General features: G+C 46.2%; 1 protein-coding gene across 1 annotated transcript; it reads left to right on the forward strand.

The window, feature by feature from the left end:
- The first annotated feature begins 15919 nt into the window (after nucleotides 1–15919).
- On the forward strand, nucleotides 15920–44722 carry NALF2 (NALCN channel auxiliary factor 2). The gene is made up of 3 exons (XM_025982863.2): nucleotides 15920–17014; nucleotides 41257–41428; nucleotides 41815–44722. The coding sequence occupies exons 1-3, from the start codon at nucleotides 16142–16144 to the stop codon at nucleotides 42198–42200; spliced, it is 1431 nt and encodes a 476-aa protein (XP_025838648.2). The 5' UTR covers nucleotides 15920–16141; the 3' UTR covers nucleotides 42201–44722.
- Nucleotides 44723–71932: the final 27210 nt, after the last annotated feature.

Genomic DNA, 71932 nt, shown 5'->3' on the forward strand with positions numbered 1-71932 from the left:
CCCGTGAGCCAGGGTCCAACAACTCCATCCCCACACACAAACATTTCTCCCAACTCATGCCTGAGAAGCCCCTTGTCGGCATGGGAAACTTTTATCTCGGAGGATATTCTTCCCTGGCCCACAAGCTTCTGCTATACACAGAAATTGTCCCCTCTGGGAATTTCTTCCCAGCAGAGAACCTGAGTTAATAATCTGCTGGCAAATGTGTTTCAAGCAACAGAATAGAAAGCACCATGAAAGAAGAAAAAGAGAACGCTTACCTTGTCCTACAAAGAATAGTTCAGGGTGGGCTAAAATATACTGAGGACCATGTACGAGGCACTTTAGAACCATCATGACATTTCTTCTACATAACAGACTTATGAAGTAGCTGTTTTTCCTATTTCACTGATAGGAAAACTGAAAGGTTCTAACCACTTGTGCTCACTGGGATGTAAACCCAGGCCCGCATGACTCCAAAGTCTGTGCTATTTTGACTACCAATGTGCTGCTTTCTGAAGAGGGTGGGATCCATAGACCAGAACCCACAAGGTCAGCTGAAAGAGGCAACTTCCAGATCACTACGGTAAATCCCAAACCTGAGGAAATGAACCAGAGACCAACCCCCTGGAGGACAAGATAGCTACAGAGCCAAAGTGCAGCATACACCAGGCTGTGGGCCTCTACCCAGAAGCATTGCAGGAAGAGGTTGAGGGAGGGACTTAAAGAGAAGCCCAAGTCTAGGCAACCCAGGCCTTCCTTAGGTCAAAGCCCCAGGTCATGTATAGAACAGCATTCAAGGTGACTCAGACCCTAGTGCTCAGCCACTTCTGCTGCTTTAAGACCTTCACTTCATTCTCTTTTATATCCAGCTCTGTTGGTGGCAGGGGATGAGGCAGACAGTGACAGTAGTATTGAGTTGTGGAGGATGGAACTTCCTTGTCCTCTGGTTCTATCTTTTACCTCTCACTAGGTCGTTCTCTGTGGCAGATGAAGCAGGAAGTTGTAGAGGGGGGCTTTCTGGCCTTCACAAGCAATCTGTACCATATCCCAGACCAGTAGCATTTTGGCCAAGGTCTTGCCTAGCTTAGGGGGCTGGCTCCAGAGAGGACCTGAAGAGCAGTACTGAAGGGGCCTATCTGACCACCAACAGCTGGAAAATCTACCTCTGTCTCTACAGATAGGTCTCTTATTGACCCATAAGAAAATACCTAGTAAATAGGGGCAGCCCCCGTGGCGCAGCGGTTTGGCGCTGCCTGCAGCCTGGGGTGTGATCCTGGACACCCGGGATCAAGTCCTGCATCGGGCTCCCTGCATGAAGCCTGCTTCTCCCTCTGCCTGTGTCTCTGCCTCTCTATCTGTGCCTATGAATAAATAAATAAAATCTTTAAAAAAAGAAAAGAAAATACCTAGTAAATAAAGAAACCACTTCCCTTCTTAGGAGAAACCAATTGCATTGAAAAGAGAACCTTCATGGGGGAAGAACCTGTGATCACCTCCCAACTCTGCCCCATTAAGTCTTCCTTTCCCTTTAAGGTCCTAGGTCTCACTCTGATCTTACCACTGTTACTGGCTTGGTAAAACAGAACACAGAGTCTGCCAGATTGGAGCAAAGAGAACCTTGGGTAGGAGAGCATGCTGGAGAGTAACTCTCATTCCTGACATCCACCAGTGGGCCCCCATAATAGGGCTCTGCCTCTATCTCATCCACCCCTGTTGCCACAGTATTTGCACAAAGAAATTCCTGAAACACACTGGGGGAAGCACAGGGCAATATCAGAAACCCAAACAGCCTAGATTCCACAGCACCCAACTGTGAGCCAACCATGGCTAATTCTTTACTGCGACTCACACACTGTACTACATCTGGGTTCCAAAATGGCATATGCCTGGCTCCTTCCCTTTGGGCCATAACCTTTGTTCACAAGGAGGGCAATTCATAACTCCAACCTCAGTGGGCAAGTGTTTGAGGACTGGATTCCCTCCTCAGCCAATACTGCAGAAATCTGAATCCCAGACTTCCTAGAGGACTCCTTTTTTCAGCCCTGGTGAATATGTTTCTTTCTCAGGTGATTCTCAGGACTCCATTGTGATGGATATCATTTATTATCCAGTTCAGGTAAAAGCCAGTCCCCTACATTAAGAGGCATGGCTTTGACCTTTACAGGTCTATACAGGCTCCATAGTTTGACAACGCTTCAGTTTTAGAAGACCATTAACATACAAATACTAAGCGTAGCCTACATACAATATAACGATGGCACCTCTGTACTGTGAAATATGGGGACTTGCATGTAGCCCCAAATAATAACCTTTATAACTCTTTGGATACAACTAAAACAGCATATTTCCATCCTTGCTATGAGAAGCATGAGAAAATAGGTTTATATTTTGCTGTGGTTTGTTTTTTTTTTTTGTTTTGTTTTGTTTTGTGTGTGTGTTTTTTTGGTGTCGTTTGCTTGTTTCTAACTCTAAAGACAATTTTAATTAAACCAAGAGCCTGAAATTATCTTTAGTACCAAATATTATCCCAGATTCATGTGAACTTGAAAAAACATTTGGGTTAGTTTCTGAGTTTTGGAATGCCCAAATCTTACAAGTGCTTGCCTTTAAACTAATGAAATAGAGTTCCTATACAAATGAATTTTAGCAATACTATCCAGAGGTAGAAAAAATATAACCTACACAGACACCCATACAGACAAGACAGATGGACACACATACACAGACAAGATACAATCTCCTAGCTTTTGTTTTTACTAATATTTGTGGGAAAAACAATAAAAGCCCAATTTCTAAATATCTCCCTTTTTTATGAAAAACTTTTCCCTATAGTTCTCCCTTATTCTTTATTTCAAAGAATTGCTTGGGGCACTTGGGTGACTCAGTTGGCTAAATGCCCATCTCTTGATTTTAGCTCAGGTTATGACCTCAGGGTCATGAGAATAAGCCCCACAAAGCTGGCTGCATGGAGCCTGTTTAAGATTCTTTCTCCCTCTCTCTTTGCCTGTCCCACACTGCTAGCATGTGCTCTCTCTTCCTCTCAGTCCCTCTTAAAAGAAAAGACAAAAAAGACAAAGAATTGCTCTTAGGTCCTAGAGAAGATGGGGCAGAAAATTTACATCACAAAGGCAGAGAGAGAGTATCTACATTTCCTCCAAAGTGAAAATCTGATGTATATGTTTTTGCGAGGTGCTAGAGTCTGGACATTCTAGTAGCTTTTCTTTTTAACTCTTTTTCTCTTTTACTTCTTCAGTTTCAGCCAATTGTAAGCTGTTTTTACATTTAAAGATGTAAGATGTATAATTTCACTGTATAGAAAGAATGCAGAACAATTTGTTTGTTGTCCAGAATTTCAGGGTACTTGCGATTTAAAATTAACCTTCCTTTCTCCTAAATACAGTACAATTTTGTTCCAATTGCTTGTGTTTTTACAATATCCACAAACACTTAAGAGGAATAGGCAAGGGCACCTGGGTGGCTAAGTGGTTGAGTGTCTGCCTACCCCTCAGGACCCTGGGATCAAGTCCCACATTAGGCTCCCCATAGGGAGCCTGCTTCTCTCTCTGCCTGTCTCTGCCTCTCTCTGTGTCTCTCATGAATAAATAAATAAAATCTTCAATTAAAAAAGAGGAATAGAAAAAAATAGAAAAAAATAAAAGAAAAAAAATGAATAGGCTAGGTTTGGGATTGGTACATAGGTGGACCTTGACATGTTTCTGGAGTTCCATTTCTGGTTTCATAGAGATTTGTAAGACAGAGTTGTTTTTAATTTTCCAAAGAACTAGATTCCAACCTCAATATTAAGCAATTATTGGCCTGCCTTTTTAACTGAATTTACTTCTTTATATTAGGGAGATTTTTAACTAAAATTGGAATCAAAAGATTTTTGTCTATATAAGACATTTTTTAAAAGCCTTCTAATTCACACTTGGTTTCTATTAATCACTGAATACTGGTCTTTCACAGATCATTTGTAGGAGGGACTAAGAGAAATTCTGGTCGGTCACTTTTTCCCCTGAAGGGAAGGCAGTAAATAAGTCATCAACCTTTTAAATTTCTCTCTGAGTTTTATGGGGTCTTTTAAAAAGTGGAGGTAAAAGGGCTTATAATTTAAGACTTTGCTGCTATCCAGGAGACACAAATTCTTTTGCAGTGAGGGATCTCAGATACACCTGAAATAGACATTGCTAATGAATGCTAGGAGCTAGAAGAGCCTGGATTATCAATCCCTGAAAGGTAGGAGCAGAGCAAGCCTATTGCCACTCTCAGGTGCTTTTGTTAAATTTATTTCCTGGCTTTCAGCATTTACATGAGGAACCTGTACATTTTGAACCTAGAGATTAGAGATGAGTACCCTGTAAATCTTATAGAGCAGATGAGGCCAGATTTTAGAGGAAATTTACGTTGGATGTTGACATTTATTTCTAAGTCTTAAGCCTAATTTCTGTGATTTTATCTTGTCAAGGGTGTCCCTGAGACTAGCCATTCTACTACTAAGATAGTTGAAAGCTCTCTATAAAGAATATTTTCTTTTAAATATAGTCAATTTAAAGGATCCACTGTCTGACCATTGACAAGTAGGATTTAATAGCGACTCAAACCAAGCCTTAATGGTTTAACCAAAGATACAAGAAGACTATCTCTGAGAGGAAATGGATCAGTTACCAAAGAGTTCTCTACCAAATTTAACCAAAGAGTCACTAGGCCCTAAGAACTAGTTCCACAAATATTTTCTCCTGTTAACCTAAATTTAGAAAGAGAGAAAAGGACTCTCACCATTCTAGCTCCTTTGGACTTTGCAGATAGATATTCTAGGGGACTGACATGATAAGAAATCTCACTTTCTGCTGGCTGCTTGTCAGATGTCCCAAGGATCTCTCAGGTGCAGCAGCATCCTGGGCAAGTGGTGTCCAGCAACTTAAAGTGATCCTGACAACTATGCCAACTGTCAGAGAGGAAGACCTTCCTCTGCCCTATGGTCCTTCTAGCTGGACTAACTTAGAATCAAATTGACATGAGACAGATCAACAGGAGAAAATCAAATTTAATAGGTATATGTATGGGGAATCTACAAAGACATGAAATTCTCATGAGGAAATAGTTTTAAATTTAGGCAGGAAAGATGAAAATTAGTGGCAAGATTGCCAGTGAATGATGGGCTTGAGGAGAACTGTAGAAGTGGAAGAACCTCTACCCCGTTCAATCTTCAATATAGGAAAAATGCTGGTCCTACCAATTATGTACTAAAAGAGAATTTCTTTTAGGAAGGAAGGAAATTAATGAGGTGATTTCAATGAGGTTAGGGTCTACAGAGGTTTCTTCCATGTCGTTTCCATTTTCCATCTCAGAGGATATTTAAATCCTCTTTGCTTGAGTCACCCTATTTATGTACCAAACCTAAAATCACAAATCCTTGAATGGCAAAAGCTTTAGAAATCTCACCTTGTGGTTATTTAAGCAGAGAAAGTTATTTAACTTCTACTTAGATACCTGCTTGCAGATTTCTTCACTAAAGGGAATTCACTACCTCTAGAGGTAACTATGATAGAAAGATCCTCTGTTTCTGCATGTTGTGGTTCATGCTTTGTATTAAAACACAGTCATGGGCAGCCTGGGTGGCTCAGTGGTTTAGCGCTGCCTTCAGCCCAGGGCGTGGTCCTGGAGACCAGGGATCGAGTCCCACGTCGGGTTCTCTGCATAGAGGCTTCAACCTCTACCTGTGTCTCTGCCTCTCTATCTATGTGTCTCTCACGAATAAATAAATAAAATCTTTTAAGAAAACAGTCATGATCTGTTAGACACATGCAGCAGATCTGTTAGAGTAAAGCCACACCCCTGTAATAGGGTGGGGATGGTCTCACTTGAAGTATCTATTTATCCTTTCACTCATTCATGCATTCACTCATTCAACAAATACTGAGTGTCTATATGTTAGGTACTATACCTGCTGCTAGAGAAACAGGGAAAAATAAAAACAGATATGGCTCTTGCTCAGACGGAGTTTGAAATGTAGTGGTTGTGATAGTAATAAAATAAGGAATCACACAAATAAGGGTGAAATACAACTGAAATAAAAGCTATGAAGAAAGGAAGACAGTTCTATGAGAAATGTAACAAAGGAACCTGGTCTAGCCTAGAGGGACAGGTCTAGGAAATCTTCTCTGAGGAAGTGATGCTGGAACTGAAATTTGAGTATTAAGTAGGGTTAGCCAAATGAAGTAGATGGAGGTGGAAAGTGGAGTGTTCTAGGAAGAAGAAAAGGCATGTGCAAAGGTTCTGTGGCCAACAAAAAATGGTATATCTGGAACTGAAAGAAGACCAGTGTGGGTGGAGCTTGAAGCATATGGGACAATGTGATGTGAGGCTGGGGATGTAAGTTTGGACAAGACCTTATAGGACCCTGTAGGCCACATTAATGATTATTTCCTCAAGTGTCATGGGAAATTATTGGACAGTGTCTACACAAGGTGATAACACAATCAGCTTTAACTTTTGAAAACATTACTCTGGTTGCTCTATAGAAAATGGGTTGGAGAGAATCCAACACGGATATGTGGAGACCAGTCTGTTGTAATAGATAAAATGAGAAATGATAGTAACATAGACAAATGTGGTGACTGACAGTGTCATTGAAAAGATGTGGATGTTACAATGAAATGGATGGAAATGGGGGGTATTATCCTGAGCAAAATAAGTCAATCAGAGAAAGACAATTATCATGTGATTTCACTCATGCGAAATTTAAGAAACAAAACAGAGAATCATAGGGGAAAGTAGAGAAAAATAAGATGAAATCAGAGAGGGAGACAAACCATAAGAGACACTTAACTATAGGAAACAAACTGAGAGTTGCAGGAGAGGAGTGGGGGGATGGGGTAACTGGGTGATAGGTATTAATGAGGGAACGTGAAGTAATGAGCACCAGGTGTCCTATGCAGTGGATGAGTAACTGAACTCTACATCTGAAACTAATGATACACTATATGTCCATTAATTGAATTTAAATAAAATAAAAAATAAAAAAGAAGAAAAAGAAAGGATGACAGAAAGATGCTTTAAACACAGAAAAAAAAAGAAAAGATGTGGACGGACTAAGAAACTTTTGAGAGGTAAAATCAATAGGAACTATGGACTGGATATGAGGGAAAGGGGTGGCCAAGAATGACTCTTAGGTTTTTGAACTGCATGCTGGATAGTTGGGATGCCATTCATGGAAAAGAGGAAAACTGGGAGGAGTTCATAGGTTTGGTCTTAGATGTACTAAATTTGAGTTGTGTTTCAGTCATCTCAGTAGAGATAAATATGCAGTACATACCATAGGCATAGGCATGGATGAGTTTTCCTAATGAGAGAGTATAGAGTGAGAAGATAATGCAGCTTTGAGGAACTCCAACATTTAAAAACCAGTTAGGGAAAAATGAGCACCCCTCAAAGAAACCAATAAGGAGTCATCAGAGAGGGGGGGAGAAAAACAAAAAAAGGAGGCTAATGGAAGAAAGTATCTCAATAGAGAGGAAGCAATCAACAATGTCAAATGCCACTAAGAAGTCAAGTGAAACAAAGATTGAAAGCATCCTTTGGAGGTACTAAGCTCATTGGTGACCTAAATGAAAGCACTTTCAAGGTAGTAATGGAGCAAAAGCATGAATGGAGTAGGCCAAGACGTGAATGCAGATAACTCTTTTGAGAAGTTTATTTGGAAGGCAAGAACAATAAGTGGTAACTGGAGAGGAGTGTGGAGTTGCAGGGGGTATTATTTTAAGATGGGAAAGACTGTTTTACCTGCTACTGAGAAGGGTCCAGTTGAGAGAAAGAGGTTGAATACATAGGAGAGAAAAGGGATAATTGATAGTGTAAAAAAGTGGAAAGGGATAGGCTACAAAACACCAGTGCAAGGAATGGTCTTCTAAGAATAAAGAATACTGTTTACAAGTTACAAGTGCAAAGTCCTATGTAGTCCTACGTAGTCCTACTCCACTGTTACAAGTGGAAAATCCTGCGTAGAATGTCATTGAGGTAATGTAGGAACAGAAGGCCCTGCCTGATGCATTAATCTTCTTGGTGAAATAAGTGATAAGGCGATCTGTTATGAGAGAAAGTGAGAGGATAGACACAGAAGTTGGAGGTTTAAGGAAAGAGTGGAGAAGATTTGAAATAATCATCCTACACAGGGAGAGGTACTAATGAAATTTAGCATGTAGTAGGATTGTGAAGCAGAGAAGAGGATGTCTAGAAACCAGGAGGTCTAAGTGATAGCTAAATCATCAACATGGACACAGAAGTCTCCTAGGATGGTGGCAGGACTTGCAGTGGGGGAGGGAAAGCCAGTGAGATGAAAACCAGTCTTCGTTGAGAAAAAAAGTGTGTGTTCATTACTTAGGACTTCTCTAACAAATTACCACAAATTGTGTGGCTTAAAACTACAGAAATTTATTCTCGAATAGTTCTGAAGACCAGAAGTCCTAAATCAAGGTGTTGGAAGGGTTGGTTCCCTCTAAGGACTCTGAGGGAGAGCTATGCCATGCGTCTCTCCAAGTTTCTGGTAATTGCTGACAATCCTCAGCATTCCTTGGCTTATTTTGCAGACATATCACTCCAATCTATGCCTCTGTCATCACATGACCATCTTCCCCCTGTGTATGTCTATGTCCAAATTTCCCTCTTTTTATAAGGATATCAGTCAGGGGCTCACCTAATCCAGTATGACCACATCTTAACATGATTACATCTGTAAAGGCCTTATTTCCAAATAAAGTCACCTTCACAGATACTAGGGGTTAAGACTTCAACATTTAGGGGGTCACAATTCAATGCACTACAGAGGATAATGACCAGGAGGACTGTCCATGACAGAAATGAGAAGGGGTGAGTTACATGTCAAAATGATGTTTGTCTCAAAAAAAATCTGTAGTTTTTGCAAAAGAGAAGAAAACAAATGGTCCGGAAGTAAGGTCTGGGGGCAAGGAAGACACCCACCCCACTTTCTGACTTTAAAATACTGGAAAGGACAACAAGCATTCTCACATAAGAAGACAGCAGGGGAAATGGAGCCCTCTGGGTAGAACTAGGTTTCTGTTAGGCAAAAGAGGTTGAGAGTGATGATTAGGGAGCATCTGATCAAAAGGGCTCTGGTGGACAGCTTGGGGAGATGAAGTAAAACTGGAGTGATGGAGGGATGGAGGAGCTCAGGTTAAAAGCAGAGCATTATGAGAAATAATGTGAGGGTAAAAGTGAGGCTTACACTTTGAGAGTAGACTGATCACTTTGGGAGTTGTGGGGCAGGATGAATTTAGTCCTGGCATCTTTGAGAAGTTATCAGGCTTTGGGCGTGGTGGCCAGAAAACCAGCTCTCTCATCTTGGGTTGGTGGCAGCTTCAGGAGCTGTAGACTCTGCATACTACAAGCTTTAGAGTAGTGGTGGCCCCAGAATTGACCATCTCTGTACCTTTAAGGTCTAAAGTGGAATGTTGTCTAAGACGGGGTCATTCTGTCAGTTACCCAGGGATGAGTCTGTATTCCTCATACAAGAAATTGGAAATGAGAGGGAAAGCTAAGGTGGGCTAAGAGGTGGACATTTACTTCTCTTGGTCTTCACTGAGAAGGTATTGAAATATCTAAGAGGAATCCCCTGGGTTGTAGGTTTTAAAATAGGGTCCTCTATCTCTTTGCCCTATTTGCCAATTCACCCACCACTGCTGAACAATCCAGCAAGCTGCAAATGCTATCTGGTGCTCAATCTAGGTGATTACCCAGAATCACTAACACTCTTCTAAAGTGAGCGTGAACTCTTGTGTTCAAATTTTGCCTCAGCCACTTGCTAACTGTGTGACCTTAGACAAGTAACTTGATCTGTCCCTCAATTTCTTCATCTGGAAAATGGAGAAAATGATAGTTCCTATCTCACAGAATTGTCATCACAGAGGATTAAGTAACTTGACATCTGTCAATGCTTAGAACAGTATCCAGTACATACTAAGCACTATATAAGCATTTTTATTGTTATTGATTCTCTCTCCCATCCCCTCACTTAACCACTTGACACTACCCTGCTTGCTGTAATCATCTTGGCTCTGAACCCTAATTTGAATAACTACTTCTGATTGGTCCCCTATGGGGGCTCTTCCCTGTGTCTCTTTACCTCTAGACCAATTAAGCCTAGGTCCTTCAACTGTTCCTTATATGATGTGACAGCTGGTGCACCAGCCTAGTGACCCACCTTTGGACACTTTGTCAATGTATCCCTGTTTAAATGGGCTGTCCAGAATGGAGCACAGTGCTCCAGGATGTGACAAGTATAGGCAGAACCATCTTTTCTCTTGTTCTAGTTCTATACTTCTACTAATGCAGCCTAAAATCTAATTAGCTCTTTTGGCAGCATCATCACTCCGTTGACTCATCACTCCATTGACTTTATGATCAAATCAAGGTCTTTTTCACATGTGCTGCCGTTAAACCAGGCAGGTCTCTTCTATGCTGTGCTGGAGGAACAAAACCGCTGTACTTGCTGAAAGGAAGTCAAGTCTAGCAGTCAAAGCCTAGTGTATGAAGGGTTTAGTAAGGAAGGGCAGTCAAGGCAAGCAGTTAGTTGGTGGTTGGGGTTCGTGGTAGATGCTACCAATTGCCTGCCCAATAAGGATTTCCTTCTTCTTCCTTACTCACAGAATTCCAACTTTGTTCAGAGCAGCACTGTGCCCAGCTAAAGGTAGTGGACTTTCTGGCTTCCTTTGCAGCTGGGAGTGTTCTTATAACACAGTTCTAGTCAAAGAGATGTAGGTAAATGTCACTGGGGAGAGTGCTTCATTCTTAATACAAAGCCTCTCTAGAAGGTTCTTTGTCCTTAGCCTTCTTGCCCTACAGCTGTTTTCCTTTCTTCCTGTCTATAATGCAGACATGAGACCCAGAGCTGTAGCAGGTGTCTTACGACCATGAGACAAAAAGCAAATCTACCCTAAGGACAGTGGAGATGAAAAGCCAGGGCCTCGATGGCATTGTTAAACTGTCAAACCAGTCCTGAACCATGTATTCAGGGAATTTTTGGTACACAAGACAAATAAACCTCTATCTTACATAGCCACTATTGTTGACATATTATTTACAATTAAAAGCATACCTAACTGACATAGGGTTACCAATTGGAAAACGGGGGATCCAAGTGGAGGGCTAACATGACTATAGGAATTTAGACATTTAGAAATATAAGTGGGCATTTGGGGTCAGAGGAGTCCATTAGTATAGGCCATCAGCCCTCAGCCACTTGGGGGTGGGGCTTGGGGTCAGGACCTTCTTCTCCCTAGATGGTGGACTAAAAGAGCATACTGGTCCTAGGACTTGATAGGGGAGGATCTGGCAGGATCTCTGACTAGGGGGCTCAGCCATAGGACAGGAGACAGAAGGCCAGGGATCGAACTGAGCAATGAGATAGAGGCTCAGTGGAAATTTGAAATAAAGCTCAGACTGGTGACAAAAGGGCTACTTGATCCTGAGTTCCAGAACACAGAGTAAGGTTACTTCCATCCTTTCTGTCTTAGGACAGGTGTAGCCTCCGGCAGGAGGGAAAGTACTCCAACTATAGAGGGATGGGATGGGGGGGCGGGGGAGGGGCAGGGGCTGGGATCCAGGCAGAGCTTGACAAGTTTTAGTTCAAGCGTGCTTTAGCCATCCTGACACTCTTCTTACAGGTTCTTAGATTCGGCCTTAATTACAAGCTCTTGTTCCCATCTTTTTCCTATGACCTTTTAAGATCTGAGCTTAACAGAAAGCTCCCTATGTAACCATATTAGTCTCTTTAAATGGCTCGCACTTTTTATTCTTCCTAATTGTCAGGATTTCACAGTGAAAAACCTTCCCTTCCTCCTTCTACTCCAAGGTGTCTTCCCCTTACCAGGTTTAGGGGCACCTTATCACTCTTGCTAGGCAGGCTGGGTCCCATCAGAAGTGATCCACCTTTACCCTCCAGTGTTAGCCTCTGCTAACCTGCAGCACGTAGAGAAAAAGGGCTGGGCAGAAAGCTGGCCAGGGCCCACCAGTTCTGGAGTGCCCAGTCCCCCACCTACACCTGGCTGTTCTGTTCCTAGGGCCTGATTAGAGGTCCATGCCTCCCCTTTCCCAATCCCAATTTCTTGTGTAATCTAGAGGGAGAGAATGAGAGATTCCTCTGACGGCTGGCATGCTACCACTTCTCCTTTGTTTGCAGCAGGTACTGTTTAGATAAGTTACTGTTATATTGTGCTCCTGTGATAAATGGACTTTTGTGAGGCACTTTTTGCCCTGTGTGTGCTTGAGGAGGGAGGGAGTCTTGCCTGAGTGACTTCTCACAGAAAGCTCCAGAGGTGCTTAGAGCTGATAGCCTAGGCCAGGCAGGCTGCTCTTTCATTGGCATTTGAGGGTGTCAATCACTGTGGCCCTGCCAATCAGCTCAGAACCAGGTATCTGTAAGCGATTAGCCTTCTTTGTTAAACAGAACACTGAACCCTCCAAGGACTAAACAAAGAATGGCTCTGGAAAGACAGTTCCTAGGGAGGCAGGGGCAGCCATGCCAATGTGACAAACTCGAACCCTTTGGTTTCCTCTTCCCTCAGGCCCTACTTTATTCCTTACATCTAGGCCAGTCCCAGGTCGTTTTAATTCTACCTGTCATTTCCTTCCCATGTAATTCTTCTCTTTACTCCTTCTGCTGCTTTGTTTAGCCCTGAACACCTCTCATCTGAACTACCAACTAGTCTACTAACCAGTTTCCCTGCCTCCAGTCTCCCCCTGCCCCAACCCAATCTCCCTCATGCAGCCAAATGAGTCTTCTAAAAATACAAATCTGATTGTGTGACCTCCTGCTGAAAACCTTTCAGCCTCTTGTTGCTCTTAGTACCCCGGGGATAAAGTCCAAACTACCTAACATGGCACCCAGGACCCTTTATGATTTGGCTCCTGCCAAATCCTCAGCCTCATTTTTGGCAGTGCTCCCATTTCACACCTATTCACAATGAACTACTTTGCAGGTTTCTGAACATGCCATTCTTGGCTTTGCTCCTGGGCCTTTACACATGACATTTTCTCTGCCTGGGACATCCTTCACACACCACCTTCTCTCCTTATCTGTCTAGCCAATCCTTACTCATCCCTAAGACTTCAACTAAACTCCTTCGGCCCAAGACACATATTTTGTGCATGCCTATATCTCTGATGCCTAGTACAGCATCTGGAACATAACAGATCCTCAAAAGATGTTTGCCAAGTGAATGAATGAATGCCCCCAACTTATATGGCTGTGTGCAAAGTTGTCTCTGAGGGAAGCTGGCAGAGTGGATCAGTCCTTTCCCTTATGGGAGGAAAATCTCTCCTTCCTCCCACTCTTATTTATCCATATTGCACTGGGTTGCAATTTCTTCTTTAAAACGTCTGTATCCCTAATTCTACTGTGAGCATTTCAAGGGTGGGGCCATGCCTGATCCATTTCAGTCTCCTACCTAGTGCCCAACATAGTACCTGGAACATAATGAATGAATAGGCCTCCCAAATGCCTGATAGTTTTGTTCCTTGTCTCATATCCCTTCACTCCCTTCCCCACAAGCTCTCACCACCAGTACAGCCAAACTGTCACACTTGTGGCTTCACAACCTTACAGGGCTCCTCTTCATCCCTGAAACATTCACCTGCATTCCTCCTAAGTGGAATGCCCTTCCAATCCCCACCCCAATCCTGCTACTTCTTTAAGAACTAGTTCAAATTTTCACTCTTCGAGAAACCATTCATGCATCTATCCCAGGCCACCCCGGCTAGTGCTAATGATTCCCACCTGTCTCACTTAGCCCTTGGTATCCCCTCCTGTTAATCAGGGGGAAACCAAGTCTCAGAGAAAGGACTCTCTCAAGGACACATGTTATGTTCTGTGGAAGAACTATTGTTTGAATCCTAGTCTCCAGCCCATGAATCCTCCCACAAGCCAACTTACATGATTTCTTTCCTCCTGTATACTATAACTTCCTTTAAGTCAGGACTGTGTGTCCACCCCTTCATCTTTCCAGGGCTTCCCTGGAGCGTGAAGAGAGCTCTAGAGCCATACAGCCTGGGTTTCTGCCTTGGCTTCATCAGTTGCTAGCTTTGTGGCCTTAGGCAACTTAACCTCTCTACATCTGAGCTGCCTCATATGTAAATGAAGAAAACAATATAGTGCCTACCTCACAAGATTGTTGTGAAGATTAAATGAAATAATGTAAGCAAGGTACCTAGAGCAGTAATCTAGCACCTAGTATTCTCTCAATAAAGGCAATTTTCTTTATTGCTGTTATTCTTAATATTAACACATTTTTACTGGTGATGGTTGATTAAAAATTTGAATGGAGGAGTTACTTGGAGTGGGAGGGAGTGAGGAAAAGAAGTAGACAACAGGACCAGTCTGAGATTTGGTGGAATCCAAACAAGGTTAGTGGCGCGGCTGGAGCTTTGTACGTCTGAGTTCTTAGTGCCATGTGACTCTGAGGGCCCCAAGCACATGGTTCCATCCGGGCCGCGCAGCTTCCCTAACTCTCTTAGCTATTCTCAGCAGCCTGTAGGGGGAGCCAGGAAGCTAGGAAAGGGGGAAAGGCTGCTGTAAATCTTACTAAGGGCAGAAACCCTATCTGTACTACCCATCTTAGCCCACCGTCTTGCCCCCTCCATGGCGCTCTCCGGGCTCTGACCTCTTTGGCAGCAGAGCTAGGAGCTGTCCTTCAGCACCAAGGGCCGTCTGGGCCTCGGGCAGGGCAGTGAGGGTGACTGCTGAGTTAGGGACATGGGACTGGTCCGATCCGCAGCCGGCTCCAGCATCGCCTAGTCACGGGGACGGGGGAGGCGACTCAGGGAGGCAGCAAGACGCTAACGAGAAGCCTCCTGCCTCCTGCCTCCTGCCATCAAGAATCACCCTCAGAAGTCCCCTAGCCCTCGGCGGGGAGTGAGCAGCTGCCCTGGGGAGGGAGGCGGGCACCCAGGTGGGCGGGGGAGAGAGAGCGCAGGGGCCTGGGACTCAGCGTGTGGCGTGTGCACGCGGGGAGCCGGCGGATGAACGGAGGCGCTGAAGTGAATGGAGTTGGGGGTGGACTGGAAACATCCCCAAACAGCACAGGCTGGGGCCGGCTGGGGCTGCGGGGGGGGGGGGGGGGGGGGGCGGGCGCGAGTCCTGAGGCGCAGGCGCAGTTGGGGCCCCAGTCCCGCTCCCTCCTCCTCTCAGTGCCTCTTTCTCCGCCCCGCTCCCCCCCCCCAAACACACTCGCACACGGGCTCTCAAGGTGTTCTCCGCACAGCAGAAGATGGCGACAGACTGAGGGGGCATGGCCAGCGGGAGCCACGGGGCCGTGCGGCTCGGCGGCCGCCACAGCGGTGCTAACGGGAGACGGAAGCGAGCGGCGCACTAAGTGAAGCCCGGTGTAGGGTCCGGCGCCTGTGGTGCCGCGGGGAGCCAGGTGGCCCGCCCGAGCCGGAACTCCGGGAGCAGCAGGCGCGGAGCCGGAGCGGAGCCGGAGCGGAGCCGGCCCGGGACCGGCCCGGGCGAACGGCCAGAGCGCGAGGGAAGCCCGAAGGGCCGGGCAGCGGGCCGGCCGGCGGGCCTAGGAGGGCGCAAGCAAGGCAGGGAGCCGCGCGGAGCAGGCAGCAGGCGGGCTGGCCGACGGGCGGGCGGGAGCGGCGCGGCGCGGCGCGGGGCGAGCGAGTGGAGCGTGGTGGCCGGGCCCGCACGGCGGCGCTGAGGGGCGCAGAGCTGCGCCGAACCGAGACGGCCAGAACAGAGTGCGAGCCGGGCGGCCGCCGGCGCGGACTAGAGTGGCGCGGAGCCCTGGGCAGCTGAGGGGCCCGACACTATGAGGAGTGCGGCGCCGCCGCCGCAGCCGCCACCGCCCCAGTGCCCCGCACCGCCCCTCGCCGGGACGCTGGGCAGTGCCTAGCGGGCCGGGCGGCAGCGCCCGGGCTGCGAGCGAGGGGGCGCGGGAGGAGCGCGGGGACGGCACGAGAGCACCCCGCGACTCTGGCCTGAGCGGGGCCCCGGGCCGGCCGGCCTGCCTCACCATGCGGCCCCCGAGGTAGAGCCTGGACGGCGCGGAGGAACGCGGAGCGGCGTGCAGCCGGCTCGCCCGCGCGTGACGGCTGTCCGGCCTCGCGCCCGCCTGATCCCTCCGGCCCGGACCCCCCCTGAAATATGTTCAGGGGCGCTTGGATGTGGCCCGGGAAAGACGCCGCCGCGCTGACTATCTGCTGCTGCTGCTGCTGCTGGGCTCCCAGGCCGAGCGACAAACCTTGCGCTGACTCTGAGCGGGCGCAGCGATGGCGACTGTCCCTGGCGTCCCTGCTCTTCTTCACCGTGCTGCTCGCTGACCATCTGTGGCTGTGCGCGGGGGCCCGGCCCCGGGCCAGGGAGCTGAGCAGCGCCATGCGGCTGCCCTGGGGGACCGGCCGGGAGCGGCAGCCGATGCCTCCTCGCGCGGTGCTGCCCCTGCCGCCGCCGCCGCCGCCGCCGCCGCCCGACGAGCCCGGCGCGCCCCCGGGCACCTGCGGCCCCCAGTACAGCAACCTGACCAAAGCCGCCCCCGCTGCCGGTCCCAGGCCGGACTGCGGTGGCGTCCCAGAGCCCACGGGGCTGGATGCAGCTTGCACCAAATTGCAATCTTTGCAGAGACTTTTTGAACCGACAACCCCAGCCCCCCCACTGCGGCCCCCTGACTCCCCTTCCCGTGCCCCGGCCGAGTTCCCCTCCGCCAAAAAAAACTTGCTCAAAGGCCACTTTCGGAACTTCACTCTCTCCTTTTGCGACACCTACACGGTCTGGGACTTGCTGCTGGGCATGGACCGCCCCGACAGCCTGGACTGCAGCCTGGACACCCTGCTGGGGGACCTGCTGGCTGTAGTGGCCAGCCCGGGCTCCGGGGCCTGGGAGGTTTGTAGCAACTGTATCGAGGCATACCAGCGGCTCGACCGACATGCTCAGGAAAAATATGACGAGTTCGACCTCGTGCTGCATAAATACTTACAGGCAGAAGAGTACTCAATCCGGTCCTGCACGAAAGGCTGTAAGGTAGGGACTGGCGTCCGCGGGCACGACACCTCCCTCTCGGCAGCGGTAGCGGTGGCGGTGAGACTCAGAGAGAAAAGGAAGTCTCCCCCTTCACCCACCTCACCTCCTCCAACATCCCCACCGTTCACAGCAGGGCACCATGAGTACTACCTTGGGACCCTCCCCAGAGAAGGGTGCCTCAGGGATTCAGGTCAGTTTAACCACCCGGCCAACTTCTATTAATTCCGGGTTTGGGCACCTTCTGACTCGGGCTTCCAGGTGTCCCGCCCCCGCATGAGGTGGGAGGGGTCACAGACAAAGGGATGGAAAGACGGATCTGGCTACCCCTCAACATCCATCCTCCACCAGCGGTGCCCCCTTCCTTTCCTGAGTCGGAATTGAAAGTCCTGGGACTGACTGTTGGAGGCAGAAGGCCAAAGGTGGAAGGAAAAATATTTGGCAACCGAACCTGTCCACCCTCTGGCCCCTACCAGTGGTTGAGAGAAGAAGCATTCCAGCTGGTGGAGTGCGGGGCTCTAGTGACCTTAGATGACCCGAGGTATAGTCCACCCAGGGGTGCCTGTCTTCTCTCAAGTAGGGAACCTGCCAGCTCCTCTTCCCTGATAACAGGAATTGGGGAACAGGGCACAGCGGTTTGTGGGAGGGCCGCTGGAGGTTGGTGCATTACAAAACTCCCAATGCCTTCCCAACACACTGGGGTAGCAGTGGAGGGAAAGCTGGTTATCTGGCTGCTGGGGACAGGCGTCCAGAGGAGAGGGGAGGCCACTGCAGAACGGGCCTGCCTAGGGAAGAGCTGGGTATGGAGAAACTTCTTGACCCTCGGTAGGGTCATTTTGGACAATAGGTGCATGGTGGCTATCAACATTTGGGATGTGGTATTACTGCTCTGTTTGCTCTGCTTGGCCAGGTGACCTGCCTCTGGGAGAAAAGAGAATAGCAAGGTCAAAGGGTCAAGTGAAGAAGAGACCAGGTGGGGTGGTGGCCCCACTCATCCTGGAGCTGGGGGCTGAGAGCTGGAGAGAGAGACAGTGACTCCTATCCTAGTTTGTCTCCCTTAGAGGCCTCAGGGAGGGGCAGAAAGTGCTCCTTTCCATCTAATGCGACCCCTGTGGACTTCTTCAGGGTTCCATGCTCTCGGTGGGCTCCTTAAGGATTTATGCAGGGGTCGGGGAGGAAAGGGCTAGCTCCTTGCTCCTGACTTCACTTTCTCATTCTCCTTTTTCCCCATTCTCGTAACCTAGCAGTCTCCCTCCCGCCTCGCTCAGCCTCAGCTGACTCACTGCCTCACTCACACTACCAAATGAGATATTCCACTTCTTAAAGGTGTACAGACAGACAAATACACACTGCCATACACCACCACCGCCACCCCAGGCAAAGTCATGCAGAGATACAGAGAGGTCATCACATCCTCAAACGGTGCCATCGAAGCAGACACCCTGTCTCACACACACACACACACACACACACACACACACAGCTCCCTACGGTGTCAGGCAGCAGAAGAAGTGTCACATGAAGGAGGACACATTTTGTCATCTAGAGAGACACACACCCTCCATGTCAGTCACAGATACACACTCAGCCAAAGTGGAGGGGCATGGTCCACAGCAGACATAATAAAGGATGTCTATCTTTGTGGCCCTCCCTCTGGTCCTGTGGCCCCAGTCATTCTTCTTCTCTTCAGTTACCAGGCTGACTGAGAGACCACACTACAAGTTTCCCTCAGGTTTTTCCCCCCTGTGGCAGTTGGCTCCAAGCTCTGTCCGATCCCACACTAAATAATAATCCACCGTATTATTTTTTACCAAGCAGTTTGATAGAGAAGAAAGCCAACCAGTGCCTTGGATTTGGGAGGCCTTATCACCTCTACCACTTGTTAGCAGTGTGACCTTGGGCATGTCACTTCACTTTCCTAAGCTTCCATTTCTTCATTTGTAACACAGGATCCATAATCCTTGCTCTGCCCCCATCCTGAGTCCTTCATAAGATTTAAGTGGGAAGAGATAGCTATTAGCATTTTGTAATGATAATATAACACCTGACATTGGTGTTTCACTTAACGTTTTAACCTCTCTCACAAATATTACAAGATCACAACTGCCCAGGGAAGATGGCGATACCAGCACCATCATCCCCCATTTTACAGACGAAGAAACTGAGGTGCAGGGGGATCGAGCCCTTTGCCCTGAGGTCACTTAGCTGATGAGCAGGAGTGCCGGGCCTGCAACCTTCATGTTCTGCAGAAGAGCAGAGGCATGCTTTTGCCATAGCCTCGCATCTAGCTCCCCATGGCCAGGGCCCTCCCTGCTCTCCTTTGTCTCCTTGTCGCTGTTGCTGTCGCTGTCACTCTCTTATTCTCCCTCTCAAATGAACTCCGCCTGCTCTCTTGTTGCCAGCTGTGCTGGGAGAAGGGCAGTGCCAGCTTTCTCCTGGCGTCTCCCACTCTTCTCCAGCTGAGGCCTACACCCACAGGACTCTGGATTCCACTGTTTTATGGGCACTGAGGGAAAAGGAAGCCCTGCTCATGCTTCCCTGCAGCCCCTCTCCCTTCACTCCACCACTCCACCTCTATCCCAGTCCTTCTTGCCCATTCCCAAGCTTGCCCCCAGGCTCCAAGCCCTCCTGTCCAGCCCCTACCCCAAAGGGGATCCCTTGGGATGATGCCTCATCCTCAAAGCTTCTCCTGGGTGGAGAGCCCATAGCCCAGGCCAGGAAACCAAGCTTTTGGAGCCTCTGCTCCAGGGTCAGGGCACACCCTGCCCTGGGGCTTGTCCTGAGTGTCTCAGTCAGATCTTTCCTGGGCAGTTTCAGAAACCCTGTTCTCCCTCATCCCTCAGCGATGCCTGCCCCTGTTTCAGGCCATATGGGGCCCCACGAATCATACCTGTCCTCACTGCTGCCTGTGACACCTCCCAATTTAGTACCAGCTGCAACATTTCCTTAATGTGCGACTGACTTCCTCTTGCATGGCAGGGATGTTAACTTAGGCAGACCGATGCCCATCCCCACCCTGGCCTCTTCCAAACTCAGGCTGCTGTTCTACCCCACCCTTATCTTCTTGTGCATACAGCCCCTGAGCCCTCACCTCCCTTTACCCTTGGCCCTTCCTCCCAGCCCTGCTGGACAGCTGCCTCACTCCCCCACAGCTCTCCATCCTCCCAGCCCTGCCGCACCCCTGCTGGTTCCGATGGCCTCTGTTCCCACCTTTGTCCCTCTCTGACCTAAAATTTAGGACAGTGCAACTAGGGAGTGGTGGAAATGCAAACAAAACCCTGGCTCCTTCTCTCATAGTTCTGATTCAAGAAGGGATAGAAAAGCCCAAGCAAAGGACAATTAACTCTCTTACCTGCCACAGGGCCACAGAAGTAAAGGTTGGTGCCAAGGAAGGATGTGATAGTTATATTCTGTTCCGAACAGGCCCGAACCCACCTGGGCAGACTGGGTGTTTCATTCTGGATCTCACACTGAGCAGATGGGGAGGAAGCTGGAACCCAGGTTCTCCTGGACAGAGTCAAAGGAGCTGTTTCACCTGGAGAAGAGGAGAGTCAGGAGGATGTGGTCTCTGACTTTAAATCTCAGAAGAGTTGTCATGGTACAAAAGAGGCATGTCTTGCTTACCCCCAAAGTGACTTTGTAGTTAGAATGTCCTGGGTTCAAACCCAGCTCTTTTATCTATTCCCTGTGTGACCCTTGAGCTAGGGGCTTTCAACTCTCTGAGCCTTACTTTTCTCATCTATAAACTGGAGCTAATTCATCATAACAGCTCTGTGAGGTCATTATTAATGACAAGCCTGCACAGTACCTAGGCCCGGCACATTGGAGTGGCTCACTTAACAGATTCTTTCCTTCCAAAGAGGGAACAGACTGCCCTAGGAGGAAGTGAGCTCCTGTTCCCAGGAAACATCTGGCCTGACACAGGTAGACTCTTGAAGGAAATGCTGTGGAGATGACTCTAACTCCAGGTTATGGGGGGAGTTGGCCAAGTGACCTCTAAGTCTGTTCTAATGCAAGGTTGAAGCCCCATGAGCAGAGCCTGCTCCGTGAACAGTGGCATTGAATGGGAAGAGCTGGAGAGGGGCATGACACCTCCACACAGAGGAAGGGGGACTGCCAGAGCCGGCTCCTCGCCTTCTGTCCATACCCATTGGGACCTTGTTCTTCCTCCACTCTGGCTGGCAGCTGTTTCTGCCTCACTGCCTTCCTTTCTCCTCCCACCTGTCACAGCTTTCCTGCCAAGCAGGACTCCTGGGCTAACACTGATACTAAGAGCAAGGACTTCAGGTCACTGGGCAAAGGGCAGATGCTCTAAGGTGGCCAGCAGTCCCTATTGTCACCCAAGCTTGCAGGCTGGGAGTGGAGCCTCGCAGTCAGCCTCCCTGATTGATGATTCTCCCAGGCAAAAAGGGCTCTGGTTTGTGCTGGGGGAGGGGGCGGGGGAGGAAGGGGGAAGTACTCAAGACATGGCCTTCTGGGAAGCATGACAAAGCCTCCACTGGAGAAAAGCCTCAAAATCCACAGAAGCTCGTTGCTCAAGAATGTGAGCACTGGGCTTCTGAGACAGAGAAGAGGCAATGTGTAATAGCTCAGACAAGGATAAAGTGGATTAAATGTAGGAGTGTAAAAGTGACCTCGTGCTGCCCACACCTCTCCAGACTACTTCACCCCCATCCCGACCCACCCCAGCTCCATATTCTTCCCAAATTTTAGCCCACACCCAACACCCCCCATCCACATACCAGTGGCCCCATAACCTTTCCCATCTCTTCTGAGAAGATCTCCCCAGACCCTTCCTAAGACCACACCCCATGCCTCACTTGCTAATCCTCACCCCTACACACTCCCAACCCCCACTTCTCCCAACAGTTATCTCCAGCCCCTTGCCCCATCACCCATCCCACCTTATCCCCTTATCACCCATCTGTACCACATACCCTTCCTAACTCTTAACCCATGTCCTTCCCCTCTTCTGGCCTTCCCCCCAGCTCCCCCCGCCTGCCCTGTGCCTCTTGCCCTCAATAATGTCCATGCCCCCTTACCCGTGCATCTCTCACACTCCATTCACACCTCACCTCCCTCATCCTTGTGCCTTCTCCTGCCTCCCCTTCCATCTTCTAGTCCCCTCTTCTGTACCCTCCCTTCCTCCCCCCTCCCTTTCTGCTTCTGTGTCCTCCCTGTCTTCTCCCCTAACTGCTTAAGGCAGAACAGTGTATGTGTGCATGCACACACACTTAGACACAGACAGACACACACACAAACACACAGTCTTCTTCATGGCTACTTTCCATCCTTTCCACAGGCTGGTGCCTGACTACTATAGTCACCATAGCAACGGGAACCTCCAGGAAGGATACACTGGTATCTCCTGAAGGTGGGGGGGGGGGAGCTAGGTGGAGAAAGGTGAGCCCAGCAGCCTCCCACTTAGTTTCATGGTTTGGCTGGAAGAGTCTACTGAACAGGGCGGAGGCAGTGGAGGTAGGGGTGAGGAAAGGGAAGATGGTGGGCGGGGCTGACAATAAAAAGAGGATCAAGTATCTCTGAAGACCTCACAAGCCTGAGAGGGTGCCTCTAAGTCCTGTGGGTGCGTGTCATCCCCCCCCCCCCCCGCGCCAGGCATTGGTACCTCATGGAAAGGGCACCCCTTGGTGTGTGGGTGGGTATGCAGGAGGACATCTCAGGCTCAAGGGTGGAAGTTTGCCCTAGAAAATCTTGTCCCTGAGGGCAGTTATTTAGTGTTTCCACCCTCTGAGGCTGTTTACCTGCTCTGTACCCATGTAAACTGGACATCAAACCTACTCCCCACCCCTGCCTTAGCTCCTGTCTCGGCCACACGCAGATTCCAGCTGCAGCTGTTCACTGGAAGGCCAGGGGCAGCTTCTAAGGGGTCTAGACCAAGACAGGCTTCCAGAAGCACCATTCTCCAATGCTGACCTGGGAGGTCTCAGGGGACTGCGTGTGTTGTGCTCCCTGTGGTTACAGGCACACAGACTAGAGTGTATGCAGGTGGCCAGGGATGCTGGATCAAACTTTCCTCCCTAGGCATAAGAGGAGGTTCAGCAAAGCCTGGATTTTTGACACCTTGAGCCAGGTAGCTACTTAGAGGGAAGAGCAAGGGCACAGGCAAGCTGCAGCTGGTCCTGGGGAGGAAAGGCGTTACTACAGACTGACAGGGGCTGCCAGGACCAAAGCTCCTGCTCAGATGGATCCTAGAGAAGGAAGATGGAACCTGAGCCACAAGCCTCTGGGCTAGGCAGACTGGTGCCCAAGAAGGGGGAAAGAAAACTGCAAGCTTTTGAGTGCCTGGGAGATGAGAGGGGCTTTATATGTGTCCATAAACTCATTTAAATGCAATCATGCCAGCAGGCAGTTACTGCCCTTATCTTCACTTTGCAAATGACTATAACTGAGGCTCAGTGAGGGGAAGTGACCCACCCATTCCACAGAGCCAAAAGGTAGGGAGACTGGGATACAAAATCAGGTCTGTCTGTTCTTTCCCCAGAGCATACATGTATAAAGAATATATTAATGATCTCCTCCAGCTGTCAGAAGCAATGCCCAGCTGGCTATTGAGAGACTGGGCTGCAAAGCCACACTGACCTCAGAGGGGGTCAAGCAAGGCCTCCTGGCAGCTTAAGGCCTCCTGGGGTAGTTCAGGTGCAAAGTAGGGACCCACCAGCATCCTCTTTGTTCAGCACTCCCAATCTCTTATCCTTGAAACTCAGTAACAATTCCAGTATCCTTTTGGGAGAGTGACAGGGGATGGCTACCAGGAAGGGAAGTGTTTGCTGCCTCCTTTTTCTGCAGGCTCTGCACAGGAGGTGGGAGGAGCCAGGCGCCCCTTGCCTGGAGGGAAGGTAAGGACCAACTGGTGCAGGAGGGGAGGAGGTCCTTCCTAGGCAGGCCTCGTGTAGTGGAGCTGGTAGTGGAAACAATGAGACCTTGTTAGCCCAGAGCCTGCTGACCCCTGCCCTGAGCTTTGGACACCCACTTCCCCTGCCACTCTTTTGTTGAGCCCTGGCCTGCGATGGCTAGGCTTTTCTTGGGGGGTAGAAGGAAGTGCCAGCTTACCAAGTTCCGCCTGCCTACCAAGGGACATGGCGTGGTGATGGGCATTACCATTGTTTCCTATCATTTTATTTGGCTTCCAGCAGATAGCCTGGTTACCTGACACATCTGGGAAAGGTGAACATATCTGCTTAGTGTTCAACTCAATGAGAACTTCCAGCCCAGTCAATCCTCCAGAACTGTAGACTCAAAATCTTTTGAAAATACCTTTTTCTTCCAATTACCTAGAAAAAGGTCTTTGAGAAATTATGGAAAACAGAACAGGTAAAAGGTCCCAGAGACCCTCTTAATGTATAGTGTATTTCCTCATAATCTGTCTTTTTGTGGAATATATATTTTTTTAAGATTTTATTTTTTTAAAAGATTTTACTTATTTATTTATTCATGAGAGACACAGAGAAAGATTGAGAGGCACAGACACAGGCAAAGGGAGAAGCAGGCTCCATGCAGGGAGCCTGCGGTGGGACTCGATCCCAGGTCTCCAAGATCACACCCTGGGCTGAAGGCGGCGCTAAACCGCTGAGCCACCAGGGCTGCCTAAGATTTTATTTTTTAAAAGATTTTGTTTATTTCTGAGAGAGAGTGAGAGGGAATGGGGGGGAATGGGGCAGAGGGAGAGAGAGAATCCCCAAGCAGGCACCCCACTGAGCGAGGAGCCTGACTGGACTCAGAGCTCTATCCCAGGACCCTGAGACCACGACCTGAGCCGAAATCAAGAGTCAGTTCACTTAACTGACTGAGCCACCCTGGTGCCCCTACATAGATCTTTTTGGCTTTTTCATTATAGTAAAATCTGCATAACATAGAATTTACCATTTTAACCACTTTTCAGTGTATAGTTCAGTGGAATTAAGTACCCTTGCAATGTTGTATAGTCATCAACACCATCCATTTCTAGAAGTATTTTATTCTCCCAAGCAGAAACTCTGTACTGATTAAACAATAACACTGCATTCCTCCCTCCCCCAGCCCCTGGTAACCTTTATCCTACATTCTCTCTCTATGAATTTGTCTAGTCTAGGAACCTCATATATGTGGAGTCATACACTACTTATCCTTTTGTGTCATTACATTTTGTTATGTTAAAAACATTTAACATAATGTTTTCAAGGTCCATCCATGTTGTAGCCTGTATCAGTACTTCATTCCTTTTTATGGTCGAGTAATATTTTATTGTCTGGATATGCCATATTTTGTTTATCCATTCATCTCTATGAACACTTAGGTAATTTCCACCTTTTAGCAATTATGAATAACGCTGCTGTGGACATTCATGGACAAGCTTTTATGTGCACATATAATTTCATTTCCTTTCACCTTTCGTCTATTGTGAATAATGTCATTACAGACATCAGTATCCAAGTATCAGCTCAAATCCTTGCTTTCAGTCATTTGAGGTACATACCTAGATGTGAACTTGCTGAATCACATGGTATTTCTACGTTTAACTTTTTGAGGAAAAAAAAACTTTTTGAGGAACCCCCACCCTATTTTCCACAGCCGCTGTACCATTCTGCATTCTTATCAGCTGTGCACAAGGATTCTTAATTTCTCCGCATCCTTCCCCACACTTATTATTTTCCATGTTTTGATAATAGCCATCCTAATAGATAGAACTATTTTTACATAGTTGAAATCATACAGTTCTTTTTACCCTGCTCTTTTTCGATTACTGTTAAAGTCATACTGAGTATCTTTCTATGTAATTAAATATTCAAAAACATCAGTCTTGATGAGTGTACAATATTCTAGCGCATGAATATAGTGTGATTTAAGTAGTCCCTTTTGTGAGATATTTACTTTACTTCCAACTTCTGTTATAATTAATGCTGTGATGAATCTTTGTCCATAAAGCTTTGTCAGATCTCTGACTCCTTTTTTTTAATAAATGCTATCTCAATCATTTTTTTCTTATTTCTCTACTTTGCTGAGTTTCTTAAATCACAAAATAAAGCATGCTCATTGTACCAAATCTAACAATATAGGGGTGTACAAAGAAAACATTAATAATCCTCCCAGTGCCAGTGCCACTGCCCTGAGGTCACTGATGGTAACAATTTGGTGCGTATCCTTCCTGCCCCTCTCTCTGAGCTTACATAAACATTTACACACACAATGACTTTTTCTTTCCTTTGTTTTGCATACAAATGGGAACATAAACATTAATTCTGCAGAATGAACATTTGGGACTCCTCTCACAGAATCAAAGAGTATTAACCTTTTCAAGGCTCTTGACATACAAATTTCTTTCTTGCCACATTTCTTTCCAGAAGGATTATTCTAGTGTATACCTTCACCAAAAGCGTGGGACTAATTTACCACCCTTTTCCAGTACTGAGTATCATATTTTTAGTGCTTTACTAATTTGGGGTTGAAGAATGGTATAGCATTGGCTTTTACTTGGCATTCCTTAGGTCAAAAATTTGTTTTACTTGTTTATAAGGCCATTTCTATTGCCCGTTTTGTGAATTGTCCATTTGTGTCTTGTGGTTTTTTATTGATTTTTATGTACTTTTTATGTATTATTAATGATTTTAACCTTTTTATGATCACATTTGTGGCAGCTATTTTTCTCATTTGTTATTTCCATCTTAGAGCTGAAAGGAAGGAATGGAAAAGCAAAGAACTGTCCCAGACCTTCATTCTTACATGTGCCTTGTAAAGTGCAAAAATATTTATCCCCATTTTTCATAGGAGAAGACAGGTTCAGAGAGGTTAAGTAGCTCAAGGTCATTCAGCTAGTAAGAGTTGGAGCTGGGATTTGAATCCAGGTCAAATCCAGGAGGCAGTGGTACTGCCTCATTTGTGCCAGTGCAATTAAACCACTGGTAAAACTTTGTGCTAGTTGCTTTACAGACATAATTTATAGAAAGGTAAGGATAGGTGCCTTTATGTCTCCATTGTGCAGGTGAGAAAAATGTAGATCAGGAAATTTAAGTCACTTGCTTGAGGTCTCATAACTGCTAAGAGCAGACCTGGGACTTGACCACAGGACTAAGTTTAAAGATGTTTGACCCTGTCTTCTCCGCACACCTGCTGCGTCCCTACGGACCATCTTCTTGGCTCCATATTGACGCCTAGAGAGGGAAAGTACTTTGCTCATAGTCATCTTGCAAATTAGTGGCTGAGTCCCCTGCCTGCTTACTGATGACTTTTCCAAATTCACAAAGCTAGCCACTGGCATGGCCAGAATCGGAACCCTGCTTTAGCTAACTCTCCATCTGCCTCAAGCGAAGGCTTTGCAATGCAAAACATTTCTGGGGCATGCTGGGTAGGAGCCATTAGGCAGAGTGCCCTGAGACCTTTCTGAAGGAATGGATTCATGCACTGGAGTCTTCCTGGGCAAGGCATTTCCAGAAGCCCCTAAATGATAGGACCTGGATCAGGAGAGCTAGTGTCCAAAGGCAAGAAAACCTTTCTACAAGGAGACAGCTGCACTCCCTTCACCAGCTGTTGAAGATTAAAGCATAAATAGTGGGCTTTCGTCTCTGGGTAGGAAGCTGGTGGTGAAACAAAGCAGTAGTTGCCTCTTTTCAACATCTCCATCTCCCAGGGTGTGTGTTTGTATGTGTGTTTCGAGAAAAGTGAGAAGGGAGTACTTTGACAGGAGAATGGAAATGCTCATGTGTAACCCCTACCTAGCCCCAAAATGTTCTTCCCTTCACATCCCCTTACAAAGAAAACCTTACTCCGATAAAAGATGGGCTGAATACACTGATTGGACAAAATCACTCTCCCATCCAGTCCTAGAAATCTCTCCCCAACTTGACCTGAAATTCCATCAAAAAGATTTGTTTGAGTAACGAGCTAATTCCTTCAGTGGTAATAGTGAAACAGAGATACGGCATCAAAGAGCTAGGGCACTGAAGTCCAGGTGAATCTGGCTTTGAAATCTGTCTCCTCTGTAAAATAGTTGTTGAGATCTTGAGCATATTCTTTCACTCCCTTGGAACCTCACTTTTTTCACATTTGAAATTAAGAAATAGGGCCATTGTGGGACACCTGGGTGGCTCAGCGGTTGAGCTCCTACCCTCGGTTCAGGATGTGATCCTAGAGTCCTGGGATCGAGTCCCACATCAGGCTCCCTGCATGGAGTCTGCCTCTCTCTCTCTCTCTCTCTCTCTGTGTGTTTCTCATGAATAAATAAGTAAAATCTTAAGAAAAAAAAAAAAGAAATAGGGCCATTGTGATGCTTAAATGACATACAGCCTGCTAACCTCTTAAAACTGCAGTACCCGTGAGATGGAAAATGTTCAGGAAATGGTAGCCGCCATTATTATTACTGGCTGTGTGGCCTTGGGCAAGTTATTTAAACTCTCTGATCCTTCCTGTTCACCCACAAATATGTCTCCACCTTGGGGGGGTAGTTGTGAGGATTCAATGAGTTAATAAATGTCAGTTGCTTAGAACAGAGCCTGGCCTGTAGCAAGCACTTAATAAATGGCAGCTAGTATTATTCTCACCTTAATTAGATGTGCTTAATCCAAATGACTGTTTAATACCCAATCGAGATTGACAACACTGGGATGGACTGCTTAGGAGAAGGAAAAGGTAATTTGGGAGCAGGAGGTGAAGTGTCTGGTGTGGGAGTGGGAGAAGGCAACTGGAGAGATTCTAGTAAGGGAGGGCACAAAGACATAGCTTAGGTGGGGGAAGAAAGAAGCAGAGATGGAAGGACTCCAAACCCTTGATTCACCTCATCCCTAGAGACCAAGCACAGCTGACAGATCCTTTTATCAGGTCTCTCTTCTCCCCGGTCTCTCATCTGTCTATCAGGGTACTACATTTGGGGAAGGAGGTGAGGTAGGGTCAGGGAGCTGGTTTCACAATAATTCCTGAGGAAGGCTAGAGAGATTGCTTTCTGGGCCTCGGCCCAGGGCTAGCAATGTGTGGCAGACAGCTGTGTCTGGGAGAGGGCACTGAGATTTTATGGTGCACATATCTGTGTGCAGCTCAAAGGAAGCTATGCTGTCACTATTGTGCTGGCAACATTCCTGTGCTGGCCTGCACAACCATTGGACACAGAAGCCCCCACAGCTCCTGTCCTCACATATTAGTTCCTCTCTGGCTATAGAACCACTCTTTCAGGGCAGCCCCCATGGCGCAGTGGTTTGGCGCCGCCTGCAGCCTGGGGTGTGATCCTGGAGACCTGGGATCGAGTCCCACATCGGGCTCCCTGTGTGGAGCCTGCTTCTCCCTCTGTCTGTGTCTCTGCCCCTCTCTCTCTGTGTCTATGAATAAAAAAATAAAATCTTAAAAAAAAAAGAACCACTCTTTCATTCTGTTGGCCTGTTAAACTGACCTGGCCCAATCCCATGGCCTAGGCAGTGGTGGTAGAGTAGATGAACCAGGACTGCACAGTGCAGGGCCTGGAGTTTTGGGGCTGAGTCTGGGTGAGGTTGGTCAGATTAAATCTTAGACATTTTGTTTTGTTTTTTGAGGTTCATGGATGCAGGTAAGTTTATCTTTTCGTTTCATTTTCATTTTATCAAAGTATTATATGTCTGTAATTTTAAGAAACCTGTATAAGCTACATATGTATACTCACTCTTCAGAGTTAAACACTTGAAATTCTCTTACCTTTTTCTTCTGATATTTATCTCCACATTTCTAATGGTATACCAATACTACTATTTCTTGACTTTTCTGTTTTAATATCAGTGTGTGTGTATACATGTGTGAATTATATATATGTAATTTAATGTCTTTTAAATGATATAGATCTCAAAGCTTATAATTAAAACAGAAGCTTTTTGTTCAACCCCTGAGCCTCACTTTTCAGAATTAAATATTGTTTCTTCTGATATTTACCCCCACATTTCAAACTGGCATGCCAATACTACTGTTTCTTGATTTTTTTTGTTTTAAATATCTATTGACTTTATTTTATTAGAGGAGGATTTAACTCTCTTATTACCAGCAGCACTGTATGTGCACACATATTTCCCCTCCCTTCCTACATCCAATATTGACATATCACAATTTCTGATATTGACAATATTCCATTTTTACATTATTAGGACTATAAATATTGTTCACAGCTGAGTCATGTAGAACCCTGGATTACATTTCCTTCCTTGGTCAACTTGTTTTCCTGGAGTTAATATTTGCCTCTTTTTTGCTTAGTTTTATATGACTTTTTGCTAATATGCCTCCCATTTCCCCATCAGAGCTGTAAAATTTATGCAAACACATTAACATTACATAATTCATTACTTCTACCTTTTCTTGCAGTTCTCCACCTTACTCCAGTCTGGGCTAGTTGTTGGAGGCTTCATTTTCAAGTGCTCAGATTTCAAGCACTTAGCAAGCACCTTTTCTGTATACCTAGTTCGATGTGAAACACTAAGGGCAATGCACAGATAAGTAAGATACAGTCCCTGTCGTCAGGGAGTCTACAGCCTCAAGGACTGATTTTTTACAGATGTCCTACCAGAAGCCGTGGGCTCCTTGCAAGGACTTTGATCCAGGCTCTGTCTTTGATCCCACACTCCAGGCAGACCTCTATCTCTTTCCATCTCTCTCCACTGAATTGCCAGAAGAACACAACACAGCCCCCAGGAGAGCAAATGTGGTCTTAGACTGTATTAACAGAAACAGAGCTTCCAAGTCAGGAGGGCTGATACTTCTATTTGACTGTGTTGATAAACTCTATTTGAGAATTGGGTTCATTTGCAAGGGACACAGAAAAGTAGGCACTCATCTGAATATAACAACCAGGATAGAAGAGAGAACTGGAAACCACATCCTATGAAATAATAATAATTTTAAAACCCGGGAATGGGACGCCTGGGTGGCTCAGGGGTTGGGCATCTGCCTTCGGCTCAGGGCGTGATCCCACGGTCCCCAGATTGAGTCCCACGTCGGGCTCCCTGCGTGGAGCCTGCTTCTCCCTCTGCCTATGTCTCTGCCTGCCTCTCTCTCTCTCTCTCTGTCTCTCATGAATAAATAAATAAGATCTTTAAATTTAAAAAAACATTTAAAAATATATAAAATAAAAACCTGGGAATGTATGGCTCCTTAGAAGAGTAGTCTACACATAGCTATCTCCATTTTTCTTCCTTCACATTTGCTTTTAAATTGGCTACAAAATAAAAAATAAAAAAAATTAGCTACAGTCTGGTTTCTGCCCCCATTGCTCTACTGAAATTATTCTCACCATGATGAGACTGCCAGCATGTTTCTGTCTAAGTCCTCATTTGCTGACCATTCCTTCTTGGAAACTCTCCCTCTAATTTACAGAATGCTACTCTTTTCTGTTCTCCTCCAATCTTTTACACCACTCCTCCATCTTCATCAGATTCCCTTCCTCCACCTTTCTCTTCAATGTAGTGTTTTCCAAGGATCTACTGTTGATCCTTTTCTCTTTGTGCTTGCTCTCCCTAGGCAATATCAACCACTTTGACTTGCATTCTTGCTTTATCAGTCAGGGTGAGCTAAGTTATGCTGTGGTAATACACAGCTCCTAATAATCTGAAGCTTAACAGTTATTTCTTGCTCACAATAATACATGTCCAAAACAGGTCAGCAAGGAGCATCTGTGCATGATCATCACCAAGAGACCCGGGCTAACAGAGGGTCCATTTCAACACTGCTTCCACAGTCAGCAGTAGAGGGAAGAGAATGTGCCAAATCATATACCAACCCTTAACGCTTGTCCCCAAAAGTGACCCATGCCACTTCAATTCACATTTCATTGGCCAAAGTAAGTCATATGGTCATGCCTAACTCCATATAGTAGTGTAAATTATAGCCCTACCATGTTTCTAATGATTAACCCCTTATCCCTTGGTGATTTATCTCTGGCCTAGACATTCCTTCTGAGCTCAGAGCATTATGTCCAACTGCCTACTTGACATTTCTACCTACCTGGCCCACATGGACTTCAAAGTCAATATGGTCAAAAATGGAATTCATCTCCTTCACCCCCAAATCTACTCCTCCTCCTGATTTCCCTTCCTTAATGAATGAAACTACTATTCATCTTGCCATCTAAGCCAGAAACCTGATAATCATCCTGGACCCCTCCCTCTCCCTCATTCCCTAATCTCCATAAGTTATCCTGTTGATTCTACCTTCTTGACGTCTCTTCTCATATACACCCCTTCTCCCCATTTCTTAATTGTGCTGCTACTGCCTTAGTTGAGGTCCCCATCATCTCTCACTCCAGATCATTGCAATAGTTTTCTGACTAGTCGTCCTACCTCCAGTCTTGATTCCTATACTCCATCATCCACACTTTCAGACATAGCCTGAAAAGTTAGCCACAGAAGTGATAAGTGATCTTTTAAAAAAGCAGTTATTTAAAATTCATTAAAGGCATTCAATTGCCTATAAGATGAAGTCCACCTTCTCCTCAGTATCCACCGCATACCATAATATGGGCATGGCTTTTCTCTGAAGCCTTACCTCCCATTACACCCCCTTTTGCAGCCTCTAACTATGCTAAATTACCTATGGTGTCTGAACCCAGCACTATTTCATACCTCCTGGCCGTTATACCTACTGATTCTTTTGCTTAAAGTATATTTATTCCTGCCCTAGTCCACCTAGTGAAGTTCTACTAGTTTTGTCCAAGCCCCAGCTCAAGCCTCTTCCACATGGAGATGTTTTCCTGTTCTCAGCCTTCAAAACACAGTTGATCAGTCCTCCCTCTCTGCTACCACTGTACCAAGTACATACTTTTTATCACAGTGACTTATAATGTTTGATTCACATAGTTGTCTCATCTTTATCATATGTAGCCCCTCATCACAGTGCCAGATACTCATAAGATGTTCAGAAAGTGATCACTGCATGAACAAATGAATGGGAAGACCCCACTCAGGGGGTTTATAAATAACGGCAGGACTATCCATTGGGACAGGAAGCTAACTGTAGAGCTAGTAGGAGCCATGAGTAAAGCCACAGAGAGACATTATCTCAGCTCAAAAGAAGGAAGAACTTCTATAACTGTTAGAGTTGTCTGAAGATATGGGCTGCTGTAGGAAAGAGTAAATGCCCTGTGACAATAGTGCTCAGCAGTGATGTTGGAGTGGAAATCCCAATAGCAGTAAGGGAAGTGGAGTGATGATGCACAGTCCCTTCCATTCCATTCTGGAATGGTCATAAACCTTCCTCCTCTGCTCATCTGATTGATATGGATCATCTAGATTCCTTAAGAGCTACCCCTGCATTAGGAACACCGCTTTTCCACTGACCAGACTGCCCCTGGCCAAAGCAGGCCCACCCAGCCATTGGCCTTTGAGCAAATGACCTGGGAAGTTTGGAGGTATGAGGTCCCTGCGGAACTTCACTGGCTTTACGTTCTTACCCACCTCTCCACCCATCTTCCCTGCCTTTCCTCCAGGCCAGGCCAGGCCACTTTGACCCATGACTGCTCATTCTCTGAAGCAGGAAAGCTGTTGCTTATTTTTATAGCCACTTAAGTAAAGCCATATCATCCACCTGGATTTGCCCGGTAATGCCTCTAATCGCAGCCTGACTCTGACAATCTCAATGAACTACAGCTGTCTCTAGAGTTCTGTCCCTGATCTCCTTCCCCTGAATTGGAGACTAACTTTGACCTTACCCTGTTCTGATCCAATTCCTTGAAAGCCCAGAATTAGGAATAGGAGCACATGGCTCTGCCCGAGGAGGTACCTCACAAAATTCAAGGTGTGCTGATGGATGTGGTGCAAAGAGGCATGGGGTTAGTTGTCAAAGTACCTGTTTTGAACCTGGCTTTGTAGTTGATTTCTTGCAAGCCTCTGACTTTGGCTAAACTAATCCCTTTCTCTATGCCTCAGTAAAATATGGGGGCAGGGTGGTTACTTGTGTACTATGGGCAGTAATGAGTTCCATCCCCAAGTTCAGCCCAGATTGTTGCTCTGCCTCCACAGGCTCTGCAGCCGCAGTTCCTGGCCAAGGATCTCAGGAGTACATTAAGAAAACAAGCAGCCATAAAGAGAAGGTCTGTAGGGAGGATTGGATGGGGAAATAGGCCCTCGGGATGTTAGCAAGTTGGAATCCAAGAAGGAAAGTGTGGGCTTTCTGGTTGGCAAGAACAGAAGCTCTCCTTCCTGGATGGTTTTCCAGCTCTTAAACCAAGGAGTCCAGGATGGCCTCCTCTAAACCCTCTGGCCCTGAGTCTTGGCTTTGGGCCGTGTGTGTACTCATTTGTGTGGGTTCACACAGCATCCTGGGGGCCAGGAGAAGTCAGACACTTCTTTCCAAAGGAGCATAGGGATGAGGATGCCCTGACCAGGGCTGCAAATCAGGAAGCAGGAAGGTAAGGCTTTCTAAGTTCTCCTGGTCCTCCCTCAACCAACAGCTGCAGAGCCTCATCTTTCCCATTCCCATTTCAAGAGTGGCTTAGCAGCCTAGTTGGGAGGAGATAGGGGGATAACCTTCCCAGCTTCCTTTTTGAGTTAATTGGTGTTCCCTCTAGTTACTCCCTGCTTCCTTCCCCTCCCAGTTCCCATAGCAACTTGGCTGCAGCAGCTGAGCCCAGCAGTGACCTAAGGTGGGAAAGGGGATTCTGTAGGAAGAGGAGGGCACTTCCAGGTCAAATCTTCCAACCCCACCCATCTTCTGCTACTACCTCGAGGGTCCAGGCTGGTTAAGCTTAAAGGGCAAGCACATGATGAAGAAGCCTTGTCTGCCAGGGATGAAGTTTGAAGAGCCCGAAAGCCCAGAGCCACCGTGGTTCTCAGCCATCCTCCCCGCCCATGCCCTTGTGTGCCCTGCCCCTGAGTGTGGAATTTGCAGTCATTGGTAGGATTGTCCAGTAAGAAGAACCCTGGAGTCGGAGCTAAGAAACCGGGTTTCAAGTTTCTCCTTCTGCCATTATTTTATGGGACTATAGATAAGTCATTCCCCCTTTTTTGGGCCTCCGTTTCCTCATCTATAAAATACAAGTAGAGGGGCTAACCTGATAGTTCTCTGTACATTAAAGTTATCTAGGAGGCAGCCTCAGTGGCGCAGCGGTTTAGTGCCGCCTGCAGCCAAAGGCGTGATCCTGGAGACCCGGGATCGAGTCCCACGTCAGGCTCTCTGTGTAGTGCCTGCTTCTCTCTCTGCCTCACTCTCTGTCTCTATGAATAAATAAAATAAAATCTTTAAAAAATAAATAAATAAATAAACAAAGTTATCTAGGGTGTTCTGAAAAACTCTTATGTGTAGGTCCCACCCACAAGGAATCTGACTTCATTGGTCTGGAGTGCATTTTTTTAAAGACTCTCAGAGTGATTCTTTTTTTTAAGATTTTATTTATTTATTCATGAGAGACAGAGAGAGAGAGAGAGAGAGAGGCAAAGACATAGGCAGAGGGAGAAGCAGGTGCCCGATGCGGGACTCCATCCCAGGACCCTGGGATCATGACCTGAGCCGAAGGCAGATGCTCAACCGCTGAGCCACCAAGGCATCTTCTCTGAGTGATTCTAATATGCAGCCAAAGTTGAAAGACTAGAGCAAGAGATCTCCAAGGGTCTCCCAACTGATAGCTGTCTAGTTTTGAGACCTTTCTTCCTTTTCCCTATGTGCCCCACCTCCAGCAAACCCCACAGCTTCCCTAACCCTGGCTCTCTTGGCTCTTCCCTATCCTTATGGTTGATAAGTATTCAGGCTGCCCCTTTTAACTGCCCAAACAACCTGGTGCCCTCTGGCTCAGTCCTCACACTGATAAGTCAGGGCAAGATACTTAAACCCGGTAAGGGGAAAGGGCTGCAGAGACTAAGGCAGGCTTGCTGCCCAGATGGTAGTCCTGAGAGCCAGACTGTTCACTTGAGAAGGATCCCAGGCCATCTCTGAAGCAGGTGGGCCAGCAGTGGCCTCAGCTGACCCTTTATAAGGCCAAGAAATTGAATTACCTCTCAGTCCCTTTTGGTTCTTCCTCCATTCACCTCACTAGTTCCTTGCCTGTTCCTGCCTAACCACCCACAGGCCTGGTGTCCTCCTCAGGCAATCTGCTCACCCACTTGTGATGGTGACCCAGGCTAGGGGTATGGGGCTTGAGGGAGGGTCTTCTAATTAAGGAGAAAGGCCACACTCCCACTGTCAGTCCACCCACCCCTTGCTTCCTTTTCTCCTTCCCTTTCTCCCTCCCTCTCTCCCAGAGCATACAGGTGAGTGCCCAGCTGTCATAGGGAGCATTATTGGCCTGTTATTAGGCCAATCAGTTGCCTGGGAAGAGGGCTGCAACTTCCAATTGGGCCTTTTCTTGAGACTAGAAGAGGGGATCCCTGGGTGGCTCAGCGGTTTAGCGCCTGCCTTCAGCCCAGGGCATGATCCTAGAGTCCTGGGATCAAGTCCTGCATCAGGCTCCCTGATTGTGTCTCTGTGCCTCTCTCTCATAAGTAAATAAAATCTTAAAAAACGAAACAGGGAGAATCCTACAGGGACCTCTGAACTCAGTCGGTGGAAGAAGCGATCCACACCCTTGTGTGAGGGTGAAGCTCGAAGAGGACCCTGGTTCCAGGCTGCCGAGATCAGGGCAATGGCTGTGGACAGAGCCTCACCTCCACCCTCTGGGTTCCAAAAGATGGAAGGCCCCTTAGCTCTAGGGGTTTGCTTTTCTTTCTTTCTTCTACCCTCCTTCTGCTCTCTTATCCATCTTCTTACCCCTGTTTTCTTATATCCCTATCTTCCTCACCCACTTTTATTCCCCTGCTCACTCTTACCCTCATCTTTGTGACTTCCTCTTTCTTACCCCTCCTCTTCACAGCCCCCCCCTTACTCCCTCTTATATCCCCACCCTCTTATCCCTCTGCTCTTCCTTACTCTTCATCACTCACCCTCACTGCATACCTTTGCCTCCCTTACCCTCCATCTGTTATTCTTCTGCTCTTTCTCCCGGGTCTACTCCCATCATCACCATTTCTTACCCTCCAACTCCCTACTCTTTCTCACATACTCCTACATTTTACCCCCTTCCCCACTCTCTTCTATACCTTAGCCCCCTTCTTACCCATCTCACTAGTTCCTTGCCTGTTCCTGCCTAACCACCCACAGGCCTGAGGGACATTTCCTCATTTACTTGTACTCTCCATTCACCTCTCTCTTACCCTGCCTCTTATTTTCACTTAATCTTTTACACCCTCCTTTCATTCCCTTCTCATTCCTTTGCATATACCTTTTATCCCAGTAATTTCACTTTTAGGAGTTTGTATAAATACATTTAACACAGGTGTGCAAGAGACATGTGTGAAGATATTCACCAAAGCATTGTTTATAATAGTGAAAACTTGGAAATAACTTAAATGTCCATCCACAGGGGATTATTACCCTTCCCCCTCCATTCACACAAAACTATACTTTTAGCGCACCATGAATTTTACTTGCTTCCATACTTCCACATAAGCTGTCACCTCAGCCTAGAATGATGTCCTTTAGTCTCATCTCTACCCATCTAAAATCCTACTTTGAGTTCAAGCTCAACTATTACCTTCTCACTGAAATCTTTCCAAGCTATTCTATTTGCTACCCTTCAATGGCCAGTAGTTTACCTCTCCTACAGGATAGATCATATGCCATAGATTCAAATTAGATGCATCTACCTATGAAACTGGAATTTATCTGAGAGTAGGGACATATCCTCATTTACTTGTACTCTCCATTCAATCAACAGACATTTTTTATGTATTTGTGCTGCATACATAATGGTCAATAAGACAAACCCACGTCTGCTCTCATGCATCGCACATTTTAGTGAGGTTGACTGAGAAAAACAAAACAAGGATGCAGACAAAGTCATAATTGTGAAGAAACAGTTAAGAAAAAGAGGGAATAATGAGAAGGCATTCTCTAACTAGAGGGGTCAGGTTGACATTTGAACTGAGGCCTGAAAGTTGAGAAAGACCTAGCCATGCAAAAAGGCAGGGAGGAGAGCATTCCAGGCCAAGAGAACAGTATGAGCCAAGGTCCTATGGTAGGAATAAGTAGGGTACCTTCAAGGAAAAGAAAGAAAACCTATGTGTGTGCATGTGGAACATGATGAGCTTGAAGGGAGAGATAGGAAATGAGTTTGGAGAGACAGATGGGAGTCAAGTTATGCAGGGGCTTGAAGTCTGTGGTAAAAAGTTTGGGTTTTATTCTAAATGTGTTTCAAGGGTTTGAAGCAAGGGAGTAATGTGATCTGGTGGTGTTTCCTGATCACTCTTACTCCTGTGTAAACAGTGGATTGGAAAGATGAAGAGTATAGGAGGCAGGGAGGCCAAACAGGAGACTTTTATACAGGTGACATTGGCATGCACAAAGTTGTGGAATTGGGAGTAAGAATTGGCATGCCTCACTAAGGGACTGCATGTGGGGATGCATGGAAAGAGAGGAATAAAGGCTGATACTTAGGTTTCTGGCTCGAATACCTTGGTAGTTGGCCATGGCACTTCATTGAAATGGTTGAAAGTTGGGAGCAAGGGCGGATTTGGGGTAAAAAAAAATGAACTTCATTTTATGACTTAGAGCACATTAGATGTGAGATGCCAGTGAGAGATCAAAGCACCAAGCAACACTTTGTTCCTCAGGGGGTTGATTTACACTACAACCCTCTACCACCCACCACCACCACCCATCACCACCCCTTGCTGGAAAAGGCTGTTGTGGGGATACACTGTAAACATTCATGCCCACAGTGAAATTATTTGTATTTTACTGTAAATGTTTAAAATCAGCGTAAGAAGCTCTAACCATGTTGCTCACAGTGTGATTAAAAGGCTTCCAGCAGCACAATGACCTGGACCCTTGTTCAAAATGCAGATACCTAAGCCCACCTCAGTCCTCTTGCAGCTGAATTGAAGGGTGTCATCTGCCTATTTAGCAAGTTTTCCAGGGGATTCTGAGGCCCACTGAAATTTAAGAACCTTTGCTAGGACAAGAAACTATGAGAAGGTGCCCCTAAAGATCTGAGAAGGGTGTGGGCAGAGCTGACCCCATACTTGAGAGTTACTCGGACATCCTGTTAAAATGCATGTGCTGACATGGCAGGTCTGGGGCCCGGCCTGGAATTCTGCACTTCTCACAAGCTCCCAGGTGATGGTGATGCTGCTGGTCCAGGTCCACACTTCCAGTAGCAAAGAGCTAGATCAGTGGTTCTCAATGGGGGTTGATTTTCACCCCTCAGGGAAATTTGACAATGGGCAGAGACAATTTTTGGTTGTTGCAAAAATGGGAGGGGGATATAACTGGCTACTACTAGGTAGAGTCAATAAATGCCACTCAATATCCTATAATGCAGTTCCCACTACAAAGGAGTGTCTAATCCATGGGTATTAACCCAAAGAAAATAAAAACACTAATCCAAAAAGATATATACATCACTATGTTTATTGCAGCATTATTTACAATAGCCAAGATATGGAAACAACCCAAGTGTCTTTTTTTTTTATTTTTATTTTTTTATAGATTTATTTATTTATTTATTCATGATAGACACAGAGAGAGAGAGAGGCAGAGACACAGGCAGAGGGAGAAGCAGGTTCCATGCCAGGAGCCCGACGTGGGACTCGATCCCGGGACTCCAGGATCATGCTCTGGGCCAAAGGCAGGCACTAAACTGCTGAGCCACCCAGGGATTCCCACCCAAGTGTCTATTTTTTTCCAAGTGTCTATTGATAGGTAAATGGATAAAGAAGATGTGTGTGTGTGTGTGTGTGTGTGTGTGTGTGTGTTGCATAATGGAATGTAAAAGAATGAAAATAAAAGTCATAAAAAGAATGGGATTGTGCCATCTGAGACAACATGGATGGACCTAGAGGGTATCATGCTAAGGGAAATAAGTCACACTAAGAAAGACAAACACATATGATTTCACTTATATGTGGAATAAAAAACAAAACAAATGAATAAGAAACAAAAAGCAGAATCAGATCTAGAAATACAGGCTGCCAGAAGGGGAGGTGATGGGGAGAAGGGCAAAATGAGTGAAGGGGACTGGGAGATACAGGCATCCAGTCATGGGATGAGTAAGTCACAGGAGTAAAAGGCACAGCCCAGGGATTAAAACCAATGATATTTTTTTTTAATTTTTTTTATTTATTTATGATAGTCACAGAGAGAGAGAGAGAGGCAGAGACATAGGCAGAGGGAGAAGCAGGCTCCATGCACCCGGAGCCCGATGTGGGATTCGATCCCGGGTCTCCAGGATCGCGCCCTGGGCCAAAGGCAGGTGCCAAACCGCTGCGCCACCCAGGGATCCCCAAACCAATGATATTATAATAGTGTCAAATGGTGACAGATGGTAGCTACACTTGTGGGGAGTATAGCAGAGAGTTGTTGAATCACTATGGTGTACACCTGAAACTAACGTAACATTGCATGTCAATTCTACTTCAATTTAATTAATTACTTAATTTTTTAAAAATTTACAGAATTTCGTGATCCAAAATGTCAGTAGTGTCACTGGAGAAACTCTGGGCTTGATGACAGTCAAAGAGTATAGAGCAGGAAAACTTAGCTAGTACCCAGTGCCTGGTAAGAGTGGTCTAGATGAGAAACAGGAAGTATACTGTGTAGTGAAACTGCAAAGCAGAGTTTCCAAATGAAACGTGGTATCTGCTCCATACCAAGGCTGAAGCCAACAGGACAGAGCAAGGATTAAGGAGAGCTTGAAAACACCTGTGGTGCCTGGTAAGGCAGATTCTTGTTTTTATTAAAACTAACCCCTCACATTTGTATTGCACTTCAGAGTTTACAAAACATTTTCGTATGTGTCATATTATTTGATCCACATAACACCCTAATGAGGTAGAGCAAGGATTATTATTTCCATCTCTTTCTTGAATTCAGAAACTTGACACCATCAGCCAAGGAAACGTTTCAGGAATTGAACAGAACTGAAATTTACCTCATTATAAGTAACTTCAGACAAGTCAGATACCTCCTTGGATCAACTTAAAATAGCAGGGTTGGGTGGGATGCTTGGTAAGACTCCTTCCAGCTCTGACATAGGAGAAATTTTGCGATTTTACCAATGAAAAAATTCTAAGTCATGGATGACTGCAAAGTAGGGGACTCGGGACTTTTGGCTCTGAGATGGGCGATTTTAGAGTAGGATGTAGTGGTCTCCACTCAAACCCTTCTCCTCCCCCACCCCCCAGATCCTGGCATTGGGTGGGTAGGGCAAGTACACCCCTCCTTCCTTCCTTTCCTTTGAGAGAGGATGGGGCTGGTGCCTGGGCTGATGCTGTTTCCTCTCCCCACAGGCTGTCTACAAGGCCTGGCTGTGCTCAGAATACTTCAGCGTGACCCAGCAGGAATGCCAGCGCTGGGTGCCCTGCAAGCAATACTGCCTGGAGGTGCAGACCCGGTGCCCCTTTATACTCCCTGACAATGAGGAAATGGTGTACGGAGGGCTTCCTGGCTTTATCTGTACAGGTAAAGGCAGAGCACTGGGGAGAAGGGAGGTGGTGGGGGGCCCAGGGCAGGCACCAGCTTGGAGTGTGGGAGCAGGGAGGAAAACAGGGAAGTCAGATTGGAAGAAGGTTGGTGCCTTGAAGAGTTAGCAGCGAGGTCCCTGGATTGGGATAGGACCAAGGAGCACAGGGGCCGTCTCTATCCACAACATGCCCTGGCCAAGGAGTCATCTCAGAGAAACTGTCTGGGATCCCTGGAAGAGAAGTATCCAGAAAGGGAAGGTGCTAAGGGACAGGGGGAAAGGAGTCTTGGGCAAGGCTACCAGAGCAGTCCCAGGTTTGAAAATCTCTCTAAGAAAGCCATCTGTCCCCTTAGCACCGCACCACACCTTCCTTATCTATTGGCAGGGTTGCTGGACACTTTGCCAAAGCGGCCGGAAACCAAGTGCTGTGATGTACAGTGGGTCTCCTGTGAGTCGGAGAAGAAGAAGTTCAAGGAGACTGAGGCCCCCAAAACTCACCACCAGCAATTCCACCACTCTTATTTCCACCACTACCACCAACAGTACCACCACTACCACCCCCGCCATGACCCCCCAGGCCACATCAGCCACAAGCCCTCCCTGCTGCCGGTCTCTGGGGGCTCCCGCCTCAGCCCCAGCAGGATCCGGCTCTATGTCTTTGTTCTCATGCTCCTCCATACCATGGTGTCCTTCTCCAGCAGCCAGGGTGGTGGAGGACTGGGGCTGGAAGCACTGCCGGCCCTAGATGAGGGCTTGACTCGGGAAGAGTGACAGCAGGGAGGGAGGGCAGACCTCCACCACACACAGACATCAGCTCCAGCCCCCCCCCCAGGGGGAGGGGGAGGGGCTCCTCCCATGGGAGGTATAGGATCAGGTGGGGGGCTGGGGGAAATGGGGGGCCACACATCACCCCCAACCTACCCCCACCCCAGAAGCAGCTCCAACAGAACGGCCAGAGGGCCCCAGGGAGCTGCAAAACTCATCCGGGAGAAAAAGGCAGGAGCAGCAGATGCACCCCCTCAGGTCCCTATCTATGGGGCTTAGCAAAAAAAAAAAGCGGTGGAGTGGGGGCTGGAAGTACCCACTCCTGCTGAGGGTCCTGACCCTAGAGAAGGAGGCTGCTCACTGGGCCTTGGCCCTGCAGGGAATGTTGGAGGGCACAGAGAGGAGATGCTCTTTCCCCCCTCCACATTCCTTTTGTTGCCAGGATCCTTAATTCCCTCCTGCCCATACCCCTACAGGCATTGGCAGACAGTGCAGCGGCCCTCCTCCCACTCCTGCGCACCTTGCCCCATGTGGGGCCGCCACAGGGAAGCACCAAGCTGGGAGATGAGGTGCACATAGTCGTGGCTAGGTTGAGGCCCCAGTGATGCTTTGCCCCACCACCCTAGGCAATGAGGGGGTAGACATGGGGTACAGGATGAGTGATGAGAGAGAGTGGAGATGGGGAGGGGAGAGAGAAGGGGAGGTGGGAGGAGGAGAGGAGGGGAGAGGAGGGGTGAGATGCAGGCAAAGGGCCTAGAGAGATAGCTGAATGGTCTATAGTCACCTGGCTTGGGGAAGATGGATGATCAATGTTGACACAGGCTCCAGGACAGCTCTTCAAATCAGAAAGGGTGGCATAAAGAGTCCTGTGGGGAAAGAGCACAGGAACTTGGGTGTTGGGCCTCGAAACAGAAGGCTGATAGCACATGGTCAGACTGCCACTGTCTGAAGGGCCATTATCTTACAGAAGGTGCACATACTCCCAAGGGCCACTCTTGCCCTGGAGATCTTGGCCTTGAGGCCAAAGATGTTTCCATTCCTGATCTCCATGGGGAGGAGGGACTTAAGCCCAAGTGGGTCAGGCCTGGCCTGGGTCCCCATACACCCTCATTCTGTCCTAGCCCAGGCCTCCATGAAGGAGAACCTGGTGGCACTGCCCCAGGGCTTTCCAGAGATGAGCCTCCCCCGTCCCCATCCTGTCCCCATCCCCAGCCTACCAAAGAGTATTCATCCCTTCCCATCCCAGACCCCGTGGGTTACTATCTGACTTGTGGAACAACCAGATTCTTCCTCACCCTGTAGCGGGTCCCCTGATCCAGCCACTCCTGCCCCTTACTGGTGAAGGTCCAGAGACAGGCAAGTGGACCCACTGAATAAAGATGATGTGCTGTTGTCTCTTGGCTGAGACACTTGAATTGCTTAGGCAGGCTAGAGGGCTAGACAAGAAAAGAGGCATTGAGAGCCCCCTCGGGGGCTGTCAGCCTTGTGCTGATCTCCTGGCAGCGGGAGGCCACATTGCCTGGGACATCTAAAAGCCGATACGAGTGGACAAGAAAGGCAGCCAGAACTGTGTTCCTGGGACAGGCCAAGGGGCTTTTGGTGCCAGAAGGGCCCATGTCCTAGGCTGTGATGCCAGTAAGGGCAGGGCTGGGCCTGGAGCTGCATCCGAAGAAGGGGATGGGGAGGGGATAGCTGGAAGTGGTTGGCAGGGGAGAGATGGGAGACCTCCCTAAGGAAAAAGGGAATCATCCGAGGACCTCTGCTGGGTCCCAAATAGGCTCTGCGAGACTGGGGAGTCCTTCCCTGCCAGTTTTCTCATTTGTCACAGCCTGTTTCCTGCCCCCGACCCCTGTGCCCTGCCCACAGCACTTCCAGCCTAGCCTATCCCTAGAGTGCTCTTTTCAGCTGGGGAGGGGAAGAGGTGCTGGCTCCTTTCCAGAGATGCTTCTGTAGATGTGAGAGATCCTAGGTCCTGCCTTCTAACTCCTGCATCCTCAGGAGGCAAAAAGGGACTGGGAAGTAAAGGGGGGCCTTAGGACCCCAAAGAATGGACCCTTGGAGACTCCCATCCTCTCTTCCCCCTCACCAAGTGCCCAGGAGACCCCTGGCTCAGACCAGCCCAGGGCCTTGCCCAGTGGCAGGGGAAAGGGGCACCTCACTCCACCTCGAAGTCATTTGACTATCCCTGTCCACCTCACCTCCCAGATCTTCCACCACCCTTCCAGCTGTCCCTGCCCTCTGTCACAGGTAGCAGAGCTGGGCAGCTTTCTTATGCCATTTTCTACACTGTGCTTCATGAGTAGAACTTTCTTGCACTAGTTCCTACGACTGAGTCTCCAACCTGGATTCCGAGTAGTCCCCTGTCCCTTCCCTCCTCACCTGGCTATGATTCAGTTGTCCCCTTTCCCCTGCCTCTGTGTTTCGGTGAGAGTCTATGTATGTGTACTGCTTTCTGTTTTGTTGCATTGTGGGGCAGAGGTCTCTCTGCTCTCATTTAACCCCATAAAGAAATAAATGGTAAGACTTGACGATAACCCTCCTTTCGTGGCTTTGTTCTGTGGAGTCAAGTGCTGCGAGAGAAAGAAGCCTAGGGCTTGCAGAAGGCGCGGGACCGGAGGATGCTGACCCTGTGCCCCGCGGGCTCCTTATGGGCTCAAAGCTCAGAAAAGAAAAAGAAGCTCTGTAGTAGGCCATTGAGACAAGGAATCACAAAATCAACCTTCTGCAGAGATCACACACAGAACTGTGAGTGAGTGAGGTGGACCAGGCTGAGGGGAAACTCAGACTCCAAGGCCGTCCGTGGTGACAAGTGCAGGGGGCACCTCAAGCTCAGGGTGGTCTTGTGGGAATGTGGGCCCAGTGATGCCAGAGCTCACGCCTTTTCTACGTGAAGCCCTCCCATTTCTAAATGTTGGCTCAAGTCTGCAGAAAACAAACCTCTATAGGCTAGACACTTGCAGTCTCCACAGGGCCCGGGGATTACCAATTTTCCACATCTGTTGCAGCCTTTGGCTGTAGTCTACCAGCTCCTCACGGCTTCACTAAGCCCACGTACTGAGCACAGAAGTGAAAGGCACCCAGGGAAGAACTGCTGCAAGGGTGACGACAGGGCCCTCCACCACCACCACCTTTTCCCATAAACAAGGGAAGGGGAGGACATGTGTTAGGAGGGAATCCGGTGTCTCCTGAATTCCTTTGCCAAGAAAACACAAGTCCCCCCAACACCGTCCCAAAGCAGCATAGCGTGGAGGTTAAGGGCATGGTCCCTGGAGCCAGTGTGTGAGTGCAAAATCTAGCACCACCCTCTCCCACTTGTAAGGCTTTGCACAAGTTCCTTGACTTCTTGGAGCCATGTTGACCTCATCTGTCAAAAGGGTTATTGTGTGAATTACATGGCATACCTAAGGCACTTTGCACAACAGCTGGCACAGAAGGAGCTGCACAAATGTTGATCATTATGATTGTCATTATTTTTCTTTTTCCTTCACCTCCACCTAAAGATTTATTTATTTATTTATTTATTTATTTATTTATTTATTTGAGAGAGAGAGAGAGAGAGAGTTGTGTGTGTGTGTGGCAGGGAGGAGCAAAGGGAGAGGGACAAGCAGACTCCACACTGAGCGCAGAGCCCTACACAAGGCTCGATCCCAGGATCCTGAGATCACTACCTGAGCTGAAACCAAGAGTCGGAGGCTTAATCGACTGAGCCACCCAGGCGCTCCCTTACCTCCACTTAAAATGGTCACCAAGTTTTATCAATTCTACTTCTGTCACGTGTCAACTCCTTCCCTTCCTTTCCACCCTGCTCCCACTCCACCACTTAGAAGCCTGCAGTAGCTCTTGCCTGGACTACTGCAATGGCCTATCAACTTATCTCCTGTTGGATCGCTCCAACTCCAATCCACTCTTCCCCAGCATGGGGTGCTGAGGCACTTAGGAGGCACTCCAGAAATATTTCATGAAATAACTGCTGCTGAAATAATCTTCAAGTGAACAGATCAAACTTGTGATCCAAATATCAGCTGGTTCCACATTGTACAACCAAGAGTAAACTTCTGAACATGACTTTCAAGGCTCTATGTGTTTATTCTGATCCTATCCCACCAGTCTGATATTCCGCCAGAGGCTATCCCACACTCAAGTCCCAGCCACATTTCCCTGTTGGCTGTTCACTTGCCTTCTCATCTCCCACCCTTGGCTCACCTTGTTTCTTCTGTCTGGAATGACTTCTCTCCACCTCTACCTATCACTGCCTCATCTAGTCTTCACAGTCCAGCTCAAATGCTACCTCTGCTATGAAGACTTCCACAGTCTCCCTCTCCCAAGCCAAGAATGATCTGTACTTCTAGAACACTTTGCACACATTGCACCTTAATCATGGTACTTACTACATCCTGCCTCTATTCAACATAGTCATTCATTCACTGAAACATACTTACTGGGGCGCCTGGGTGAGCTCAGTCGGTTAAGTGTCTGTCTTTGGCTCAGGTCGCGATCCTGGGGTCCTGGGATTGAGCCCTGCATCAGGCTCCCTGCTCAGTGAGGGGTCTGCTTCTCCTTCTCCCTCTGCCTCCCCTCCCCCACTCGTGCTCTCGCTTTCAAATAAATAAGTAAATAAATAGAAACATACCTATCAAGCCATGACTGTGTCAGGCACTGTCCCCAGTGCTGGGACTACAGCAGTAAAAGATCCACACATGATCTATCTACAAGATAACATGATGTTCTGTGTTTGGCAACCATGATACGCTTACTATAACATATGAATTTTTCTCTCACTACATGCCAATGAGGAAAGCCAGGCTCTCTTGGCATTGGACATAGGGATAAAAGGTGAGGGACTAGAGGAGGCTACACCCCCACAGTGCTGAGGGAGTAAAAGATACCATGGCCATGCCAAGGAAGTACAGGCATACTTCAGACAGATTGTGTTTTTCAGTTCCAGACTAGTACAATAAAGTGAGTCAAATGAATTTTTTGGTTTCCCAGTACATAGCAAAGTTATGTTTACACTAGGCTGTAGTCTATTAGGTGTACAGTAGCATTACATCTAAAAAAATCTACATACCTTAATTAAAAATACTTGATTGCTAAAAAAAATACTGCTAACCATCCTCTGAGCTTTCTGGGAGTTGTAATTACTGATCACAGATCATAACCATAACAAATACAGTAATGATGAAAAAGTTCAAAATCTTGTGAGAATTAAGAAAATGTCACCTAGAGATAGGAAGTGATCAGATGCTGTTTCAAAAATGGTGCAAATAGACTTGTTCCATGCAGGGTTGCCACACGCCTTCTGTTAAACAAAACAAAACCACCCTGCAGTCTCTGTAAAATGTGATAAAGTGAAGCGCAATCAAAAAAGGTATGTCTGTAGCCCTACCAGCCCCATTTTGCTCTTTGACTCCTTGATCTTGCCCTATAGCTGCCCCCTGAGCCCACACCCTGGTGCTCTCCCTTCTCAGGAGGACTCCAGATAGCCTCAGTCTCTTCCGGCTTCAGTATATGCAAGGAAGCATGGGGGCAGTAGTTCAACAGAATCACCTGGAAAGCTATTGCTCTCCCTTCCCCCAGCAGAGATTCAGATTTAGTCTTCAGTATTGTTTAACCAACTCCACAAGAGGTTTGAATGTTCATGTGCAGCCAGGCTTAGTGATCTCGATCTCGAGATGAAGAGGAGGAGGCTGGGGCTCCATGAAGTTCCTTGTCATTTGAGAATAAGTGGTGTTAGAAAGAGGCCACTTAACAACGAACCCACTTGAAGTAGAAACCAACACTTCACAGTAGAGTGGGGGCAAAGGGGAAAAGGGTTTGACTGGGACTTTATCTGGAGAAATAAAATGGAAGACGTGGACAATACTTTTGATTTTTTGAAGTGTGTAAATAAGTGCAAATCTGTGCTAATTCTTAGAATGAACAAAGAATGACTCAAGCATGGGGGAGATAACATAATTTCCTGACCAAAGTGCATGGGAATACAATAGTGCCTCTTGCCACATCATCATAAACAGCTTTGTTTTGTTTTTCCAAAATTAGAGAGCGTCTTCAATTATCCCAAGAACCTCTTATAATTTTTTGAGAGTTGAATCATTTGCTTTGAAGCCTTGATCCTGTTATTACTCAGGCCAATTTTCTCTTCTGCCAGTGGTAACTGTTCTACCTCTGCCAAATCACCATGTATCGAGGACTTCATATGACATTGGTGATGGTCTTTGACATCATTTTCATTGACTTCTTGAAACCCTGAATCTTCTTCAAAACTTGCAGTTTCACTCTGAAATTCCTTTGCATCTGTGTAATGCTAACAAGTAACAAGAGGCTGAAAAGACCTTAACACACTGGGTACAGATAAACAATGGGCATGTGAAGTGGGGGAAGGAATTTATGTAGGACTTAAAGTCATGAGTATTTTGTGCTATGACAACTTGGCCTTTCATGAAGTCCCTTTCCTTTCTTGAGTTTTCAATCTGCTTATCTCTAAAACGAAGGAATGGGATTAGATGTTATAAAGATTAAACAAATTAAGTGAAGTAATATGTGTGAAAGCATTGAGTGCTGTTCCTAACACAGAGGAGGGATTTATAATTCTGGCTTTCCTTCCCTCAAAACATTTTTAGAAGACGCTGGAGGACACAGAAGGGAAAAGGGAGAAGTATGTCAAAGTAACTAGAGGGACATGGGTGGCTCAGTGGTTGAGCGTCTGCCTTCTGCTCAGGTTGTGATCCTGGGGTCCTGGAATCGAGTGTCACATCAGGATCCTTGCAGGGATCCTGCTTCTCCCTCTGCCTATGTCTCTGCCACCTTCTGTGTGTGTCTCATGAATAAATAAATAAATAGTATTTTTAAAAAAACAAACAAACAAGTAACAACAAAAAAGACCCAGAACTGCCACCCCAGGCTCAAGTTTCTGTCTTAGTGCCACTCTCTGTTGTCACATTCTCTGTGGAAGGTCACAGATCTAGTCACTAACCAGTGAGCACCTATTAGACTAACTGCTTAGGGGGTAGGGTGGGAATGCAACCATCACTCAGTCAGGGAATCTACCCTCAAGAAGTTTCTGGGTCAGTTAGGAGGAAAAAACATGGACAGAAATCACTCAAATGACTAGATTCTGACCATTTTTTCCCACCTCCATTGTTGCCACCTGGACCAGGCCCCCATCTCTCCTCTCTCTCTCTCTCTCTTCTCAACCTCTGTGATGGCCTCCTAACTGGTCTCCCTGCCTCCCAGTCTTGTCCCCTGCCTTCAGTCCACGCAGAGCCATCTTTGAAATGTGCAAATCAGATCTTGTGTCTCCTCTGCTAAAACCCTCTGTTAGCTTCCCATCTCAATTGGACTAGAATCCAAACTCCTTAACTTGGCCCACAAGGCCTTATATGACAATGAATGCATCCAGTACATTTCCTTCACCATCCTCCAGCAACCCTGCCTTCTTTCTTTTCCTCTCATATACTGAGTTTTTTCCTGTCTTGAGACCTTTGTAGGTGGCCTTCCTCAGCCTGAAATGCTCTTCCCCCATGATTTTGCAAGGCTGATCAGCTCCTCTTCACTCTCCTTCAGAGATCATCAGATCTCAGCTCACATGTCACTTTCGGACAAAGGCCTTTCCTGACCACTCTACATAAGGTAGTCCCTTCTTGCCCCAGACACTCCATCATGCCACCCTGCTTTTCATATGATCTAAAGTTGATAACTATATGAAACCATCTTCTTATACATTGGCTTTCTTATTCATTGCCTAGTTCTTCATTTTAGTGTAACCTCTGAGCCCACAAGGATCTTGTCTGTCTGTTCCCTATTTCCCCAGGGCCTTAGTAAAGGTTCACTGGGTAAACGGATGTAGGTGGCAGTGAGGGATTTCATTTGGGCAGGAGTCAGTGGTGGTAGGATGTGTGGAGTAGATGGCAAAAAATTAAGCCTGAAAAACAGCCTGAGGTCAAACAACATGGAAACCCTCGAAGGTCAAGCTAGGGAATGTGGGCTTGATACTGGGACTCCTTGGGAGCCATGGAAGAGTTTTGATTTTAAGAAGAATATAACCCGCTGACCAGGAGTAAGATTCATCTAGTGCCACGTGACAGATAGAATGGTGGGTGAAGAGAATGGAGGGTCTGGTTTAAGAGCCCATCAACTCCTGTGTACACCACCTTCATACTGGCCTCCAGGCCCTCCTCTGGGATACCCGTTCCACTCAGCTCCCTCTCTCCTCTGGGGCCACTCAAGAGCCCTGACTGCCGTTCCCGGCCATCGGCCGCTGGGTGGCGCTGTGGCTCCTCCTACCCAAGCTGGAGGTACGGGGGCTGGGGGGGGGGGGAGGCGGAGACGCAGCCGAACCCCGCCTGGCGCGGGGGTACGTCGGCGCTCGCGGAGCGGGCTCTCCCCAGTCCGCCTCTCTTTCCTACTTCCGCGCTTCCCGGGTGCAGGCCCGCCCCCGCCCCCACTCTGGCCCGTGTGGCCTGGTTTCCCCCGCCTCTGGCGGTCTTTGGCTTTCCGACCCGCCAAGCCGAAGTAGGGCCGAAGTCGGGGGTTGGGCAGGGCGGGGTGCAGGGGCGGCTGGGGCCGGGTGGCGCCCTCCCTTCGCAGCCTATGCAGGCTTCCATCCTCCCTGGCCCCTGGGATGAGACAAAGCTTCCACCGCAGCCGCCCCCCTCATTCGCCCCTGCCGCCAGCCCCAGTCAAGTCTGAACTAAGGCAAGGTCAGCGCTGCTAGGCAGCCTTTTGATGAAAAGGGGCTACGGTCCTTAAGGGGCCAATTCACTGTGGATGTGAATAGCCCTGCCTTTCCTCTCAGCCCCTGGTGCAAGAACACAGTTCTCTGGGACTCCTCCTTTGGTCCCTTGCACTCACTGCCCTACTGTATGACCCAGATATCCTGTATCTCTGTGTATGTTCTCTGTCCTAAACGGATCCCTTCATCCTCATTAGCTCCCCCTCCCCCCGCACCAAGTAGCTGACAGCCTCCAGCCTCCTGCCCTTGCAGCCCAGACTTCCCTGTATTGAGCCAGGAGCCTCCTGGAGCAGTGGCCTGGCATCCTGCCCCTGCAATGGTTTCCGTAGCTTGGAAAAATTGAAAGCTGGTGTTCAAGCCCCTCCATGCTCTGACCTCGCTATTTTGGCCTGGCCTCAACTCACATCCAGAATAAAAGGCCTACCCTTGGTAGGCTGCCCTGGGTAAAGAAGGAGCTAGAACAGGAACTGAACGCAGTGGGAGGGCAGTGGGAGGCTCTGTGGGACTCTGTACAGGGCTGCATAGGGATCTATGTGAATAGTCTTTACTCACCATCACACTGTCACAACACTGGAGAAATACAGAGGACACAGTGCCTGCCTCCCCTGGAGCACAGGAACACATTTCTGTTTATTCCTTCACCCTCTCCCTTTGTTTCCCCTGTCCCCTAGATCTGCTCTGCTCCACTCTGGTCTCCCTGTTCCTCCTTTCCTCGGTGTTGTCCACTCCCCTGTGACCCTCCTGCTGGTACGTGAGGCTTATTCTCAACAAGGACACACCGTCCTTTCACAAAGTGGTTGATGACGTGAAAACCAGGTTTCTCTGTAATGTTGAGCCTTGCTTTCAGCCTGGTTCTTTTTTTCTTGAGAAGCCTAACATGCACAAATGTTAAACTATAGGTAGCTCTTTGTGAGCAAAGGTTTGAGACTTCTTTATTCAATTTAGCCTCTTGAACCCAACAGACAAACATGTAAATTAACATGGAGAAGCATACAAATGAAGAAGTCGGCACAGGCAAATGTATTGGCCAAGAAAGCGCTCATGGTTAATTTCAGGCTGCCCAGCCCGGGTGGCTCAGCGGTTTAGCGCCGTCTTCAGCCCAGGGCCTGATCCTGGAGACCTGGGATCGAGTCCCACTTCGGGCTCCCTGCATGGAGCCTGCTTCTTCCTCTACCTGTGTCTCTGCCTCTCTCTCTCTCACTCTGTCTCTCATGAATGAATAAATAAAATAAAAAAAAAATTTCAGGCTGCCTTGCACCCTTGGACTCCAGGAAGCCATGCCCAGAGTTAGATATGTCTCATTCATGGCCTTAGAAGCAACCTGGTAGATGAAAGAGCTTGGGATCAAAAACAACCCTGAGAAGGGTGGGATAGGAAGAGACAGCACTTTCCCTGACCGGATCTCAGGGGTAGCTTCTTGGGGGGAAATGACAGCTTCCTATCCCCCAACCAAGTTCTACTGTTAAGAATATCCTCTTCCATTTGTACTGCATGTGCACACAGTGTCATGCTGCTCCTTGCAGTAATTCTGAGTGGTAGGAATTATTAGTCTGGGTTTATAGATGAAGGAACTGAGGAACTGAGGAAAGGCCAAAAGACACCCCACCCCAGACAAAATAAAAAACATCACCAAAATCGGCAGAACAAAAGGCCAAGACTAGAAGCCAAGAATTCTAACTTCAAAACCAGCACCAGCAGCACCTTTTCACCCACAGTTTTGTGATTTGTTGAGGACCCAAAACTAGGCCAACTGGCCCTGGCCCCCATACCCTCCTCACTCTGTTATCAAGAGCGATTGAAGATGCAGGGTATGTAACAGAAGCAGGGAAAAGGGCTTTCACTGGGCTCTTGGGCTGTGGTTGACCCCTGGCCCAGGTCTGAATGATGGCAGGGGGACTCAGTCAATGTTGAGGTTTGAAGGACCAGCTGAGCAACAATCAGCCTCATGCCAGATACCCTCCAGAGCTGAGGTTTCCAACCAGAGACTTTCAGAGACACTTTGTTTGGCTTGGCAGTATTGTTCTGTGCATTGCTTAAATTTGACTTAGGTTTCCTCAATACAAGACTTAATATGAGTGTTTACTAAAAACTCAACAAGAGAATAATCATTAAGGCTATGGCCTGAGTTTGCATCCTGACCCTGCAACTTGTTCTATGTGACTCTGGGAAAGTTATTTAAACTCTGTGTGCTTTACTCTGCCCATTTGTAAAATGGAGGCAAACAATAGTACTCCACCTCATAGAGGTACAGTCAAAGGTTGAGTTAAGATATCTAAAGCACTTAGACCAGTACCTGGCACACAGTAAGTGCTCTACAGGTGTTTTTTTCATGTTAATAAGGCTAAATACAAAAAGGATTTATTTGATAAGACTAAGTATAATGATTTTTTTGGGGGGGGGTTCTCTACGGGTGTTACAATTACTATCATCGTGGTATAGAAATTGGGACAAGTTCACCTAAAATCTGTATTTCCAGCTTCTTAAAAATTCAGAAGACCTGAGAGTACTGGGCCCCATTGCCAGCTCAAACTGAATCTGCTGTCTTCAGATGGACTGTGCTTTCTCGTGGTCAGCCCCATCCCCAGAACTCCCCATCCGGTTTATACAACTGAAGCTAGGTATCAGTTGCCATGTTCTGCCTTAAATGCAGCTGGTTTCATGGATTTCCATTGTCTGCCTGGTGTCTAAAACCAGTCTGCCATTTGGCCACTGCTTAAATGGTTCAAGGGGCAAAAAATGTCACCAAGGAGGAATTGCTAGCCAAGAAGGCACTGTTAACCAATGGGAGTTAAATTCCTACCAGTCCCTTTTTTTAAAAAAAAGATTTATTTATTTATTTATTCGCGATAGAGAGAGAGAGGCAGAGACACAGGCAGAGGGATAAGCAGGCTCCATGCAGGGAGCCCAACGTGTGACTCGATCCCGGGACTCCAGGATTGGGCCCCGGGCCAAAGACAGGCGCCAAACCACTGAGCCACCCAGGGATCCCCCCTACCAGTCCTTTGCCTACCTTCCTAATGTCCCAAAATGGTACTTGGTTGTACCAGCTTAAAAGTCAAGGAAAACAACAAAGTGGTAAAAGAAGGCAGTTAGGCTTCTAAAGCATTCCAGGGTGTTCCCTCCTGCAGCCTCACAGGTGGGCTTAAAATCTGGCTCAAAGACTGTGTAGTAAGATATACCCACACCTCTACCAAATTATGTATGTTCAAGAATAGTTATGGGGCACCTGGCTGGCTCGGTCAGTGAAGCATCTGCCTTTAGCTCAGGTCCTGATCCCAGTGTCCTGGGATTAAGCCTCATGTTGGGCTCCCTGCTCAGCAGGGAGCAGGGAGGAGGAGGGCTCCTCCCTCTCCCTCTGCCCCTCCCCCTCCTCATTCTCCCTCTCTCTCTCTCTCAAATAAATAAATAAAATAACTTTTTAAAAAGATGAGCACTGGGTGTTATACTATATGTTGGCAAATTGTACTCCAATTTAAAAATATACAAAAAAAGAATAGTTATTGTAGCATTTTGAATAATAGAAATGATTAGAAGGAACCTAAATGTCATCAATAAAAGCTAGGTTAAATAAATTGTATTGCATACATACAATGAAATACTATGCAGCTATTAAAAGGAACATGAAGAGCATTGTGTAAAGAATACTTCCATTTCTGTGGGAGGTGAACAGAAAACAGAAAAACACACATACCAAAAAAGAAAAAAAAGAAAAACACACATACATACAAATATATATTTGTTTGAATTTGTATAGATATATCTGGTATATAAATGTAGTACGGTTATAACATATCTGTGGAAGGATCTGTGTATCAAGAAACTGGTGACCATGGTTGTCTCTAAGGAAAGATATTATGTGACTCAGGAAAGGAGAGATACTTTTTTCCTCACTATATACCTTTGTATTCCTTTGGAATTTTGCACCATAAAACTGATTTTGTTTTCATTTTAATAAATTCTGCAGTGGATACAAAAAGAAAAATTAACAATAATCAAACAAAACTAACCAGAGTCTCTCGAGAGACAACCTGAAATCACCTGCCAGTCAAGGATAGCTGCATGGGAAGCAAACTGGCACCTGTAGTTCCCAATACTTTGTTTAGTAAACTGCTTCACAAAATCATTTCCACAGTCACATTCCATGTCCAAGTGTACTCAGATCAGTTTCCCTCTTCTCCTTCTTGCCCAGGCCACCTCCTCTACTCAGGCCAGCTTGGCTTTGCTCAACCTCTAAAAAACCCTGGTTTGGGCTGCCTTTTGGCACCCAGAAGTGAAACCTTTTAGAGACTGCAGCTGAAGTGAAAAGGAGCTTTACAGGAGTGATGTACCCAAAGACCACAACCTAAGCCCTCACTCTCCACAAGTGCTTCTCTCAGTCATGTGGGAAGGAGCTCTGAAGTGAGCAGAGCCCTTGTGTCTGAGTAAGGCACCCTCCCCACTAAGGCCCACCTCCTTTACCTGACAAAAGGTCCCCAGTTCAATCCAACACACTTCTTTTTTGGAAAATCTCTTCAAAGCCCCAGGCCAGGTGTCAAGGTCCCAAAGTACTAGGGACACAAGATAAAGGAGACAGAGTAGCCACCTCCTAGGGATACACAGTCTAGATTTTTTAAAAACCTGAGTTGGAAGAAATATAGGGAGATAACTGAGGTAATAGCTTTCACTCAGAGTTCTATGGGGGCCCTTGAACTTTACAGAGGAACTTTAGGGGTTCTGTAAACATCGGAGGTCTTGGCAGATTGGCAGACAGCAACCGAGAGCTATGACCGTTCATTTCAAACCATTGATTTGATCAAAAGAGCCCCATAATTCTCATTGATTTACTTTACAATAAAGTAAATGACATAAATTTGAACTTAATAAACGCATTTGTATTAACAAAGCAATTGCTTTTATCTGCTTTATACAGTAGGGTTCAGTTTAAGATCTCATCAAAAGATGGTGGGTTCAGCTGTTTCCAAAGGTTCTCCATATTTGATAGAGGAGAAAACAGACCCAGAGAAAGGACAGGACTTGCCCAACATCACACAACCTAATGGAAGTAGAGCCTGTTCCAGAAGCAAGGCCCACTGACAACTAGTACTAGGCCATGCCCACTATACCTCGTAAGTATTGATACAAAATCTAAATGAAGAATTGGGTTGGGTTAGGAGCATCCTTCCCTGTGGGATCTTAACAGGACTGGAACCGATATCCTAGGACAGGAGCCAAACCAGCCCAGCAAACCATTTTCTTCATCATATGATCCTGAGCTTTCAACAGGCTTTGGGTCTAGGCTTTTCTTCTGTCAGAGGCACCACCCTCCTGCTTCTCTGTTCTCTGGTGCTTCCTGAGATTCCCTCAAGCCAGGGCCTGGGCTAGGAAAGCCAGAATTTATTACTTGCTAAAGTAATTTATTACTTGCTTGACTCCCAGAAGCTGGATCTGAGCTTTCAGCCTCTTGCCTGCCCTTACTGGGGGCTCACCTCCCTTGCCTTGCTCCCACTCATTTCACCCCCTCCTTCCCAGGTGTTCACTTGCTTCAACACTCACTTGCTGGCAGACATTCTTGTGGGCCCTTCCCCTTAGTCACCACTCCTCCTGAAATCACTACTGCTGCCTCAGACCTCCTGCCTTTTATCTTGCCCCAGAAGCTGAGTGAGGCCTCCAGTCCTTTAATTGTTCAGGTTGCTCTTTTCTGAACTCACTCCAATTTAGGTCCATAAATTAAAGATAATTGGACTGTCTCACTCAGCTTATGAGCCCCTGGGGCAGTGTCTTCTTGGTCTGGTACAGCCCTGTCCAGAAAGGGGGAAGGGGGGAGGGAGAGGGGCACAGAGGAGGCCAGCCTAGGAGTCTGGCTCAGTCCCCTGAGGAGAAGGCACAGGGTCACAGTACAGACATTCCTCCACTGGCTAAGTTTTGCAGCTTTGATCTTTGCTGCCTGCCTTAGTGCTCACAGGTCAACTGTATGAGAGGCCAATCTTTCTCCACTGACAATGCTGGCAGCATTTTTTCAAATAGTGTCAAGGAAATTCCAAGATTCTGGATAAAAGACCCTTATTTTAGGGCACCTGGGTAAGTCACCAGTGAAGAGCTAGATGCTTATGGGGGAAAACTAAGACTGAGGAGAATCCTGGGTAACTTGTCTCTTGGTGTACATATTCCATTCCACACAATAACATATTCCCAAAGAAGTTTGTGCAGCTACCCATCTTGCATACTGCTAAGAAGGTTGAGTTGGCCACATCCTAGGTATTCAGGGATATGGGGATAATTGCTGCTCTAAGGGATGGTTAGAGCAAGGAGGGAGCAGCTAAAGCAATAAACTTTTGTTCCAGACTCAGGATTTCCTCTTTGCCCAACATCTTATGATGTCCCATTGTCCTGGTGAAGCAGTGGGCCAGGACACATCCTGGAGCAGCTCTTTGGCCATCCTTTCTGGGCATGGGAGATGCTCTCTCCACTACCACCAAAGTCATTCTCCACAGGCATGACTTCCATTTCCCAATATGTCATAAGCTCCCATCATTGTCCATCAATACTCCTGAAGACAGTGGAGCCCATGATCATACCCTCAAGGCCTGGCATGGAGCCTGGCACAGAGTAAATTTTTGTTGAGTAAATGAATGAATTAATATATGCAAAAATTATGATCTGAATTCTCCCATACTTTAGACATCTACAGAATCTACCCCATTCCTTCCTTTCTGGGTGTAATATCATAGCATTCCCTCGTGGGAAGTGACAAAGGGAGGTCATATCACCTGTCCTCTTGCCTCCAATTGGTACTGCATCCAAATGCTCCTAGCAGAAGGTTTTTTAAGACTTTCATGAAACGAGGTTGAAAGGGCTGCTGGGCTATAGTTGATTCAAACTTGGAATCAGAAGACCTGTTGTGAGATCTGCTCTTGCACTCCCTAGCTAGAACCTAAATTGCAAGACAGAAAATGAGGCTGGAAAATAGAAAAGGCTTTGTATGGCACCCCAGGGAGCATTTGGACATTCATTCATTCAACGAAGCTTTGCTGTATCTACTATGTCCCAGATAATATTCTAAAGGCTTTTCATCATTCTGGCCATGGGATGAAGCAATCATTGAGGAGTAAGACTCCAGACAGGGTGACAAATTAGGAGGCAGTAGGATCACTAGTCATGATGAGAAATAAAGACCTGAATGAAAGCAGTAGCAATGGACAAGAGCCACACTGGAGAGCCATTTAGGGAGTAGAATTAATAGAACTTGATGATGTGAGAGTTGAGGGAGAGAAGACACTCTAGATAACTACACCCAGGTTTCTGTTGTGACAGAGTGAGTGAATAATGGTGGAACTAATAAAGATGAAAATCACTGGGCTCTGATTTCATAGTTTGATAGGAGAGGATTCAGAAAGCCAGTGAACTTATTTGGGAGCATGCAAAATTTGAGGAGAAGGAGAGATCCAATAGATGATCTAGAATTCATCCATAAAGCTTGATTGGACATAGAGTTTTGGGAGTCCTCAGTATGAAGCTATCTAGGGAAAAGGCATATATAGAGAGAAGTGATGAGGGCTAAGGACAAGACTTTCAAATCTGCCAATTTTTACAATACACATAAAAACCAATGATAACTGAGAAGAAGCAATCAGAGAGATAAGAGGTGCAAATGGACAAAAGGAATCCCACGGCTAAAAAAAAAAAATCACAACTGAAAGAATTTTACCTTTAGGCTTCCAATACTGCTTATCAGCTGAATGTCAGTGACAGAATATGGACTCTGGTGAAGGTTAGAAAATAGATTGCAAGAGAGAATAGGCATTGCTGACATTAATTGGGCCTATGACAACCTTCTGCTCTGAGTTGGCTAAACCAAGCTCTATTTTAAAAGAAAAGATTCATGTAGTAGTGCCCTTCCTCCACCCCATGCTTTACCTCACCATCAAAGCTATTTAGTTCAGATGAGGGCATCCAGCCCTAACTATGGGAAGGAATAACCAAATCACATTTTGCTTGGTGCTTAGCATATGCAGTGTACTAGTACCTACCATTGGCATGTACACATGTACCCATAACTACTCTCAACTCTATATGGAACTTTCCATACCTGCCAATCCTCACTTGGATAAGACTCTAGGGCTAGGCCGTTTCTGAAACCCAGGGGAGGAAAAGCTGGGTGTGAATGGTTGTTCCCAACGTGTAATAGACAGAATTCTAGGATGGCACCCCCAATGAGCCACAAATCCTTATATAATTGCCTCCCTCTAAGTGTGGGTAGGATCATTAAATATGATGGGCTATCAATCCCATAACTATGATACCATATGGGAAAAGAGATGTTTCAGATATAATGAAGGTCCATATTCAGTTGATTTGGGGTAAATCAAAAGGATGATTATCCCAAGTAGGCCTGACTTAACTGAGTGAGCCCTTAAAAGAAACAAGAAATATTTTCAACAATTGATGTTGCTGTGTTTGGACATTCATAGGCAAACAAAACAAAACAAAACAAAACTTGACCTTATAAACTTTGTACCTTATATAAAAATTAACTCAAAGTGGGTAATAGATTTCAATATAAAACATAAAACTATAAAACTTTTAGAAGAAGGATGCCTGGGTGGCTCAGCGGTTGAGCGCCTGCCTTTGGCCCCGGGCGTGATTCCGGAGTTCCGGGATCAAGTCCTACATCAGGCTCCCTGCATGGAGCCTGCTTCTCTCTCTGCCTGTGTCTCTGTCTCTGTCTCTGTCTCTGTCTCTCTCTCTCTCTCTCTCTCTCTGTGTCTCTCATGAATGAATAAATAAATAAAATCTTTTAAAAAAAACTTATAGAAGAAAACCTTTGGGACCTATGAATTAAGTGAAGAGATCTCAGATTTGACATGAAAAGCATGATCCATAAAAGAATTAATAAATTTGACTTCATCAAAATTAAAAATGTTTTCTGTGAAAGACCTTGTTAAAAGGAAGAAAAAACAAGCTCTAGAATGGGAGAAAATATTTGCAATCACGTGTCTAACAAAGCACAGGTATCTAGAATGTGTAAAGAACTCACAGAACTCAACAGTAAAAAAAAAAAGAAGAAGAAAGATAAAAGGAAAAACCAATTAGAAAAGAAGACAAAGGTAGGAAGAGACATTTCTGAAAAAAATATGCAGACAGTAAGTAAGTGCATGAAAAGATTTTCAATATCATCATCCATTAGGGAATTGTTAATTAAAACTACCTATTCAAAAGGCTAAAACAAACAAAACACAGTAACAACAGCAAATGCTGATGAAGATCTGAGAAACTGAATCACTCATATGTTGCTGGTAAGAATGTAAGATATTTCAGCCAGTCTGGAAAAGACCATGGCAATTTCTTTAGAAACTAAACATATATTTACCATATAACTGAGCTATTAGTGTTGTTGTGCATTTATCCCAGAAAAAAATGGAAACCTATGTTGGCACAAAAATCTGCACGTGATTGTTCATAACAGCTTTATTTGTAATAGCCAGAACTGAAAACAATCAAAATGACCCTCACAAGTTGAATGGCTAAAACCAACTGTGGTACATTTGTACCATAGACTACTACTCAGCAATAAAAAAAAGAAAGAAAGAAATGAACTATTGGTGTACACAATAGCTTGGATGGATCTCAAAGGCATTATGCTAAGTAAAAAATAAAAAGAAGGCAGTCTCAAAAAGTCACATACTGTGTGTTATACAGCATTGTCAAATGACAAGATTACAGAGTTGGGGAGCAGATTAATAGTTGCCAGGGGTTAGAGATGGTGGGAGGGAAAGAGGTAGATGTGATTAAAAAGAAGTAGCACAAGGGAGACCTTTGAAGTGATGAAATAGTTCTGAATCTTGACTGCTGTGGTGGTTACACAAATCTATATATGTAATAAAATGGCATAGAATTATGCACACATTGCACCAGTGTTATTTGGCTGGAGTGGATATTGTACTATAATTATATAAGATGTAACCATTGGGGAACACTGCATAAAGGATATGTGGGACTTCTCTATACTATTTTTACAACTTCCTGTCATTCTATAATTATTTCAAAATAAAAAGTTAAAAATGAGGGAGGAAGGAATGGAGGAAGAAAAGGAGGAATGAGGGGGAGAGGGGAAGCCTCAGCAGATGCTCTCTTTTTGGCATTGTAGAAGCAAACAACCATGTTGTGAACTGCCCGTGGAAAGAGTTGTGTGGCAAGGACCTCAGGGTTGGTGGCCTCTAGGAGCTGAGAGTAATCCCTGGCCAACAGCCATTAAAAAATGTACACTTAAGCTCTCTCTTAAGAATGGCAAGGAACAAAATTCTGCCAACAGCCAGCGCTCTTAGTAGAGAACTCCAAGCTCCAGATGAGATTGGAGCCCTGTGAACACCTTGATTTCAACCTAGTGAAATCCTGAGCGAAGAATCCAGCTAAGCTGTGCCCAAACTTCTGATGCATGAAAACCATGAGATAATAAATTTATGTTGTTTTAATCCACTACATTTGTGGTAATTTGTTACACAGTAATACATAACCAAGCCACAGCCCCAAGAGTGAGATGGCGTTGAACAACTAGGAGCTTTGTTTCCAGGGGCCACAGTTGGGACCCACACATTGTGACAAAAGAAACCAGCAACATCAGTGGGGAGGAGCCAGGCTCCGAGTTGAAACAGATGCTAATGGTCTTTCCCCAAAAATACGTTTTTTTCAGTTTAGAGTCTTGAACTGCCTCCAAACCAACCCAGCTCTGCTGGCTGCTTGACCCTGCAGTCATCTGTCACATCCCAAATATGCTGCTCACATTCACAAATGAATTGCACATTGATGGCACTATGCACTTGCCCTGCTTCCTGCTTCAGATTTTCATCTGTAGCTAATTCCACTTGCAGCTTTCCTGGCCCTGCCTAGAGAGGTGGCTTCACACCCAGGGCCCCAGCTGTTCCAACAGCCCTGACCAATTACAGGCAGCTACCTTAGGCCAGCCTGAGTCTCAGAAACTGGTCCTTTCCCCTATCCTGCTAGTCTCCAGAACTGGGACCCAACAGGACACCCAGGGTGGCTCTCAGTGAATGCCAGAAAGGTCAAAGACCTAGAGTAGGATTGTACATATGAGCTGGGAAAAGAACTTTCTTTTGATCTTGCTTTCTGCTGCTGTATATTATGCACTGTCTTAGTCTACTCAGGCTGCCATAACAAAATACCACAATCTGCACAGTTTAAACAACAGAAATTTATTTCCCCACAGCTCTGGAGGCTAGGAAGTCCAAGATCAAGGTGCCAGCTAATTTGGTTCCTGGAAAAGAATGTCTTTCTGGGTTGTAGATGGCTGCCTTCTTACTACTGTCCTATTATAGCAGAGAGAGAGAGTGCAAAAGTGAAGGAGAAAGAGAGAGAGAGAGAGAGAAAGCTCCGGGGTTACCTCCTCTTCTTATGAGTACAGCAGCAGCCTATGGGATTAGGGCCCCACACTTATGACCTCATTTAACCTTCATTACCTCTACACAGGTCCTATCTCCAAATATAGTTGCATTGGTGGTTAGGGCATCATCATATGAATTTTGGAGAGACAGAAACATTTAGCCCATAACAATTACCTTCCACTGTGCTGCCAAAATTCGCAAATGCTATCCGAGTACAGATGGACAAGGTTGGGGAGAAGTGGAGACAAGAGCCATCTGTCATGCCCTCATAAGTGTGATCATCCTTATTTACAGTATTGGAAGGTGCTATGGTATAGTGGCAAGAGCATGGACTTTGGTATTCGGCACCTGTTTCCTCTTACTGGTTGTGAGATCTTGGAAGAGTCATTTAAACTCTCTGAACCTATCAACTGTAAATGAAGATTAGAATACATATTTTTCATGGGTGCTGTTAGATTTAATGAAATAATGCATGTAATACACCTATTAGCACCTAGTACATAGTGGGTATTAAATAAACACTAATGCTATTTCCCACTGGATCATCTCTCAGCGCATCCACCTTCACCGGGTCCAATGTATGCTCTAGCTATTATACACACTGATTTCCTTTGTTCTGGGTAGAAGATAGCAACATTCAACATTCCTGAATTAAAGACTGTGGTAGGTAGAATTTCTAAGAATGGCCCCAGGAGTCAATATTCTTATTCCAAGAACCTGTAAATGTGATGAGATACTGCTTTCATGGTTGTGTTAAATCATATGGTCCAGGTGACCTTTAAAAAGAGAGAGTAAGGGGTCCTGGGTAGCTCAGTGGCTGAGCATCTGCCTTCAGCTCAGGACATGATCCTGAGGTCCTGGGATCAAGTCCCACATGAGGCTCCCCACAGGGAGCCTGCTTCTCCCTCTGCCTGTGTCTCTGCCTCTCTCTCTGTGTCTCTCATGAACAAATAAATAAAATCTTTATTTTTTTTAGGATTTTATTTATTTGTTCATGAGAGACACTGAGAGAGAGAGGAAGAGACACAGGCAGAGGGAGAAACAGGCTCCATGCAGGAAGCCTGATGTGGGACTCGATCCCGGGTCTCCAGGATCACACCCTGGGCTAAAGGCGGCGCTAAACTGTTGAGCCACCTGGGCTGCCCAATAAAATGTTTAAAGAGAGAGAGAGAGAGAGAGAGAGAATGGATTATTATTATTCAGCCTTAAAAGGAAGGAAATTCTGACACATGCTATAACATGGATAAACCTTGAAGACATTATGCTAAATGAAAGAAGTCAATCACAAAAAAAACACAAATATTGTGTGATTTCATTTATATAAAGTACTTAGAGAAGTCAAATTCACAGAGACAGAAAGTTAAAATAGTGGTTTCCAGGAGCTGAGGGAAGAAGAAATGGGTAATCATTGTTTAATGGATATAGAATTTCACTTTGTAATGATACATAAGTTTTGTAGATCAATAGTGGTGATGGTTGTACAATACAAATGTGCTTAATGACACTGAATTGTACACTTAAAATGTTTAAAACAATGCATTTTTAGTTATGTATATTTCTCCACAATTTTTTTAAAAAAGGAGATTTTCTGGATGATCCTAGTCTAATTACATGATCCGTTAAAAGCAGAGAACTTTCTCCATCTGGTGGCAGAAGAGGAAGGAAGAGGAAATTGAAGCTGACACATTGTCTCTGGTTTGAAGATGGAGTAAGGCAGATGAGAAGAAATGCAGGTGACCTCTCTCAAAGCAGTGAGCAGCCCACAAAGAAATGGGGTGGGCCTTAGACCTACAGCCACAAGGGAAAGTAGGTTCTGCCAACATAAATCAGTGTGGAGACTTACTCCCAGTCTCCAGATAAGAGCCTAGGGCAGCTGAAACCTTAATCTTGATTTTATAAGACCCTGAGAAGAGAACCCAGTGGAGCGCATCCAAACTTCCAGACCAACACAACTGTGAATTAATAAATAGGTATTGTTTTAAGCTAAGTTTCTTTCTTTTTTTTTTTTAAAAAAAACTTTTTTTTTAAAATTTTATTTTATTTATTTATGATAGGCACACAGTGAGAGAGAGAGAGAGGCAGAGACATAGGCAGAGGGAGAAGCAGGCTCCATGTACCGGGAGCCTGACGTGGGATTCGATCCCGAGTCTCCAGGATCACGCCCTGGGCCAAAGGTAGGCGCCAAACCGCTGCGCCACTCAGGGATCCCGCTAAGTTTCTATATACGTGTATGGCAGCCATAGAAAACTAATATTGAGGCTTTGGGATTTTAGTCATATAAAGAGGTCCCATCCCAGGCCCTACAAGTTTGTTTCTATAAGCCATATTCATCTAGATTTTTACACATACACTTTTCTACATATTTGTTGAGTGCCTCTTATGTGCCAGACACTGCTAGCCCTTGAGGATATAGCAGTGAGCACTGACAAAGCTATGGAACTTCCAGTCTGGACCAGAGGCAGCATTCTCTCCCTCTGGCCAAATCTGATGCAAACACTCTGCCTTGTGATCAGAATCCCCTTGGGCCCTTCTCAGCACCTGCATGCTGATGCCATTTCCAAATGGTTGTGATGGGAGTGGCAGAAAAGGGCATTGAGAGAAAGATACAGGCTGGGAAAATCTCTCTGAGGCCCAGAGCCTGGGTACAGCAGCTCTGCTCCATACTGTGTTCTTCAAGGATGCTTGTGAAGCGTGGGTGGAGCTCTCAGCATCTGGGGACAAACTGAGGCCCAAACAACTTAAAATAAAGATTCTATCTGGGCGTCTGAGAGAGTAAGAGTAGGAAGGGGGGAGATGAAGTGAGTGTTATCTGGGGCCATTTTCAAGGTTCAGAGCAGGTATTTGGAAAGGAGGCCTGGAGAGGGAAGCATGTGTTGGTAAATATGCTTGAGGAGTATTGGGAAAATGACTGGGAGCATTGAAATACTGGCAAGAGATGGCAGAAGTTCACTAGGGAGACCAGACTTGAGAAGCAAAAAGACTTGGAGTGGGATTCCAGGTGAAGAAGTCAAGGAGAAAGGGGCCACAGTGGCCACACTCAGGGCTTCCCTCAGCAACTGAGAGACTGGGTGGGGCCTGGGCTTTGGACACCCAATCCCTCTTCCAGGCCCTCCTGGGCAAAGCTGGGCCTAAGTTTTGGGGGAGTGCCAGGGGTGGGGCTGGGTACAGCTCAGCTCTCCAGCCCTTTAGCAGTCCTTCCAGACTCATTGGTAATCTGTTTATGTGTTTATTTACAAGATTGGTTTATGCTTCAGTGAAGGGGAGCTTGGTTGTCTGCTGTCAGGCCTCCAATTCTGAGTTAAACTCTGCTGCAGGGCAAGCTGCCTGCTCCCTGTCACATTGGGCTGACTTTCTTCTGTTTTCTCTGTTCCTTTGGCCCCTGAGTGGTAGACAAGGAAGTTTTAGGGAGCTGGTCTTCTTGGACTGGCTAGGCCTTTGGTTCCCTACAGACCCCAGACATCTGGGGTGGGGGCAAATGGGTCTGGGCAGGAACTCAGACTCCATAAGAACCCTGAGAAAATCACACTGAAATCCTGCCCAGGGAAATCTACAGTTGTCCAACAAGAGCTTCACTTTAATACATGTGGTATTTTTGTGTGTGTATTTATTTAGACTGTAACAGCTGCAAAGGGAGAGGCCTGTGAAGGGGGCAATGAGACTGCGCTGGGGTGTCAGGGTGGGGAGAAGGTAAAGACTAGGTTGCTACCAAAGGCCAGAACCTAGTTTAGGGTGAAGGGGAGAGGTACAGGCAGTTGGGATGTAAGAAAGGGAATCATCAGGAAATGCAGAACTGTGTCTGAAGGGACAGAGGCAGGGGAAGTACAGTGGTAGCCAAGGAGTGTGGTGAGGGCCTGACTGGGGTGGCCTATGAGGTGGGGCAGGGGAAGAAGGGCATGAGAGAGCAACCCTTTTACTGTTGATGAATATTGGCTATTACTATAACTCAGCATGTGAAGTATTTTTCTATTGCAAAAATAGATAAAATTCTGGAAGGTCATTCCCATGTATAGGAGAGGGGCACCTGAATGAATCAACAGAGAAACCCTGGGGAAGTGGGTAGAGTTCATAACCAGAACTGGGAAAAATCTGATAATTCACTGGGCTCAAGGTTTGTCAATCCTCTCTCCTCTACCAATAGACTAATGGGAGGGGTTCCTCAGACACTGGATCTCAGAGTGTGCTATAATAGGGGGAGTGGAGTGAGTTTCAAAACAGGAAAAAGGAGTATACAACTGAACTTTGAAAAGGCCTGATCTGAATTGTAGAACTAGGAAGGACCTAATGATCATATGATCCAACCTCTATTATTTTATACTCAAGGAACTAGAGCTCAGAAAAGGAAAGTGATTTGGCCAAGGTCACAAAGTTGTGATAGTGAGCTAGGCTAATAGACAGGCTTCAGAAAGAGACCATATAGGCTACCAGAGAGAAAAACTTAGAAAAGTTCTAGAAAAGCCTAGATAGGTTCTACAAATAGTTGGTATCACAGAACTACTACAAATACAGAGTACCACTTAACCACTCTTCCACCTGTTGTGAACATTGCTAATTGGTCATTAGGACCCAACTTCAATGCTAACTCTACCTGAAAGTCCTTCTTAACTGAGTACTCGAGGCAACGGATCAACATTGACATAGAAATGAAAGCAATTTGTAATCTCAGGACTGGAAAAACAGCTGTGTGTCACAAAAGGGTAGAATAGTACTAATGTCTAATCAGGTAGATATAATTATCTAAGGCTCTTTTGGTTGCAAGCAACAAAAGGAAGAGTTGTCCTCAGGAAGAGCAGGAGCCAGAACAGCGCTGTAAGAAGTCTCTGACTCTTCCTCTTTAGAACACTGCCACCTGTGGGATTCAGCTCCAATGACTGGCTCCAATGCCTTGTGTCTCCCATTATCAGTTTTAAATTCCCCAGAGTGAAGTTGATTGAACAACTTGCAACAGATTTTTAAACCTTGGAAAAATACATGAGGGAGGGAGGACAGGGTTATATAACATAGGTCCAACTTGCCACTGGGTCTGGGAATTGGGGCATTCCCAGAGATGCTTTCAGCTGCAATTAATAGAAAACATATCAAAAAGTGACTTAAGCTATAAGGGAAATCTATTGTCAATAAAATGTTGAGGGATATAGAGTTCTGGGAGTGGTTAATTCATTATCAAGGATACAGCATATTTCCATCTGTTAGTAAAAGGAGTGGAGAAACAGTTATCGGGTAGACAATAAGTAGTGATTGTCACAGGAGTGTTGTTGTGAGCCCAACCACCATTCTCAGAGGTGTCTACCCCTGATATGCTTCAGGAAAACCAAAAGGGACCAAGAGAAACAGGCCGGAGTGAAGGTGAAGATGGGCTGTTCACGGACCAGAGCCATAAAGGCTCTATAAAAGGAGTTACAGAAACACCTGTAATGCAAGAAAGGCCTCTCTAGGGCTAGCTGAGGAAGTGCTTTCATCACTCATTGGACCAGGAACCAGGGTATTTCTCTCAGGGGACCAGAAAAGCTACTTAGGACAAGTACAGACTTTCCCTGGACCAGGAGGCAATCTGGAAATGTTCCCCATATCACCCCCTCAAAGCTAAATTAATAAAGCAGGATCTGGAAAAGACAGAAAATCCCACCAGCCCTAATGGTGGCATAAACCCAAACTTTCAAGGCAATGAGTCTGAGTAGTATGGTTGAGCATCCAACTGAGACAGGATTGAGGCCAAGAATAGGAATAGGGATTGAGTGCCCTATAAACTGTGCCAGCCAAGCCCATCAATGAAAAAAATCTGAGTTCCATTAAGAAAAGGAATCAATCTTCTGTAACTTCATTTATTTCTAGGGTTTTGTAATTTAAAAAAATTGTTGTGTTCCCATTAGCTTCTGGGAAAAGTTCCTTTTGAAAACCCCCACCTTGTTTCAGATCAATTTAAGCAAAAAGGCAATTGGCCACAGATGAATCATAACACCTAGGAAGATTATTAATATCCTAAAGGGAAGAAATGGAGGTGGCCATTATGGGCCACTTGAAGTCTTGAGAAGATGAATTTGAGGTAGATCAAGAAGTGGTGTTTCTCTGAAGTTTAAAGCTCCTTCCTGGACTTTTCCCTCATGGAAAGGGGATAGAGACGACTATGGTCTGTAGACAGGACATAATTTGAGGGTTTTGAGCCTAAAGGTAAGATGAAACTGGTGAGGATTCAGGTTGGGGCCCTTCTGAGGAAAGACTACCCCTAGGGAGATTCAATTCTTTTCTCTCACTTTTCCCTGTGCTTTGACTATATATGGGAAATTGTGCATGTTACCAAATCTCAGTGCCAATTTCCTCATTTTTAAGATAGAGATACCAGGTAGGGATTCTGTGAGGATTAAATGAGATCATATACAAAGTGTTTAACATTCTTGACCCTGAGCAGGTGGTCAAAGAGTCAATAAAGTCAATAAAGCATACTTTTTTTTCCTTCTTCAGTGTGTGTATCTTTGTGCCAGACACTGGACACTGGTCACTCAGTTAGGAGCTGGGTATTCAGAGATGAAATTATATAGTCCCTTCCCTCAACTATCTTTCAGTCTAGGAGATAGTTAAGAAAACATCATTTCTAATAAAGTCTCTAGTAAAGATATACACATATAGGTTCATTGGGAATATGGGATAAGTGAGACCAAAGTTTACCTGAGGAATCCACAGAGGAGGTAGCATTTAATCTGGGCTCTGAAGAATGAGTAGAAATGCACTCAGAGTACAAGCATGGGGATAGTCTTCAAGGCAGAGAAAACAGCATGTGTAAAATACAGAGGTATGACAGAGCATACCTAATTTAGTACTCCTGGAGCATTACCTGTTACCATAGGTAACACAGAACGTAAATTTTTCTATTAAGTTTTTAATTTTAATTCCAGTATAGGTAATACACATTGTTATATTAGTTTCAAGTGTACAATATGGTGATTCAATAATTTCATACATCACCTGGTGCTCATCACAAGTACACTCCTTAATCCCTCACCATCACCTATTTCACCCATCCCCCTATCCATCTCCCCTCTGGTGACCATCAATTCATTCTCTATAGTGAAGAGTCTGTCTCTGTGTTTGTCTCTCAAAAAAGGTAAATTTAGTTCTATCATCCAGGGCATCTTACTAAGAAATTTTGAGCATGAAAGTGGCTTATTACATTAGCAGTAATATTTAGGATGATTTTGAAGGATAGTGAAATTAAAAGTTAGATGAAAGATTACTGTTTTCGGCAAAATGAGACCTTACCTGGAGCATTGGGAAATGGAGATGAAGAAGAGGAGATGAATGAGAGAGTTATTGAGAAGAGAGAACCTTTAGAATTTGGTGATGAATTAGAATGTGAAGAATGAGAGAGGAAAAGAGACTGGTATTTGTCTGGTATATGGGCAACTGGATAGATTAGGGAGACATGCACTGGGATTGGCAACACGGGAGAAAGAGGAAATACAATAAGGCAGGAAAGAGATAATGAGTTCCATTCTGAAATGTTAGTTTGACAAGCCTGTGGGATGTCCAGGTAGAGATGTGCAGTAGAGAAACCTGAGCTGGAAATGGAAATTTAGAAAATACCAGCAATAGTTAAGGGGAGAAGAGGTAAAACAACATTAAAAAGGTGGACAGAAAAAAAAAAGGTGGACAGCAGGGCAGCCTGGGTGGCTTAGCAGTTTAGCGCAGCCTTCGGCCCAGTGCGGGTTCCTGGAGACCTGGGATGGAGTCCCACATCGGCCTCCCAGCATGGAGCCTGCTTGTCCCTCTGCCTGAGTCTCTGCTTCTCTCTCTCTCTGCCTCCCATGAATGAATGAATAAAATCTTAAAAAAAAAAAAAAGGTGGACAGAAAGGGCACCTGGGTGGCTCAGTGGTTGAGCATCTGCCTTCAGCTCGGGTCATGATCCTGGGGTCCTGGGATTGAGTCCTGCAACAGGCTTCTCAGCAGCGAGGCTGCTTCTCCCTCTGCCTATGTCTCTGCCTCTGTGTGTCTCTCATGAATGAATAAATAAGATCTTACCAAAACGGTGGACAGAGACCCTTTGAAAGACAGACTGAGAGTTCTTCGAAAGGTTAGACATAGAGTTACCATTTGACCCAGCAATTCTGTTCCTAGCTATATACTCAAGAGAATGAAATATGTTCATGCAAAAACTTGTACATGAGTGTTCATAGCAGTACCATTCACAATGGCCAAGAGTTGGAAACCATTTAAATGTCCCTCACTGGATGTATGGATAACCAAACTATGGCATATTCATACAATAGAATATTAATCAGCCAAAAAAGAGGAATGAAGTGTGGAGGCCGAGAAAATTAAGGCCATTCCACTTTAAATTCAGCGTTAGCACAAGTACAGCCATCCCAGGCCCCTGTGAATAAGAACTGAACTTTACCTTACTTCAGTTACAGGAAGAAAACAGTTTACAGCTTAACGTCCTAGAAAGCCCCATATTAGAATAAGAACAGAGCCCAAGCCAAGGGCAGGAAGCCCCATATTAGAGTAAGAACAGAGCTCCATGCCCTTGAAAGCCCCATATCAGAATGTAAACAGAACTTGAGAAATTCCTCCACACCTTCTGGAGGTCCCCCTAGACCAGCCCATAAAAACCCAGCTGTAACCCACCTCGGGGTCCAAGTCCCTGCTCCGCTGTGTCGCTGTGTCGGGTATACTTGGACCCAAGCTCGAGCTTGTAAATAAACCCTCATGTACTTGCATCGGTGTCAGCTCCTTGGTGGTTTCTCGGATTCGCAATCTTGGGCACAACAGAAGTACTTACACATGCTACAATATGGATGCTAAGAAGCTAGATGCAATTACACTAGACACAAAAAGCCATATATTGCATAACTCTGTTTATACATGAAATATCTAGAATAGGTAAATACAGAGGGATGGAAAGTAGATTAGTGGTTACCTAGGGCTGGTGAGGGTTGAGAAATTGGGGCAGGTGATGGCTAAGGGGTGTGGAGTTTCTTTTTGTGATAATGAAATGTCCTGGAATTAGTGCTGAAAGTTCTACAATTTGGTATATACACTAAAAGCCACTGAATTGTACACTCAAATGGGTGAGTTGTACAGTATGTTAACTATATCTCAAATAAACTGTTGCAAATTTTTTTTAAAGATAAGCACAGAGAGAAAGGCCCTCAGAGAAAACTATTTAAAAAAAATAAGTCTAAGAGGTAGGATAATCCAGAGCAAGCGCCAGGGCAGATACATGGAAAATCAGAGCAGATCAAGAGAGTATTCCAAAACAAGGCTCAAATGCCATGGATAAGCCATGTAAGATCACAACAACCTTTTTTCTTCCCTCCTTTTTTTTCCCCTGTCTGGATAAAGAGATATCTCCACTATGGTCCCTAGAAGGCCAGAGGGTCTGGGCCCTCTCATCCTCAGACACTAGGACCTGTATTTATGCAAAAGGCTAGGAGTGTATGAACAAAACAGAAACTTGTTTAGACAAAGACAATGATCATATGAGAGGAAAGGACAAGATCTTTACTAATGAGAAATATTAGGATAATCATCCACTGACCAGTTTTTTCCTGGAAGAAGTATGAATTTTGTCAGCTGCTGTTTCCACAAAACTAAATATCTGTGGGGTATGGTATGATGAGCTAAAATGGCCCTTGAATA

The sequence above is a fragment of the Vulpes vulpes genome, chromosome X (genome assembly GCF_048418805.1).
Source record: "Vulpes vulpes isolate BD-2025 chromosome X, VulVul3, whole genome shotgun sequence".
Taxonomy (NCBI): domain Eukaryota; kingdom Metazoa; phylum Chordata; class Mammalia; order Carnivora; family Canidae; genus Vulpes; species Vulpes vulpes.

What these genes read in the sequence shown, in the direction of transcription:
- NALF2 (XM_025982863.2), top strand. Translation starts at nt 16,142, where the DNA reads ATGTTCAGGGGCGCTTGGATGTGGCCCGGGAAAGACGCCGCCGCGCTG. An exon ending in CCTGCACGAAAGGCTGTAAG is followed by an intron (nt 17,015 to 41,256) that starts GTAGGGACTGGC and finishes CTCTCCCCACAG; the next exon opens with GCTGTCTACAAGGCCTGGCT. An exon ending in TCCTGGCTTTATCTGTACAG is followed by an intron (nt 41,429 to 41,814) that starts GTAAAGGCAGAG and finishes ATCTATTGGCAG; the next exon opens with GGTTGCTGGACACTTTGCCA.